Source organism: Pteronotus mesoamericanus, unplaced genomic scaffold, assembly GCF_021234165.1.
Source record: "Pteronotus mesoamericanus isolate MK-2021 breed Mesoamerican mustached bat unplaced genomic scaffold, CSHL_Meso_final contig_101, whole genome shotgun sequence".
Lineage (NCBI taxonomy): Eukaryota > Metazoa > Chordata > Mammalia > Chiroptera > Mormoopidae > Pteronotus > Pteronotus mesoamericanus.
The window spans coordinates 30,270,090-30,340,071 of NW_026555001.1; the positions used below are offsets into that span (position 1 = coordinate 30,270,090).

A 69,982-nucleotide genomic window follows, 5' to 3' on the forward strand; every position below is an offset into this window, starting at 1 on the left:
CAGCCGGGGGAGAGCCAAGAGCATGCGTGGCCTCCCCTCACGTTGCAAGCGTGGCAGCCTTCTTGTGGCTGGGTCTCACTGTCAAGCGAGCCAGAGATGAGGAGGAGACCCGGCCTGAGGCTCTGATGGGAGGGGCCCCCGGCCCACGTGGCGGCCGCCTTGCCTCGTGTGCCAAGAGCTGGGAGGTCGAGCTCCTCAGCCTGCCGACCGGGCCTGACTTCATTTACTGGGTGTTGGGACATCTTGTGTGTCCTTCCAAAAAAAATGACTAGCTAGAATTTATTGTCATGAGACCTGTCTGAAATGACAGGTCTCATGCAGCAAGTGCCAGGTCTTGTGCGTTCGCACAGGGAAGAAACAGGCGCTAGGAACTGAAAACTTCACAACCCGATGTTCAAGTGCGCTGGCGGCTGACGTGTCGTTTTCATGCCGCCGTAATCGAAAAACACGGACGAACGAACGGGCCGAATGGTGGGAGCCTGGCCAGCCGACCGTGGCGCCGCAGCCCCGGGCAGCAGCTCCCCGGTGTCCGTCCATCTGTCCGTCCATCCGACGAGACGGAGGCAGCCCAGGTCATGGGGCCTCGTGGGGCTGCTTTTCCTGGGCACGGCTGCCTCCTGGCCTCGAGCACCTCTGGGCCCCGCTGTGGTGGGGTGGCGTGGGAGCTTCCCGTGCTCCCGCGCCTGTGTCTGTCCGTCTGCCGCCTGCAGGGAGTGGCCATCACACCTCTGGCTCAGCAGTGGCTGGGCCGAGGCTCTCCGCCCCCTGGACGGCTCGTCCTCCGGCAGCTCTGGGCCCCCCGGAGCTGCGCTTGCAGGACGGCCACGCAGTCTCGGACCTGCACGGGGCGGGCGGCACGCTCCGGCTGCCCCAGCCTGTCACCGCCAGAGCGGGGCCCCCCAGAAGCATGGAGCCTGTCCGAGCTCCCAAGCCAAGTCAGTGGAAGGAGAACCCCGGGACCCTGCGTCCCGGCCCCCGGCCAGCAGCTTTGTCGTGGTGTTTCTGTTGTGCTTGTTAGATCTCCCGTTGAAGCCTTAGGCCCTCCCTCTCAGCCAAGACAGGAGGCTCTTCACAGCTGATTCATAGAAAAGTCAGAAACACAAGACTGTGAATCTCGTTAGAGAGGACGGGAAGGGACAGAGACGGGTGGGCCCTCGGGAAAGGGTTAGGCCCAGAAGTGCCCTAGCCCTACAGTGACCTTTGAGGTGTTATTCTTTGGTTTTCTTCCCTATTTCTATCCTGTCCTGTTTGTCCTTCAGAAACACGGCCATGGGCCCCGCACACGAGCTCGGACCCCTCAGCTTCGTGCTCGCACTGACGGCCGATTGGCGCGGACCGGGGTGTGCGCGTGCGTCTGCTTATCCCTCAGGCCTCCCAGCTACGCAGTCACTGCCCGCCAGGCCGAGTCTGTGGGGCGCGAGCCGTTGTCCTCAGCTCGCGGAAGGCTTTGCAGACGCCCAAGCAGAGGCTGGAGAACCCGACTCTAACTTGAAACTGAGTAGGCAGTAAACGCCTGCTTCTGTGTCCAGAATGACGTGTTTTGATCATGAGAATAAAGGTGCAAACAATTTCGGATCCTTTCAGTTTCCAGGTGGCCCCTGGTCTCCACCGAAGTGGACACGGCTGCTCCTGCTGCTGCTAACAAGCCCCGTCTGGTGCGGAGTGGGGACGGCGGGGCTGGTGGCAGGCGTGACTGCCAGGCGATGGAGGCCGGCGCACGGTTCCAGTCCTGGAAGAGTGTCCCAGACCTCGGGGCCGATCCCCCCCAGGAGCGAAGCCTGGGCTCGCAAGGACCTGTCCCTGACCGACGAACGCTTCAGCCACGTGCGAGAGGCCGGGCGCTCACCTGATGGTTGTGCAGGCGTCCTGGGGGCCTGGTCCTGCCGTCGCCACGTGTGACCCTCCACACGCAGGAGCAAGCACGGGCTCGGTCGGTTACGGCTCCCAAGGGCCCTTCTCCCCGGAGAGGCTGGGGGCCGACTCCCCGTGACCCAGGTGAAGTCTGCACATGATGGGGACCTTCAGACAGCGCAATGGGACGCGGGCAGGTTAACGTGGCTGTGAAGAAACCGGGTCGCCGGGACCTCGGCAGGGGATGCAGGCTCACCTGGACAGGTGTGCCGCCCGGCGGACGCGCTCTTGATCTGATGAGAGGAGAGCGGTGCTGACCCTCTGGGGCCTTCCTTCCACACCTCAGAAGCCAGTTTGGTCATAAAAAAAATATAAAGATTCCAATTAAGGCACATTGTGCGAAACAGCTACCCAGCACGCCTCGCGCTGCCGAGGTCACAAAGCCGAGAAAAGCCCGAGGAGCTGCCGCGGCCGAGAGACACTTAAGCAGACAAGATGGCCTGTGCCTCGTGTTGGTGTCTCAGGACAGAAGGAGAACATTCAGGGAACACTTAGCTAATAATAAGGTATCAGTACTGACACGTTATTGCAATTGTCAACAGTGTCGTTAACCGTGACAAATATGCCACAGTAACGCACGATGTCCATGAGAGAGGAGCCTGGACGTGGGCACGTGAAGGCCCCGCGCTGCCTTCGCAGCTCGCTGTGCGCCCGGAACCGCTCCGCAGTACGCGTTTCGCTGAAGTGTGTCCCGTGCGTGTGCTGACTGCAGAGCACCTTTATAGAAGTGCCTTTGGGGGTGACGCCAGGGGTCCCTGCCGTCCTGGCTCCAAGGCCCAACCCTGCGCACGGAGCTGCCTGGGGCCCCTGGAAGCCTGCACAACCATCAGGTGAGCGCCCGGCCTCACCCCTGCGCCCCACCTCCCAGGCCCGGAGCCCCCGTCGCTGTGAAACCTGCCCCCGGGCCCAGGTGGCTGCTGCACCTGCCGCCCGGCATCGAGACGCCCCAACCCCGCCGCCCGCAGGACCGGGGATGCCTGCGTCCTGCACCCGCCCCCAGCACCGGGGCGAACCCAGAGACCGGGGCCCTGGCTCGGCGAGTCCTCACTGTCACGCCTCGGCCACCAGTGCCACTGAAATGGCGATGTCACTGTGCCCCCCGCCCCCCGAGTCGCACAGCTCCCGGAGCCCAGGGCCGCGGCCTGCCAGGGAGGAAGGCAGACGGGCGGCCGCAGACCCGGGGCCCGGCAGCCCCCGCCCGGTGCCCGCATCGCCTCGCCCCCGGCAGCTGGCGGGGTGACGGCGGGGCCCACTTGCTGTTGCCGCCGTGATGGCTGCGGCCTGTTCAGATGGCAGGTCCTCCCGCCCGCGACAACGACAGCGAGCAGAGCGAGAGTCCGCGGACGCTGTCCTGCAACCTCGACGCCTTCGCAGCGGCAGAAAGTCCCAGCGGCGTCGAGAGGCCCAGGAGGAGGAGGCGGGGCGGCCACCTCGCTCCGTGAGCCGCAGCAATGGCGACGCAGCCTGTGCCAGCCGGACGCAGAGTCCTCGCCCTCGGGGCCCGAGCGGGTGGCACCGTGCGCCTGGGAGGGACGGACACATGGGGCTCCCCGGGAACATCCGTCTGAGCTCGCCGGGGGCCGGTGTCCCGGGGCCAGAGGATGGAGAGCCCTCCTTCCCCAGCGCAAACGGCAGGACCGGAAAGGTCTCGCCGGAGCGGGCGGAACCGACGTCAAGCCCGAGGGGTGAGAAGAGACGAGGAGAGAGGGGAGGCAGCCGTGCTGCGTGGGGCGGCTCCTGTCCCGTGCCGATGCCCGTCCGCAGGCTGCCGGCAGGGCTGGCGAAGCGACTGGCACTTCCGAGCCACGGTTAGAGGTGAACCCCCACGACCCGTTGTACGCTGGCAAGTCCCGCCCCAGGCGGCTGCCGCGCCTTCTCTGAGAGCCCCGCGGCCACCCCCAGAGCCCCCGCAGCGGGGCAGGCAGCCTCCGTGAGCCCCGCGGGCCCTGGCCCCTCACACGAGCACCCGCCTCCTACGCGCGGACTTTGACTTTGGGCCGCACGTGCACAGGTGTGCCCCGCCCAGGGTTTCGGGGGGGAACCGTGTTCTGCGCCCCAGGTCCCTCCAAGGACTCCAGCGACCGGCCCCTTCCTTCCCAGGCGCAGAGACCCCTCTGGACAGTGAGAAATAAGCCTGGGGGCTTTATGGGCCTCGGACGGGGTTCTGCCTCACCACTTTAAATGAGCTCTGTAATTTCAGTTCTCAAAAAACCCATGAAAATGCCACCATTGCTTTTAGAGGGCCTGCACTAAAAATAAACCAAGGATATATGGGGAAAACAGCCTAAATTGCACCTTATGTTTAATTACCAGATTATTAGTGGAACCAATGGATAAGGAGCTCTTTTATTGCTGCTGGGCCACTGTTTTACATGTGAACTTATTCCAATGAACACAATGTTCATACCAAGCCATGTTCCGGAGGCTTTATTTCAGACTAGGAACTAGTCCAACTTATGCGCATGTTGAATGATTATGTGAAGTCAGACTTGGTAAGCGTTTTAAGATTCTTCTTTTTCATGCAACTGTAGATTTCTGTCTCTGAGGATCTGATATTTACTTACAGTTGTTCATTGAGAGGTCTTTATCCTGTACGTGTGGGAAACAACGTGAAGAATTTAAGTTTCTTTCTCTATAATTAACAAAAGTATAAAATAAATCATTTGGCTTCCTGAGGAAACTGTTATTATCACTAATAAGGGGGGGGGGTAACTTTTCTAAGAAGCAGCAGGTGTCAACAGCATTAAACAACATGAGAACTTCCAATTGTTTTGGCACCAGATAAAGAACGGTAATGGCCATTTCCTGGTCCGGGTCCCCCGGGCGCTGCGCTTCGCTTGCAGCGATGTTCACGGCTCTCACGTCCTCGCGCCCTCCTAAGGCGCAGCCCTGGGTGTCAGGGTCCCTCCCCCGCCGCCCCCGGGTGAGGGGACGGTCCCTGACTCCGCGCTGTCACAGCCGCCACGTGGCCCTCGGCCCTTCCCCGTCACGTGGCGACTTGCGAGCAGGTGGCCGAGGTGAAACGAGCCGCGGATGCGAAGGACCGCGGAGGCGCGGCGCAGACACGCCCCCCGTGAGCTTTCTTGGGTGTGAAGTCCCGAACCTCACGGTCACAGTTCGCCCCGCACAGCTGCGGCTTTGGGACGTGTTTTGTGGACCTGCGTTTCCCACAGTTTCGTTCTGTCTGCCTCTGGCCTTGGCGCCCTGGCCCTGCCTGATGACCGCCCCACCTGCCCTTTGCGGGCGGTCTGTCCCCGACCTCGGGCTGACCCCTTTGTGAACTTCACCATCAGCCTCCGCGGCACCTCTGCCGCCCAGGCTCCTCCCCCGGCTCTGATGGGGACCCTCTAATGCTTCCTTCTCATGGAGCTGCCCCTCTTGCCTCAAGTCGTGACTTCAAGCTCAACTTGAGTTCACCAGTGTTTGAAATGCCTCTGGCACCGCAATCAATAACTGCATTTGAAGAGCACGATATTTTGTAATATGCTTCCACAGGACGTTGTGGGGCAGGCACCCAGTGGCTGACGCCTGTTCTAAATATAGGGCCTGAATCCTGAGACGTTAAATGAGTTCCTCAGAGGAGAACAGCTGGGAACGGACGGCGACAGCCAGGCCCTAGTGTTTCCCAGGGTCAGCGAAGAGAGAAGATGCCGTTTCGTGGCATTAATGGTGGAGGAAGGGACCACACGCCGAGGACTGTGGGCGGCCTTCAGAGCAGAGCAAAGGCCACCGGGAGCTTCTCCCGCAGCCTTCAGAAGGAATGCAGTTCCGTGGACTCCTTTACCCGCCTAAGCTCCAGACATGCAAGCTAGTGCGTGTGTGTTGTTTTAAGTCACCCAGCTTGCAGGGGCGGTTTCAGCAACAATAGGAGACTAAGGTAGCCATGCATTCATATTTCCTGGTGTCTGCAACGTGAGCTGCGGGCACATACACAGCACAGAGGACGTGCCTCAGCGCAGAGGCGGGGGATGTGGCCACACTCCAGCCCGGCCCCCAGACTAGGCCAGGCCCCTGAAGGTGATCCCCACCCGGAGCTGGGTCCTTGCTCACGGGAACCGAGCGCTACCAAACCATTGGACGTGGCTCTTTCAGAGCACACGGAGGCAGGAGCCCCGTCGGGCCCCCGAGGGCCCTCCTGGACACTGACCGGCTGTGTTTCAAGGCTAGAAGGCAGCACCAGTCTGCTCAGCTGTGGCATTAACTCAGCGACCTGAGCGAATTCCCAACAGGCTTCCCAACGCCGCTGCAGAGGCGAAGCTTGCTGCGCAGGCGCTCGGGACTGCGGCACCCACGCTCGCCCGGGGCCCGGAGCCGAGACAGGCGCTGCCGGGAAGAAGGGGCAGAGCTCCCCAGAGGCGGGAAGAGCCCCGCACACGCTGCCCTCATGGCCCCCATAAAGCCACAGAGGAGGCTGCAGTCCCCCACTCAGGACCAGCGACGGTCAACGCCCGTCCGGCCACGCGCCCAGCAGGCGATGGGGCCTGATGTGGCCCTGGGCCTCCCGGCTTCCCCGGCTGAGCCAGGGCAGCACCAGAACCTGCTGCGGGGGCCGGAAACAGGGGCCGACAGGTTGCTGCTCCGGAGTCTGCCAGTGTCCGGGTCTTTAAGAAACACTATCTCAAAATCGATTAACTTCTTCCTAAAGTACGAAATAAATGAGTAAACTTTGCAATTATCTCTAAAAGCACATCTTTGTACAGGTAATTTATTATTTGCCTTGCTGTTGAGTTAATACCCAGTTTAGTAATCAGTTTCGGGAACTTCCTTGTCCTTTGATTCAGAGGGTGACACCGTTAAGTGTCCACCGTATCACAGGAGGGCGCCTGTCGCTTGGCCACCAGGACACAGACGTCGGCCACTGCCTTCCCGCGGCAGCCCTTCCTGTGCCGGCACAGCCCTGGACAGCACAGTCATGTTCCCTCAGGTCCGGAACCCGCCCCTGCCTTCTCGGGAGGGGCTCGAGGGCTCTGCGAAGTGCCAACAGATTATGTAAAACCGTATTTATGAAGATTAACACCGGCAGGACTGTAAAACTTTATGTGGAGAATTATAAACATGTGCCTGCCGTCTGATACCGATGTTTTCTGTCATTCTGGTTACAGTGTCTGTGTTTGAACTATTAGCTCGAGAGCAATCCCATGGGGCCCCTGTGAAGAACGTGTCACTTGGTCTTTGACCGGCTTCACCCATGATCGTCCTGAGGGGTCCTGTGTTGGCATCGGTGGCCCTCCGCCTGTGTGGCGCCCACACAGCCTGGGGGCTTGCGGGGGTGCAGGGTCGGCCCCTCTCAGAGCCCTGCTCGCCCCAGACAGGCCCACGCTTTCCCCGCCCCTCCCTCCCGCCCGAGCTCCCCACGCTCTGCAACGCCCGCCTTATCTGCCCTGGGAGCTCTGACTCAGCCGCCCCTTGGACCGGGAAAAGGCTGTTCACTCGGTTTCTTGTTTTCTGAAGCTCAAAGCTGCCTTAGAGTGATTACAAGAAAGAGAATGTAAAACTAGTGAGAGTTCAGAGAAAGGTGACAAGTGATGGCTGAATCATAAGAGAAACGTTTAAAGGAAGCTTCTGCATGAAACACTTTCTCATTATTATTGAAATGGGTTTTTAAAGAGATACTGATCTGTATTTCCAAAGTTTATGAAAATCAGTGAGAGGAAGTAGGCTTCCGGTAGAAGAGGCAGTGTAGTCGGCCGGGGGGCAGAATGCTGATCTTTCAATGGCTCACGTGGGTTTCGATCTTGTCTCAGTCTGTGGTGAGGGGATGTGTTGGAAAATAGAGGCCCAGGGAAATCATATGAATTTAACAAATACACTGTCTTTCCCACTGTTGTCGGTATGGAAAGGTATTCGCACCGAGTTTCCGTGTTCTCCGTGAGCGAGGCCTGTGGGCCAGAGGCCTGCAGACGGTGACACCTTGTCACACACTCGCTCAGCACGAGTCGGCTCTGCAGGCAGTTTGAGAAGTTACGCAGCAAACAAATTAAATGGATTTCTTCAGCGTCGAAATTCTCAGACGCTTTAAAATGCCATTTTGCAATCTCAGTCTCAGAAAGGACAATTTAAGAGGCAATTTCACAGACTTCCATGAGGAGGGACCAGCAACCCCTACAAACGTCTCCTATCCCTGCTCAGTAGACCACTTGGGGGGACTCTCCTTTCCTGGAGCCAGAGGTTAAATAAAGGACGCCTTTTAAGCACGACTTTAATTTGGGGCCCAGGACGGTCTTATTTGCATGGGCCCCATCACTCCGTGCTGTGACCGCAGTGTTTGGAACCGCTCTGTCGGCATTTCGTCCCTCGGCCGGCCTGGCCCCCAGGACCCTCTCGCTAAGGCCGGGCCACACCCCTGTCTCTCCCCGACCTCCCAGAGCCCCCTTCTGCTGAGCGTGGGTGGCAGGCAGGGCCCAGGTATCCTGCGGGTTTCTGAGAGGGCCTCATGGAAACTGGTAGAAGGACATGTGTGCACATCAAAGATTGGAACTTAATAATGTGAAAGTTAAACTTTATAATTTGCTTTCATGTTAGATTAAGGGTATTCCATTATTCTTATTTGAAAACAGATTCAAGTTTTGTAAACAAATATGACAATGTTATTAAACCTTTGATTATGGAGTGAAACTGAAACATAAAAACATGTTGTTATAATAAAAATCTGAGTGATGAATTTTAATGTTTGTTTTAAAGAAGTAGCTGAAAATCAGAGATGTCATAATTGATCAAGAAAATACCAACACAGATCTACTAAATGGAGATGCCTTGCTAGTTGTCAGGGATTCAAATATGGAAAAATGAAGGTTCTCATCTTGACGGACCTACATAGTGGATTGGGAAATATGTTGCAAACATTTTCAAAAGACTTTATTTATTTATTTTGAGGGGGGGGAGGGAGGGAGAAGGTGAGGGAGAGAACAGCGCTCGGTTGCGCTCACAGGCCCCGCTCGCTTCCCGCACGGCCCCAGCCGGGGCCTGGCCCGCAGCCCAGGCAGGCGCCCTGACCAGCGGGGTCGGCTGCAGGGTGCTGCCCAGCCCACTGAGCCACCCCAGCCGGGGCTGCCAACGCTCCGGCGGTTCTAGGGAAACACGCAAGGCCCCGTTGTTTCGTCGCCTGTTCTAAGCTGTGGAAATGAGAATTTTACAAGTGAGGATACAAAGGCCCCGTGTGCGAGGTGTGTTCCGTGTGCAAAGGAGCCCGCCTTGTACATGGCAGACCCAGGCTCAGACACAGCCCAGGGACCGAAGCTCAGCGGCCCCCTCTGTCAAAATGGTGGCAATTGCTCGCGAAGAAGAGCAAGTCAGAAAAGGAGACGCTCTGGGTGAGCAGTCAGAAGAGCTCTGTCCCCTCGGACGAACCGGAGGCCGGCTGGGCGAGCGGAGGCGAGGCTGGGCTCAGGCCCCACCCGGCCCTCCTCCGGGAGCCTCCTGGGGGGGAGCTGGTCTGTCCGACTCCAACGCAGGAGGGTGTTTCCGCTCTCTCTGTCCCCCGAACCCCCACCAACTCTCCTAGCACGGCATGGACAGCGGTGGGCAAACGTAGGTCTGCAGTTGTGAGCATGTATGACGCAGCTTATTCTTGTGTTACTAATTACTGTGTTATTAATATTTTCCGTACACAACTGTAAACCTACCTTTGCCCGCCCCCGTATGCGCACGTCCTTTGCTGCTTGCCCAAAGGAGCTGGGACCCTCCGCTAGTCTGGTTCTCAGGGGACCTGGCTCCCTGACTGTGGGATTTGGCCTCGCAGGGACTAAGGCCTAGAAGCTGATCCGGCACAAGCCTGCCGCTGTTCGACCGCTGGTAGCTGGGGGGGCTGGCACAGCGGGCCACCCCTGTGGCACCTGCCGCATCGCCCGCAGCCCTCGGGGGCCCACAGGCCCTGCCACGCTTTTCTAGAAAAGGTGGGCTCCGGACCAGGGCCCCCACCAGTCCCCGGCCCTGGCGGGGGAGTGGTCAACTGCACTGGGAGGTGTCTGCGTGTCCTGGGGTTGACCTTCGAACAGCAGACACGGCGGACAGTGCATTCGGACAGATATTTTTAGCTCTATGTGCAGCTTTTGGAAATAACGCAACTTTGGAAATGCTTTCTCTTACACTTTCACATTCCTGGGCTGGCCAGTGCCTTGTGCCCCCCGTGGTCTCCTCGTTGCCTTGGTTACAGCAAAACAGCCGTTTTTCTAGGCATTTGGTCAGGCTACACCCAGATCCGAAGAGCTTCGCCCTCGCCTGCCCTCGGAGTCCTGCAGGCGGTACTCGGGCCGGGACGTGGGCTTCGGGCTCATTCTACCCCCGCCTGGGCTCTCCCCACCACCCGCGCTGTGTCCTTGATGTCCGTGTCCTTTCTGATGGTAGAGATCTGTGCTCAGGTAGAGACAGAAAACTAGTTTCCAAACGCGCCTAGGTCACTTTAACAATTCAAAGGACAGGAGACACCTGCCTGGGGGTGGGATAGGGCGCCCTTTCCTTCCGCCCTCCCCCGCTCCGGAAGTGCCGGCCTCCGGCGGTGACCCACGGCGCTCCCCGGGCAAGGAGGTGGCCGCTGACACCTGGGGCTGAACGGACTCCGTTGCTTCCTGGTCCTCGGGAGCAGAGGGGACGCGGGAAGGCGACAGCATCCCCCTCCCAGCGCCAGGAGCACAGCGGCGGCGAGGGGCGGGGCCAGGTGATGGGGCGGGGCCTGTGGAAGGTGAGGGGCGGACCTAAGGGTGAGGGGCGGGGCCAGCAGTCTGAGTGAAGGTGAGGGGCGGGGCTAGGGGTGAGGGGGCGGGACGGGCGGGGGCGGGGCCGGCGGGCGGTGGGGGCGGGGCTGAACCTCTCCCGGCGGCGCGGAGGCGGCGAGCACCTGCGGGGAGGAGCCGCGTCTGGGTCCTGGATTGACTACCCGGTCGGTGCGGACCGGTGTTCCCTTGCGTCCGTTCCTGGTCCGGCGGACTCAGGGAGCTGGTCCCCACCCTGCGCGGACTTCGGAACTGATCCTGGACAGCCGGGCGCCGCGGTCGGCGCTTTTCTGCGGGGCCGGAGCCCCAGCGGCTCTGCCAACGAGGATGCACGCGCTGCCCGGCCTGGACGCGCCCCCGGTGGAGCGGCTTCTGTCCCGGGGATCGGACGCGGCGGGGCCGGTGCGCGGGAGCGCCGTGGAGAGGCTGGCAGCTGACCGCGCCAAGTACGTGCGGGGCCTGCCGGGGGCAGCCAGGGATCCCGCCTCAGAGGGCAGCAGCCCTGGGACGGGCGAAGGGCAGGCGGTCGGCCTTCGGCCCCCGGCTCGCGCTCCTGGCGCCGTGGCGCGCAGGGCAATAGCGCGGAAGCCGCTGAGGCCGGACTCGTTGGTCATCTACCGGCAGAAGTGCGAGTTCGTGCGTGGGCAGGGCACCGACAGCTTCGGGGGCGGTCTGGTGAAGAAGCTCTTCCCGGGGCCGGGCAAGGACAAGACGTCGGCGTCCCTCGAGAAGTCCCCGGCAGGAGGGGAGGGCATGGTCAGGGGAGAGGAGGTAGCGCCAACCAAGCCCAGCCCCGCAGCGGCCCACGGTTCCCCCGCGCGTCCCAGCGGCCCGGCAGCGACCCCGGGAGCCGCATCACACCCCAGCGGCCCGGCAGCGACCCCGGCGCCCCCAACGCGCCCCAGCGGCCCGGCAGCGACCCCGGCGCCCCCAGCGCGCCCCAGCGGCCCGGCAGCGACCCCGGCGCCCCCAACGCGCCCCAGCGGCCCGGCAGCGACCCCGGCGCCCCCAGCGCGCCCCAGCGGCCCGGCAGCGACCCCGGGACCCGCATCGCACCCCAGCGGCCCGGCAGCGACCCCGGCGCCCCCAGCGCGCCCCAGCGGCCCGGCAGCGACCCCGGGACCCGCATCGCACCCCAGCGGCCCGGCAGCGACCCCGGCGCCCCCAGCGCGCCCCAGCGGCCCGGCAGCGACCCCGGGACCCGCATCGCACCCCAGCGGCCCGGCAGCGACCCCGGGACCCGCATCGCACCCCAGCGGCCCGGCAGCGACCCCGGGACCCGCATCGCGCCCCAGCGGCCCGGCAGCGACCCCGGGACCCGCATCGCGCCCCAGCGGCCCGGCTGCGCCCGGGAGCCCCGAGCCTCGAGTGACCAGGCGCAGGGGGCTGCAGCGCTCGCAGTCAGACCTCACCTCCCGCTACTCCATGTCCGCGGCTGAATTCGACGCCTTCTTCCAGTTCTGTGGCCTGGATCCCGAGGTGGTGGAGGCGCTCGGGAGAGAGAACTTCTCCCCGGGGTCGGACCGTCTCGCCCTGAAGGTCCGCAGCGTGAGCATGGCCACCTCCGACAGCGGGTTCTCCCGGCAGAGCGGCGACGACGAGGGGCTGCAGGAGGAGGAGCTGATGGATCAGGTGCCTGGCACCACCTCGGTCGTCGAGAGGAACGCGCGCATCATCAAGTGGCTCTATACCTGCAAGAAGGCCACAGAGCCCCAGGGGCCTCGGCGCCAGGATCCCGCGTGACCGCCTCGCCGGGAGGTGGGACCCAAGGGTGAGCCGGGGTGTCTGGGCGCATGTCCGGGAGGGCTCCGAGCTGGACGGTCAGGACTCGGAGGTGGGAAGGGGCCCTAGAGACTGAGACGCAGAGCGTCGCGCGTGACCGTCCAGGTCCCCGCTGGTCTAGCGCCCTTTCTTTTGAATGTACCACTGACGACTGCCCGGAAACGTTACCTTGGCGCCATCCCATACGGCTTAGTCCTATGAAAAGAGGGGAAGCTGGAATTACGCAAAGCTGTCGGAGAGCAGCCTCACCCCTCCGGTGTTACTGGTTTGGTCAGAGCTGACTGCCGCCCCCCCGCCCCCCGCCTGCCCCCGGCCTCGGAGGCACGGGCGCCGCCGTTTCGCGTCCCCCGCGGAGGAGCGCGCTGCGGGGGGCCTCTCTGCAGCGGCTGCTCGGCCTGACACTCTCTGAGCTGGAGAAAGCCTTCTGCCAAACATGTTTTTAACTGTTTTGAGAGCTTTCTAAGGAGCGTCCCTGGAGCCGCGCAGTTCCCGAGAAGGAGCCTGCGTTCTGGCCGGGCGGGGGCTGGCGGCCCCCAGTGTCTGCCAGTGCGTGGCTCTAGGCAGGACACAGGGACTCCCGGAGCGCAGGCCGACCCGGGGCCTTCACGGGGAGCGAAAGGGCGTTGTTCTTGCCCTGGCCTGCGCCCCTCCCTCCAGGCGCGGGTGGGGTGGGCACTCCTGGACGGGGAAGGGAGACTAGGCCCTACTTTTTCTAGGTTCTCTTAAGAGAACCAAGAATTTAAACCTTGCAGCCTCTTTTCTTCTCTTATCCTTCAGTGACAATGATTTAGATTTTTTTTCTAAAAAAATCAGTCATGGAAGTAATTTTGTCTGCCCTTTAGAATTGCAGACGGTCATGTTGAGGGTGGGGTGGGGGCAAGGGGGGGGCGGTGCCTCTGGACTCCTTTGCCCACAGCTCCCCGGGCGGGGCGGGAGGAGCCTTCCTCAGTGCCGGACAGATGAGCTCCCTGCTTGTCTTGGGCGCAGAAGGATCGTGATGTTCTCCCTTATAATTTATTGAATTTTATTTTCCACTAGCACAAGCCCCAAAGAATGTAAATAGGTTGTCAAAATTTAAAAGCAAAAAAGATTTACTTGTATTTTTCACAGATTGTGTTTTTGAACTGAGATGAGTTTGGAAGGGAGACAGGTCACAGGCACCATGGATATCTTGGCGCGGGCGAGGTGGGAGGCGGAAGTTGCAGGGGCTGGGTTTGGCCCCAGAGGGGCCGGGCCCCGCGCCGGGTGCACAGAACTGGGACTTGGGGGGCCGTGTCCTGTCAGTCACCTGCCTGCACTGACCACGTCCAGTGGCCGTAAAATGAAGGCAGACGCTCCTCAGCTCTGCAGCTGGTGCATCCGTACAGTCAATAGTCGGTGTATCTGTGTTTCCTGATTGGAACCCAGAAAAGGAAAACAAAGCAAAACATAAAACAAAAAAACTCCACTGTCTATTGGAATTCGTAAAATGTAAATTTATAAGTAAGCTTCCTCCGGGTTTCCAGAGCACCCTGGGTTTTATGCACAGACAGCAGTGGAACTCGTGGTAACAAGGTGATGCTCAAATAAACTGAAATAAAGCTTGTCAGTAGAAATAGAAAAATCTTCCCCTCTGATCCCTCTTTACCAGCCCCGGCCTGGGGGGAGGGGCTCCAATATCAAAGCAGTCTGCTCAGGGTCAAGCGAAGGGAAAATGGGGGAAGTTTGTGCGGAACTTTCCTGTGACCTGAAGGAGCGGCGGGGGGGGGGGGGGGGGGGGGGCGGGCAGTGAGTGTGCAGACGCAGGGAAGCGCCCAGGTGGGCATGTGCGGAACACGCTCAGGGGAGCCACCTCACTCTCCCCACCCAGTCCTGTAGGTTGTTTGTTCTAGGGGGCAGTATCCCCTGCCTCCTGAGCCGGTTCAGGCTGTTGCTCAGAAGGGAGGGGACAGACGTCACAAAGGGCCTGCCCACTGGGCTGTGTGCCCCAGCAGCCGCTAGCACTGTAAATATTTGCTTCACAAATTTGCTCTCCCAGATCCGAAACAGGGCTGAGATCCGGGAAACTTCAGCTCAGGAGACCTAGTGTCTGTCTGCTTGGGGAGGAGGAGGTGAGGGTCCCGCGGGGACTGAGGGGGTCTGCTTCCGATCGCAGCCCTTCGGCGACAACCAGCGGGGACCAGCATGTGGCCAGTACCCTTCCCCGTCGTCCCTGGGTCTTTGGCAGCTGCCCTGTCCTCACGGGTCCTGGTCTGGGACTAATCCCACCACTGCCAGAGGCTGAGGAAGGAGGAGTGGCAGCCACGGCTTCCCTCTGGCTTATCAGGACATTTGTGTGGAAATCCATGCAGCTTCACTGTAGGGTTTCATGAAAAATTCAGAAAATCTGAGATGAACAAAGATATGCTTTTCTAAGTGAAAAGGAAAACATGTCTTATCTGGCGGTGTTTGTCCCATTGGTAGATAGAGGTATTATCAATTAAAATGAAAATAGACCACCCAGAACTGAGTAACAGGTCCATAGTTTGTTACTCCCATGGAGAAAAAAATGTTTGCTTTTCACAACCGAGAGTCCCGGCTGGGGAAGAGTTCCGGGGAGCACCGCGAGCCGGGGGGCCGAGAGCACAGGTGCCGATGGGCGATGGCGTGGGGCCGCGTTCCCGGGTCCGTGCCGTGGGGGCCGCTCCTCTTCCTGCCCCTCACGCCGTCCGAGTGGCCGTCCTGCCGGAACGGGGCCTCTGGTTTCTGGCCTCTGCATGGAGTACATGCTCCTGATTTTAATATTGTTATAAGCAAAGGTGACTTGTCCTCTGGGTTTCTTAGGGACAAACATTGTTTAATGTTAAGGCGAGAATCTCAGACTGGCCACCGCTCTCCCCGCACTGCTCTTGACAAAAAAGGAGCCCTGTGGCCCCAGGGCGCTGAGGGGACAGGAGGGGCTGGCTCCTCTCCTGCAGAGGGGCCCTGGGGGGCGGCCGCACACTCCTGCCCCCGCCCCGCCCCTCTCTGACCAGCTGGAGGCAGCAGCCCCTGACTCAGAGGGCGTGTTAGGTGAAGAGCAACTGAGTGGCCGCGAGGCACCGCCCTCTGTCCTCGGGTTGGTCCTGGGCCTTGTGGAGAGATTTGTGGGGTGCGTGTGGCTGCGGATCGGCATTGGGGCTGTCTGTCTGGCTTCCTGCTCTGCTGGCCACCCTGAGGCAGCCTGCATTGGCTTTACCGATCGCAGGGTGTTGCCTTTACTACCCATGAGTAGTTGAGGGGAAACACAAATTAAAGGCAGCCAACTTTTCAAAACTTAAAATCACAAAATATCACAAAACCGAAGGCTGCAGGCAGCAGACTCAGAAGTATAGTGCCAGCCTTACAGCTTTGGTCAGGCCTGGTGCTGATTCACGGCTTTTCCTTGCCTCTCAGGAGTGAGCCTTCCTGGCGGCGGGGCCCCTTGGGGCGTGTCCCGGAGGATCCGAGACCCCAGGACCACGTGTGCAGCACGGGCTTTGTCCAGGGTGCCCCGGTGACCACAGGAACCGCACCGCGGGAGCTGGAGCAACTCCCAAAGGCCTGGGACGCCGTGGAGGAGATGGGGGTCCCTGAGCCGAGGAATCCAGGAGAGGCTGAGGGAGCGCAGCTGCGACCCAGCAGAGCTCCGGCAGGCGCCTCCTCGTCCGGCGGGCACCGCCCTGGCCTCCGCAGGGCGTCAGACGGGGGAGCTGTGTCCAGGGGCGTCTCTTTGGTTGGGGAGGAGGCACCATGATGCACTTTAATGCACCTAGATTGATTTTAGAAAGAACAAAAGACCAAGAGCCTGAGAGCCAAGCGTGCCGCGGTACTTCGTGCTTCCAGTCATCTCAGACCAGTTGGCACCATTGAGTCAAAATTCCGGACCCACGAGAAGGTGTCGTACTGGACACCTCCGCGCACACATGGGCGCTCCTCAGCATCAGGCCGTAAGCCAGGCCCTGGGCGGGGCCCGGGTCTGTTAAAATCGCAGGCAGGCTGTGCGGTCTGCGGCTGACGCCCTCCCTACTGGGTCTTGGGCCGTGCAAATGCTGCGGAAAGACAAGTGAGAATGGAAATACTGCCGAGAAATACTTTCCTTGCACCGGGACAGTTTTTGAGAGGCGGCAGAACCGTCAGTGCCAGCAGCAGCTTCTGGCCTTTCAGTGCCGTTTGGAAGCTCCTCCGAGAAGGAGAGGGAGCCCCCGCCCCACGCACGGTCCCCGCCCGTGGCGGCACCGGGCTCCCTGCGGGCACGTCTGAGGGGAGGCGCCTCCGCCTGGGGAGGGCAGATCCTTGGGGGTGAGGGGTCCTTGTGGCCAGACCGAGCGGCCTGGGCCCCCGCGGAAGTGGCAGCCTTCAGAGGCGGAGCCGGGGGTGTCTGTGGGAGGGGCGGCCCCAGCGAAGCTGCCACCCACCCGTCCTTCCAGCCTCTTCTGTTTTGTTAAAATGCATCTTCTCCAGCACAAAATTATTAGAAGAGTATGGATGAGAGAGAAACACATTTCTCAATGGTAAAATATTTTTAAACCAATTCATTTTGTTATATTTGTGTATATGTTTAATATTGAATTGTTTTTATAACTGTTTTACTGTGAAAGTAGGTCTTTGAGTTATTTGAATATTTATTTTCACAGTTACTAGTCTTCAAGTAGTTTTTATTCACTTCATATAGTTTTCGTTTCACCAGAATAACGGTAGATCACTTTCTGCACTTGGTCTGGGTGGTCTTTTCGTGTTGTTTCCTTGTGTTTCCGCCTCGACTGTGGGCAGAGCCCTCTGAGCTGGGCGAGGGCTTTGCCCCTGGCCCCGGGCTGCACTTGGGGGCTCTGCCGGCTGCGGGCGGCTGAGGGCGGCTGAGGGCGGACCCTGCGAAGGACGTGTTCCCTGCTCTGCGGTCTCGCTCCCAGTTGTTCCCCTGGAAATGCTCCTGTTCACTGGGCTGCACGGAAATGAGAACGGTAACATGAAAGACAGGAGGAACGTTTACAGGGCCTTTTCCGGTACCTAGTTTGTGTGTTCGCAGGTGTTGTGTTACTTTTGTAGGTGAGTGCTTTACGTGAAATTGTTGTCTGTCTTTCTACACTCAGAATAGGAGGGACTGAAACTGAGATCAAATTTATCTTAGATCAAAATGGTGCAGACTCACCATCTATTTAATTGATGAAAAATAATTTTTTAAACATTGGTTTAACCACTAAGATCTTCCGGAAGTATTTGCACTCCCGTGGGGCACAGGAAAGGGAAGAGCCCCGGGCGTGAATTCCGGAACAGACGTCCGACGTGTGCAGGTCGGGGCAGAGTGTGCGCTTCTGGGGGAGAAGTGCTTTCCTAACCCTGATGCACCCCAGTTTACTGAGTGACTTTGAGAAAATCTAATTTTGCAGCTCAGGCTGAATGAAAAAGCTTGTCTTTGCTTTTTTGAAGACTGAACAGTAGTTACTGTGGCAAAACAGTTTCATTTCTTAATGAAAAAATAGCATATAAAGGAATACAATGGAAAGGAAACAATAGTGGAAAAGCAAGGAACACAGCCCAGCAGGGCCCTGGGCCACCAGCGCGGGCACAGGGCCCCCGGGCCCCCGAGGGAGGTCTCTCTGCTGCCCATGCATCTGCGGTGTCCACTGCGGGCCCCGGCACCGGAACGCGAAGGGGCTTCGTGAGACGCTGCCCTGGGTCTGCGGGCCAGCGGGCACTGTGCACGCAGCTGGGCTGGTGATGCTCTAAGATCGGGCCCAGGGTTTCGCTGGAGTTTCTAAACAGAGGTTTTGTGACCTGCTACCTGAAACGGGGGCGCAACATCCTGTGTGTGTGTGTTACGGAATTGGCGTGTTCTATCATTTATTAACATTATTAACTCATGACCTGGAGCAGCATGAAAATAAAGCAAGTGTCGGCCTATTATAATTTCTCCCACCTTTTGTTTCCTTCTGGATGTTACCTCATCAGATCATCTGCAGAAATGGGGAAAGAATCCACATCGATGGGTCACGTGGTGGGGTCCCTGCGTAAGTGATTTTCAACCCCGTGTGTCACAAGAATTTTAAAAACTTGCAATACCTGACTATCCAGCCAGGGGCACAGACCCCTTGCCCTTTAGGCTGCCCAATAAAGAATGACAACAGCCACGACCACAGTAGCGGTCTAGGGTGAAGAATCAAAATTATACCTATTCTTTGTCAGATCGGCCAAGAAACACAGTACATTTTTTGGTGCGCCACAGATTTTTCGTAACTAGTTTGTGTGTCGAGAGATGAAAAAGGTTGAAAATCACTACTTTAAGTCTCCCTGGCGACGGACTGCGGTAAAAACAGTTTTGAACATTTAGGACGTGGTTTTTTTTTCATGGTTTCAGCAGTCTTTTGCTTGAAAATGCTTTTCCTCTGTGTTTTATTGACATCATCACTGTGGAATGGGCGCAGAGGTGTAAGAGCAAGCGTGGTCAGTGACCTTCGCATCCCGTGACTCGGTGGTGGCGTGGACCTCAGTGCCCCTTGGGCTTGGAGCTGGTCGGTCAGGAGCCTGACTGGGCCGACGGAGCTTTTCTGAGACCTGCAGGAGCTCATGCCCAAAGCCATACAAGCGGCCAAAGGCCGGCGTTGCTGAGGAGAGCGGGGGCCTCCCCCCTCATGCCCACGACGGCAGGGGTCCGCCTGGGCACCGCGGAAACGCCTGACTCGCTGTGGCGCCCGCCGGGCGAGCTGCAGGGCCGCTGCAGAGTCTGGAGCTGCTGTCGGCTCTGCCTTCCCGTAAACTGGTCCTTACCTTTCAGCTGCTGGTTTTGAAAATTCAGTGAAACAAGAAGCAATGAAATGATGCGCAGTGGTTTGGCGTTTGAATTTTGCTTGCATATGCAGTACTGAAGTAAGTAGGTCTGCATAGCGTTTCCATGTTCCAGGTTGAAAGTATCAAATAGGAAGAAACAGAGTTTCTCAGCCAGGAGCCTAGCGCCGGCCGCAGAAGCACCAGGGAGCAGCGGATGGGAAAACTAACGGGGGAACACCGGAAGGGTGGCCGCTCCCCGTTTTCATCATCTTCTCGGCTGCCGTGGCTCAGGTCCTGCAGCTGGTTGTCACGTTTGTGTCACCTCCTTGACAGCTGTCATTATCTGTGAACGACTGTTCACCTTTCCTTCGAGAGGGAGTGCGAAGCCACGGGGAGAGTGAGGCTGAGCCCCAGGAGCCGTGGGGGGCGGCGGGGCCGCGGCGGCCGCAGAGCCTGCGGGACGCCCAGCCCCGAGCGTGTGCAGCACAGGGGCCAGGACAGGACACCTCAGGGTCTGCGGACCCCACCCCCGCGACCCACCCCGCGGGACCGCAGCAGCCGTGCCCCTGAGCAGCTGGGCCTTTGACCCAGGATGAGCCACTGGTCACAACGAGAAATCACCCACGTGCGTGCCCTGGGGAGCCGAGGACAGCGCTGGGTGCTGGGAGCCCCCCAGCACCCTGCCGTGACGGGCTCACGCCCTAGGAGGTCAGACATCCAGTGAGGGTGGGGGGTGGGGGGTGGGTCCTAAATAGTTGATAGACCAGCAAATCGATGACAGAGGTGGGGCACCAACCTGTCTGAAACCAAAATGGGGCCCAAATCCAAGACAGAGAGAGAGTCAAGTGAGGAAGGAAAACATGTGAATGATAAATGGCATGTTTTTTCGCTGAGAGGTTTGTTTTATTTTGATCCTTGGAGGCCCTTCGCCCCGGCGTCTTAAAGGTTTGGAGTCCAAACAGTAGAAAGCAGAACACATCACAAATGGGGCCTTAGGACTTGGTCTGCACCTGGTCAGAAGGTTCCTGTGGGGGCTGGGGGTCTTCTCGTGGCCTTTAGAAGTTCACCTGCAAGCACGGCAGAAGGGCACAAAGTCGGCCTAGCAGGTAAGCGGGGACTGGGGGACAGACCTTGGGAGGAGAGCGGCCGGCTTGGGCGGCGGGGCTGGGGCTGGAGGGCCCAGGCTTTCTAGGCTGTGCGGCACGTCCGATGGCAGCACCCAGAGCTCAGGGAGGGGGTGAACCCCACCTGCTCTCCCCCGCAGGCGGCGCCGTGTGGTGCCAGGGAGACCGCGCCCAAGTGGCCAGCTACTGACACGGGCAGGCGCCCTCCGGCCGGGACCGGGGCTGGGTGTTACGTTAGGAATGACGTGGTTCCGCACGAACGCTCTGAAGCGGCCACAGCAATCGTGAGAAAAGGCCAAGCCTCAGCACCCACATTCCCAGATTTAAAACTCCGCGAAAAAGCGACCACAATCCAAACGGAAATGCTGGCGCAAAAACCGACACGTAGGTCAATGAAACAGAACAGGGCCCAGAAACAAGTCCACACCTGTGCGGTCCATTGATCAATGACGAAACAGCAGGAACCTACGATGGGGTAAATACAGTCCCGTCAATAAACAGTGTTGGGAAAACTGGAGTGGATGTATGTTAAAAAACGGATGATTTCCTTACCCTATTTATCAAAATAACCTCAAAATGGGTTCAAGACTTAGAGGTAAGACCCGAAACCCCGAACCCACAGGAGAAGGGAATTCCTTGGTGCTGGTCTCAGCAGCGTCTTGTCGGATGCGTCGCCGCAGGCGGGGGAGACAGGGACGTGAACGAGAGTGACTTTGTTCACAGAGAAGGAAACCGGCCGCGGAAGGACGCACAGCTGCCTGGACGGCAGCAGGGGCTCGCCAGCGACGCACCACCCAGGGCTGAATGTATAAAGAGCTACATATATAACATAGAACGCCCCGAATGTGCAAAGAACTCCCACAGCTCAACATCAGAAAATAAAACCAAACAGTCCAATTAAAAGTAAGCACAGGACCTGAACGGACACGTCTCCAAAGAGGACACACAGACGGCAACAGACGTGAGAGATGCTCAACGTCACTCATCCTCAGAGAAGCGCAAATGACAACCACAATGAGCTGTCACCTCGCACCTGCCAGGACGGCCGTCGTGAGTGCATCAAGAAACAGCATGTGCTGGCGAGGGCGTGGAGAAGGGGGACCTCGTGCGCTGTCGGTGGGAAGGCAGCCTGGGCAGCCGCTGGGGAGAGCAGCCTGGAGGTTCTTCTAAAAGTTAGGAACGGAGGTGCCACGTGACCCCGTGGTTCCACGTCTGGGAATCCGTTCAAAGAAAACGGAAACACTGGCTTGAAGGGATAGGCGCCCTGCGTTCCCTGCACATTACTTACAACACCCAGGGCGTGGAAGCCACCCGTGCGCCACCCGTGGTGGCCAAGCGGGCGGAGAAGGTGCGGCGCACACGTGCAATGAGGCGTCACGCGGCCATAAAAGGAACGAAGCCGTGCCATTCGTGACAGTGTGGATGGACCTAGAGGGCACCGTGTTCCGTGAAGCAAGTCAGAGAAAGACCCGCACCGCCCGATGGCACTTGGGTGTGGAATCCGCAAGACCAGGGACAACACGGAAGCAGGCTCCCAGGGGCCGGGCTGGCGGCTGCTGGAGGGGCGAGGGCTGTCACAGCGGAGGGGACGGTGGGGTGCAGGCCCCCAGCCCCAGGATCCGCGGCTGCGTGTGCGGCGCGGGCGGCCACCGTCGCTCTCTGCGTGGCGGCAGGCGCCGGCTGGGGTTGCTGTGGCGATCGTGCCGTGAGCTGCGCGGACGTCAAGTCGCTATGTTCTGCACCTGGAACGAACAACTACACTGCAATAAAAATAAATTTTTAAGAATCATGCATTTGCTCCCTCCCTCCTTCCAGAGGAGCTCAAGGCCCAAGCTCTCGGTGCCCAGGCCCGGAAGGCAGCCCCTGGTCCCCGTCCGGGGCTCATCCTGAGCCGGGGCTCAGGTAGGTGAGCGTGAGCGGGGCAGTCAGCTGTCCCTGTTCGCCCGAGACTCCCCGTGTTAGCGCGGAGCCCCCTCTCCCGGAAGACCTTCCGCTCCCTGCAGACGGGCGGGGAAGGCTGGAAACCCTGAGGGTCGGCTGTGCCCTGCACCTGGGAGGGCCTGCTCCGGCGAGAAGCTCGTCACTTGCCCTCCCACCTCAGCGGCCAGAACGCCCAGATGCTCTACCTTGCTTATTCCCCTTAAGCCTCAGGACAGCCCGCAGGACCAGCCTCCTCTGTAGGAGGGGCTGAGGGGTGGAGGGATTGAGGACCTGCCTCAGTCAAAGAACCAATAGGTTGGAGAAATAAGAGTTTGAACCCAAGTCCAAAGACGGCTCTCGTCCCTGCAGCAGGAAGTAACCGCCACCCAGGACGTGTAAAGGACTCGCTCAACATCGAGTGCACGCAGTGATTCGACGTCAAAGCCCAGCAGGCTTCTGGTGTAAGACACCGCTCCCAGACCGCCCGGTGTCCAGTCACCCTCTGCCAAGTCAGTGAGGCAAGGCCGGGGGGGCGATGCGGCCCCAACACCTCACACGGCGAGGAACCTCAGGGCAGCAGATGGTCGTGCGGCAGCAAAGGCTCTTGCGGTTCAGTGTCTGCGGCTAACTTCACGTGAGACGGTATGTGAAAAGAAAATCAGGGGAAGCAAAGGGGTGCCAGCCGAGCCCAGGACAGTGCTGACCGGCGTCTGGAGCTGGGCCGCTGCGCTGGGGGTGGCCTGTGCCACCCCAAAGGGCAGCCGCCTCAGGCGAGTCCCGGACCCTGAGGCCAGAGAACGTGGGGGCTCCCAGGTCCCGTGGGGAAGTGGGGCAGAGCCCTGGTCCTTGGGTGGCCAACCATTGGCGTTTAAGTAAGTGGGAAGCGACCCCAGCTGTGAGGGACGGGGCTTCTCTACAACGTGTGACACCTGTTTGAGTTTGTGGTTTTTTTCAGCAACAGTTTAAAAAAAGGCCAAGATGTGCACATTCCAAGGGCCCACATGCAGCCCTGTGTGCATTTCAAGGCCGCACAGCTAGTTCTGTCCACAGGCGAGGAGACGAGCGGAGCCGGAGTCGGCAGCTGGGCCGGCAGGCGGGGCGGCGGGGGCCCGGCTCGGCTCGGGCTGCGTGGGCCTGGGCGCAGCGAGCCGTCCTGACTGGAAGGCACAGGCGCGTCCCGCCCGAGCCCGCAGCGTCCCCGGTGCCAGGAGCCCTGCCACCGGCCTTCTCCCCACGAGGACGCCTTCCAACAAAGACGCATCTGCGACAGAGAATAAACTCGAAAAAGAGAGGCGAGACCTGTGCAGACAGCTCCGCGAGGCTCAGGAACCGGGGCCCGGGAGCTGCTGGCCTGGACTGGCCGCCCCAGGTCGCTGTCCGCTGGAGGCCGCCTGTCGAAGGTCGAAGGGCGGGGAACGCAGTTAAAGGCGCGCGCCCAGTGGGTGGTATGTGCTATTATAATTGTGTTAGTCCTCTAAGGATTTCGTATATATTTTTCACTCATGTGTTTAAAATATCTGTGAACCAGTCTACATGTTGAAGCTGCTGTCGCTTCTGGTGACAGTTTTCCCCTTTCGGGGTCCCGCAGCCTTCACGGGGGCACAGGGTGTGCAAACCAGCTCTGTGTGTGTTCAGCGTGTTGTGTCGCTCGACACAAACCGCCCTCGGCAGCGTGCAGGTCCGCGGTGGCCGCTGCAGCGGGTCTGTAAAGCCCCTCGCGTGGCCTGGCACAGCGAGGTGGGTCGGGGTGTCCTGACGGACAACCAGGAAGGACGCGGGCCCGTTCGCTGGCCCAGAGAGCGCGCCCGGGCCGGGGGCCTGCGTGCAGCGCTGAGATGCCCGCGCCTGAGTGGACGTTCACGGCACAGCGACCACACCCACGCTGTCCACAGGTTTGGAGTGTATGAGTGGAAGGTCAGCATCTGCCGAGGGAGCGGCTGGGGAGTGGAGAGCCTGCCGTTCAGAAAACTCCTCTATGAAAGAAAGTTGGTAGCAGTCCGCCTGCGTTCCTTCTGCTCAGGGTCCACTGGGTAGAGCCACGCGGGTCAAAGAGCAGCAGGGACGTGAAGGGCCTGGGGCCACCTGCACCCCCCCCCCCCCGTGAGCAGGCAGGGACTGCCAGCCCTGCAGGCCCCAGCCAGAGCGCCTCTATGGGGGGTCCACTCGCCACTGGTTCGCATGATCGGAACCGTCACAGAAGCTGTTATTTAGAACTATTTCTGCAACTTAACGAAAACTTATATTTACTGCCCAGGGCAACAAAATGCTGTAACTAATCAGAAGGAAGGAAGGAAGGAAGGAGGGAGGAAGGGAAGGAAGGAGAAAGAAAGGGCACAGAAGGGATCGCACCAAAAACAAAAAAAGAAAAAAGAAAACAAACCACAGCCCACAGGTGCTCTTTTCAGAATCCCAGCTCCTGGTGACGCGCAGCTCGCGTGGCCGGGTCCTTTGCAGGCGGCCTCCCTCAGCCCTGCCTTCTTGGGACAGCCTGCCCCCCGCCCACCGGCTTGGTCTTCCCCTCGACAAACGAAACGCGTGCCTGGCTCTCGAGCACGGCGCGACCTCCGCCTGTGCCCGCCCAGCCTCCTGTCCCCTCGAGCCTCGCGTCCTTCAGTGACCCCCGTGGCCCTCTCATCGGCGCACGTGCTCCCAGGAAATCGCGGAAGAGGCCCCGGACCGTCCCCCTCTCTCAGCGACAGCTACAAGGGAGGGAGGGAGGGAGGGAGGGAAGGAAACTGTCGGGTGAAGACATCCAGGCAAGTGGAACAGCATATGTGAAAACCTCCTGAGGAAAATAATTTGACGTGTAAATACATGAAAAGCTACCCTGTAACCGAAACACAGGGAGTGACAGAGAGCAGAGCAAAACGCGATGGCAGAGAAACGGGCCGGGGGCAGATGGCGTTCTGTGCAATCTCGGGGCCCGATGAAGAACATGGATTTTTTAAATCTTAAATCTAATGGAAAAATCATTTAAAATTTTCAGGATTTAGATGACATTATCAAATTATGTTTGTATTTTCAAAAGGTCAGCCTCGTTGTGGAGGAAAAGGGATTCAAGTGCCGGGGGCCCCTCCCGGAGCGGAAGTTTGGGAGCCTGCGGCTCCCCGCACCAGGCGCCCTCGGGGATCTGGCCCCGAGGAGAGAGCTGGGGTGGGCCCCTCAGCGGAGGGGCCGAGAGGGAGGGGCACAGGCGAGGCCCACGCCGCGCGGTGGCGGTGTTGGCACACCGGGCCGGGGAGGGGCCAGCCAGACGCCAGCGCGTGACCCGCGGCCGACAGGCAGCCAGGAGGGCAGCTGTTTGGTTTTCATTTTTAACCCTGGTTGGGAGGGGTGTGTGTTCTTCACATGTGCTTAGTAAAATTAAGTCTGAAAGTGTCAACTTTGACAAGGTTGTGCCCATTTTTGGATCTGTTTGGAAAGAATCTATTGTTTTGCTGGGTTTGGGTTTTGGTTTCATTTTGGAAAGAGGGAAACCAAGCTGGAGCGTTTGAGAATGAACTGGAAATGCAGACTGGGACACGCAGTGCTTGGAGGAGGCCAGGCGACGCCTGGAAAGGGAGAGGCGGGGCCCAGGTGAGCCGGCCGCGACAGGGGAGAGACAAGGCCCCGGTCGCCGGTGACACATGACCTGGTGGGGAAGAAGGGCGTGGAGGTGCCCAACTGGGGCCGGGGACCCGGGGCGTGTGGAGGAGGGACCCGAGCCCGGGGCAGCGGGGATGACGTGGTCCCCCCGTGGGGTAGGGCATCTCCGGCGCCCACCGCGCACCTGGCCTGGTGCGGCCTGCCTCACAGCACCGTGCTCCGCGGACACCCCGGCCTCCGCCCCAGCTCGCTCCACCCGGGTCCTGCGCTCCGGCCGCGGGGAAAGGGTCACGTGCGAACAGCCAGCGCACACTCAGCACTGAGGCTGCAGGAGGGGCCTGAGAGACGTGTGCTGCCACCAGAGTGTGAACCAAACCACACTCTCTCCAGCGAGGCAGAGGGGACACTCTGAACGGGAAGGACCTAAGGTCCCCTGGCCTAACGCCTGCACTTCGCGGACGGGGACACTGAGAACCAAAGGAATCCGTGCATTACCCGAGGTGAAACTTCCTCTCAGCTTGAGCTGGTCAGTGGCGGGGCCAGAACTTAGACCCAGGAGCCGGAGCCGCGGCTCCGTGCATGTTGGCCATGCCAGCCAGTTGGGATGCCGCGTGCCTTACCCGGGACTGCCCCCAGCCCACGCACGGTGGGGCGTCTCATGTCAGTGGCCTTTCCGAAACTCTGTTTCCTGTCCCCTCGGCCCCTGACGGCTCGGAGGCCGCATGCGGCGCTGTGTCTGGCCTTGCTCCCGATGTGCAGGAGTCGCCGAGAGGGAGGCCCCAGTGGGCCCGGGACCTCGGGGGCGGGGGGCCGCCAGCACACGGGGGCGCTGCATCAGGAGCAGACTCTGCGCCTGGCTGTGTGACCGGAGGCCAGGCCCCCAGCTTCAGAGAGGGTGTACCCCCAAAGCTGAAAGGCCCAGAGCCTGGACGAGATCAGCAGCTGGGCCAGAAAAGCCAGAAAGGGAACATGTTAAAATGAACCCAGGCCTCCGTGGCGAACGGCCCAGAGCGGAGACCACCCTGGCGGGGCCCCCACCGCGCCCGCCCTTGTCAGCGGCGCCCACGTACTCGTTTGAAACCTGCTTGGCCATCAGAGCAGCCTCGTGGCCGGGGGAGTCGGGACGGAGCGGCCAGAGGACTCTGGCCTGATCGGGAGCCCTGGGAGGCGGGCAGGCCCCTGCGGCCTGTCCAGGCCCCGTGAGGACGGGGGGCAGGGGCCGTCACACGAGTGCAGCCTGACTGGGGAAGAGACGGGCCCCGCGGGGCCGGGGCCCCAGGGACGGGGCGGCGCGGGGAACGCCTCCAGCGCCACGTTCCGGCAACGGACCCTCGGTCCCGCCGGGGAGAACGGCCGCCCCCTGCAGGAACAGGGGGGCGAGCCATTTCCCTAATCAGTCCTGGGTTTTGGCCGTGCTGCAAACCCCGTGACCCTCCTTCCCCAGGCTTAACACCGGCCACGGGAGCCCTCACGGGGCCCAGCCAACAGCGACCCTTTCGCGCAGCGGGCGAACTTCTCTGGAGCCCAGAGGTGGTCTCCCGAGGACAGGGGCCGCCTGCCGCCGGCCAGGGAGCTGGGAATGACCGCCGGTCACGCCTGCGCCGCCGCGGGAAAGCTGGGGCCCCCGGACGCGGCGGAGGGTAGAGCCGGCCGCAGCCCGAACCCACTGACGGCAGCCGACGGAGGGGCCGGGCCTCTGCAGGGCGGCCTCGCCTCGCGCCTGGTCCATGCTCCCCCGTAGGAGCTGCCACGCTCTTCCTTCTCCACAGTTTGGTTTCAACAGACAGTTGCTTTCCTGCGAGAAAAGGCCCAGTCATTTGAAATCATCTTTTAAACAGATTCATAGGAAAAGAACCATCCACACATTCAACTAGCATCCCTAAAGGGTGTTTTGAGGATACAGAACTGTACATAGTGAGGAACCGTTTGGCGTGAGTCTCCTTTGAATGGTCCACTCTGTCTTGTATGTGTCACACCCGTGACGCCGCGCACGGGATTCCCACTTGGGTGCATGACGTGGAGGCTCGCACAGTAACGTGAGGGTCGCCCCTTGCGCAGCCAGCCTCGCGCGTTACCTTGACCTTGACTTCGTTGAACTCCGGACTTGGTTTCCGCAGGAATAGTGATGCCAATTCTCACGTTCGCCTGCTGCGGGTCCGTAGGCTGTTCAATGAGGCGGTTGTGAACGTAACAGAACTGGCAGGCACAGACGTGAGGACGAAGTGCGGCCTTCGGGGGCCAGCAGCGCCGGTGTCAGAGACTGAGGTGCGAGTGACGGGAGCCCCGGCCCGAGATGCACACGCCTCTGGCTTCGCGCGGCGCAGTGGCGCAGGGCTGCGCGCTCCGCTCAACGGCAGCTGTGACGCCAGCCATTCCAGACGAGACAAACTGTGTCCCTGTCACTTTTCTAACAATTTTGGGTCCCTGGTGTCAACGTGTGAAAGGGAGAGACGCACTGAGTCCAGGGACATGGAGGGTGGTGGGAGACTCTTCCTCGTCCCCCGAGGCACCCATTCCGGGTCCTCAGTGGCTCGCCCTGCAACACACCTGCTGGCGGGGTGAGCGCTGCTTTGATCTGGGGCGTCCGCGAGTGACTCTGTGAGGCTGCCCCGCTGTGCCCGGAGCACACGTGGTGCGACCTCCCCCGCGGCCTCGCGCCTCACGCTGGCCCTGAACACCGCCGGTCGGCGCGCACGGCGGCCCGCGGGCCACGTCCCTCCACGCCTGCTCTGGAGCCGTGTCTGCGGCACTGAGTCACACGCTGTCCTCGCTCTCGGTTCACAGGATTCCCCGCCCCTCCGTCGGTCTGTCATCGTCCCTCAAGCTGTGACACGGTCTCAACCACGACACTGGAAGCCCTGCTGCTCTGTGTTCCTTCTTGCGTTCGTAGCAGAACCTGAGGACAAAAGCCCATGAAATGCCAGCGACAACCCAAGCGGTGAAGGGAGAACCGAACCCACCGGGACGCTGTTGCTCGTTCTGTGTTTCAGGAACGACCGCGTGGAAGCGGTCCTGAGTGGGTGCCCCCCAGGAACGCCAACCCCTTGTGTTATTTTACATCTGTAAGCAAAGGGTGCAGGGCTTCTCTTCCCGGCTTTGAGATGAAGAGAGGAAAGGGCCCAACACCGAGACCCCAGCGAGGCCCTGCAGGAGGTGCTCGGGGTCATCCTCGCGCTTCCTCCCATGAGCTCCGAATTTCTACGTCTCCTTCCCTTCCATCTTTTCCCGCTCAGTGTGTGGTCCGTTCGGCGAGTTTGGGTGCCTTCCAGGCGTCGGAGGAATCCTATGCTGGCTGCCGGGGCTTGTCGCCTGGGACGTCAGGGAAGAGGCACCAGAGGACTGAAGCCTCGCTTGGAGGGAAGCCTCGCTTGCCATGTAGGAGCTCACAGACGATACTTCCCGAGGCCGAGATCCATATTTAAGCTGGGACAACTCAAAACAAGACCTGTGTCACTAAGTATTGGGGAAAGGGTTAATCAGCATTGCACACACCCCAGGTTGTGGTCTATTCCCTTTGTTAAAAGCAAACGGAATTAAGTGTGTTTGTGAGCCAGTCCTGCCTTTCGCAACGGGGCCAATGCGCACGGGCAGCGTCGCTTTGTTCTCGCGGTTTGTTGCCTTTACTCCCCAAGTGCCGACGACGTCCGCCGCCTTCCCCCGGCCTGGGGGTGTGCGGCCCGTTCCTGGCCCGACGCTCCGCAGAGAGGCGCTCCCTCCCCGACACGCCCTCCGCCCCCCCGGTGCTCTTCAGATCACAGGTAAAGGTGTATGTCTCCATTTCCACAGCAAGAAAGTGTGAAAAGTGTGACAAGTGTGACAAGTGTGAAGGTCCCCGAACCGAACCGGGGCAGGGCTGTAAAAGCTGCTTTGCTCTGCCTGTTCACACAGAGGTGTTCTCAGCCGACGGGGCAGGCTGGCATTTGCTGGCACCAGGGTGATCCTGCGTTAAACCCAAGTCCTGCTTTGGAAATCGCCCGGAGTTGCAGTCATTAGAAGTCCCCAGGAAGCAGCCCCGCGGCATTGTGGCCCGAGGCCCGGGGCGCCGGCCGCAGGCCGACCCGGGGGCTTCCGCGCTTGCCGTCTTCGCCCGCTGCCTCGGGCCGCTCGTCCCGCGTGTGCGTCGCGCGTGCTGAGCAGGAGCTTGCGGCTGCTGCCGTGGAGACGCTCAGTGGGGGAAACGAGCGCAGTCTGCGAAGGCAGCGACGTCGAGCAGTCAGCCCGAGTGCTGGCGGAACGACACGTCCCAGCTGACGGTGCCCCCGCTGCTGCCACACAGGAGCCGACGCCCGCGGCGCCGAGTGCTCCGTGATCGTGCAAGGGCCGCCCCCACGTGGCGACCCGGTCGAGGGGCAGACGGCGGCGGGGGGGAGGCTGGCCGGGTGGAATGAGCCCACCTTCCATCGCTCGGCCACCGCCCTGCAGACCCTGTGCCCTGAGCTGCCCGAGGCCAAGCAGGCGCTGCCACTGAGTCCAAGGGGGAAACGGGGGCTGGTTTCCTAGGCAGGGCAAAGCTGTGTGCGAGGCAGAGAGACGAATGTTTCCAGAAGCAAGTACCACACAAATCGGTGTAAGTAGAAGCCAGTGAGTGAACAGGCCCGAGATCCAACAGTGATCAGAACTGGAGCTGACAGGTGAGGTTAACACCTGCTCTGGGGCTGTGTGTGTGCACACGTGTGGGTGCGCAGGCGTGCGGGTGAACGTCGTGTGCACACCCATGCGTGCCTGTGTGTGTGCGCACTGAGGGAAAGTGTGCGCTGACAGAGATGGAGCCAGGCATCGGTGCAGAAAGGGCTGCGTTTAGAAAGAATCTTCCAGAAAGGAGAGTGCAGCTGCTGAGGTTGCGTGATCCCTCCCACCGGGCCGGTAGCAGGATCACTCAGCGCCTGAAGCAATAGCTTCTCCTGGCGGATCCTTTGCAGGTGAGTGCTGGGCGCCGACTTCCCCCTCCTTTCCTCCCTGCCCCTCCCCCCCATCTCCTGTTCAGTTGACGAAAGGCCAAGGAGAGTCACACAGGAGAGTCAGGCAACGCCCTGAACAACCCCAGGCCCAGGCAGGGCGATTGGGGTGGAGCCGCTGAGTCCGCGAGAAGGCGGCCTCCCTCCCGCCCAGCGCCCTCACCGCCGGGAGCCAAGGCTCTCCCGCGGCTTCGGCTCTTTCGCAGTCTGTCCCTGTTAGGAAAGAATTGATCTCTAATCAGGCAGCCATGTTCCGGTTGCTGCAGACCACCCGCTTTGAGCAAAGCTGCAACGAGCCCAGACCGGTTCCAAGCCATCGATGGGACACAGGTCACCCAGTTAGGGAATAAAGCACAATTGGCCAAGATACTGTTGGGGCCGCATGTGGACGTCGCCAGTGGGAAACAGGGCTTTCAGACCTCAAGGCGTTCAGGACTGAAAAGACCTACTGAACACCCCCTCAAAGGATGTCAAAGGGGTTCCACAGTGAAGTGCGTTTCTGTGATATTAGAAAACAGTATGATCTGAACAAAGATCTGAGACCTTCCAGCGAGGCAGAGGCCCAGGGTCTCTCCCTGAGAAGAGCGGAGAACCGGACGCAGCGCCATCTCCTCGTGGAGCGGCTCCGGCGGGCGTGGGCCATTCTGCGGCTGAGCCCGCTGCCCTGCCCTGCGCTAGCCTGAGGCCCCTTCTCCGCAGACTTCTCTGCCCCCACGGGGGACACGTATCCTCTGAAGCCTGTAAAGGGTGAGTTATTTTCCTAAAATGCTGAGGGAGAATGAAAGGGGAGCAGCTTCGTTTCGCGGCCACAGCTGCCAGAGCCTCTCCTTGCCGGTCGGTCGGTATCAGAGGAAACGGCTGCTTCTTCCTTTGGGGCCTCGCGGGTCCAAGCCCCGAGCGGCCGACCGCCTGGCTGCTGGACATCCCCGCCTCTGCTCGGGGCCCCTCATGGCTTCGCCCAGCCACCACGGCGCCCAACACTCGGCCACACGGCCGAACCCCGTGATCCCAGGGGGAGCCCTGTTTCAGGTCTAGCTCCCCATTAGTCCGCAACTACGGTCCTTATTGGCTCCACAGCCACCCCCAGACACACAGTGCTCACTGTTATCTTCTAAACAAGACTCCCATTCTTACTCCGCCTGGACTCCCTTCCCACTTGCCCTCAGATCCGGTTTCCTCCCACTTCCGGCCCACGGTTGGGTCGGCTCTGCTGCACTCTGGGAGCAAAGGGCCTGGAGGAGTTTCTCCTTCCGTACTAGGTCCTTGTCGGCTGAGTGGGAGGGCGCTCCGCCCTGCGCCAGCTGCTGAGTCAGCGAGAGGCGCGGTGCCCCCACCCTGCCTGGAGCGCGGTGGCTGCCTGGTGCCAGAGGCAGGAGCCCAGCTGGGCGGGGCTGCCCACGCTCCACCCTCCGCTCCGCAACGCAGAAAAGGAGAGCAACGAGCCCACACTGGCATTCGGTGATTCTGCTGGAATGGCCATGAGGTCATCTGTCCCCTCTTCTTACCTGCACCGGCCAAAGAGAGAGCGTGGCCGGTCCTTACAGTGAGGGCATGGGAAATCAGACTCCGACGAGGCCCTGGGGGTCTCAGCCAAACGCCACTCAGGGTCCCCAAGCCTCAGTGCTGTTCCCACCCACCCCGTGCACCGGCCTCCAGAGCATGGCTCCCGGCAAGTGCCTCGGCTTCCTAACTGGCGCCCGCAGGCCTGGGGCAGCCACGGCGCTGGCTCTGAGGCCACACAGACGTGTGTCCAGCTGCGGGAGCTCGAAGACGTTCCTTAAATGTTTTTACCTCAGAGGAGAATCTGCAGGGGGAGCAGACCCTGGATGGCTTATTGGTCTGTTTGTATTTTCCTTATTTTAGGGTCCATTTTATTAATATTTATTTTTACTGACATCTCCCATTTTCTTTAGGTTTCCAGATTGAAGCAATAGGTTTATCTTATTTGACTTGTAATTCTCCCCTCTCTCTAGTTCTTTACAGAATTGTTATAATTAATAAACAGATGTTGATACATTATCATGAACTAAAGTCTATATTTTATTCCGTTTCCCACGTTCAAGGCTCAGTGCTGGTGCCTCTGTTAAAGTCCTCGCCCATCTTCCAACCAGGGAGGCTGACGTCAGCCTCTGGGGTCCCTGGTAATGGAAGGGGGTGCCGTGGCCTGAAATAAAACCAGGAGGAGAGAGCAGGGCCTGATCCAGAGGCTCAGCTGCCGACGATGGAGACTTGATTCTCCAGGCTGGGGTGGGGGAAGCTGTTGGTAGGTCTCATACATGGGAAATCACAGGATTACATCCCTGAGTTTGGAAGGTCAGGCTGGTCACAGTGTGGAGGTCGGATAGGACAAGACGGGGGACGGGAAGCAGAGGGGGCAGTGAGGGGCACCGGTGTGAGGAGGCACTGGCCTGAGCTGAGGGTGGACGTGAGTTTGCGGAGGAGCAGGGGCCCGAGGCCCAGGGAGAGGCTGCGGTCACTGCTGCCCTGGGGATGAAGCCGGGCGGTGCCGGAGCGCGTGCCCACGGGAGCCTGGCTCTCTGGACGCCGGCAGGAGAGCTCGTTCTGCCAAAAGGACACTGTTTGCCATGTTCTCAGTGTGTCCGGCCCATAGAGGGTAAAGAGAGGACACGGAGGGAAGAGGGAGGGAGAGCGAGGTGACCACAGGCTGGGAGGGGGCTGCATGCCCACCTCACAGGATCCTCACAGCTGCTGCTCTTGCGGGGGGGGGGGGGGGGGGTCACCCCGTCTGACAGAGGAGGAGGCTGAGTTTCCATGGATTTGCCTGAAGTCACACGGTGAGTGGACGGTGGAGCCAGGGGTCAGCTCTGCGCCTGCTCAGGGCTCAGGCTCTTTCCCGTAAGGAAACTGCAGCCCTGGACTCCGTCGGAGCCTCTAGGAAGCTCGCGCCAGGTGAGTCCAGGGAGGAAGGGAACATGGACCAAAGCAGACTGGTGCTCTGGGCGGAAGAACAGATTTTAAATGGCTGGGGACGGGCAGGGAGTAGAAGTCGGGGAGTCATTGTTACAGGAATTCGGTGCTGGTTCTGCTCCTGTGAAAAGCCAGGCATCTTCTCTCTCTCCCCACCATGCCCAGCTCTCTGCCAAGGTCCCACCAGATTTTCCTCAACTAGACTGACTGAAATTTTAGCCGAAGCTGCAAGCGCTGTTGGATTACGGTGTTTGTCCGGGACGCTGTGTGCGCACGCTCTTCTGGCCCATCTTGGCCCGCTTAGGCCTGGGTTCTGGACTTTGAACTATGTTAGAATCAGTCTTCAGTTTAAATGCCTGTAAAATGCAGTTGACAAATGTTCCTGCCTCATATAGCAAATGGGAGCAAAAAGCATATGATGGGCTTAAAATAGAAATTATGTTAAAGTGAGCTTTTTAGCAAGTCTGGATTCTCCCTTTTTTGATTCTCGTTTTAATGCAGCGGAGGCAGGGCCCTTCAGCCAGGAAAATGTGGTCTTTGCTGCCACCTCATGGGTATTTTAGGAACAACAGTCGATGTGACTGGGACAAACTCTTCTCTGCTGCCCTCTCGTGTGCACCTTTAGAATAGCACTCGAAAGGAAGGAATTAGGAAACCCTCTTTTCTGCTGCTAGTGCTCACCTTAGGAATAAAAGTGGAATGGAGGCCACGAAGAAAAACTCTGCTATTTCCTGTGCATCTTGAGAACAACACCTAAGATAAAGTTGCCAGAAAAAGCCTTCCTCTGCTGCCATATAGTGTTTGACTGACTAATGAGTATCAACGGTCTGTCCGTCCTCAGACGTTGCACTCTGTTGCCATCTGGTGTGCATCTTGGGCGTAACACCTGCGTGTGACTCCCAGGGAAAGCGCTTTTCGCTGCCGCGTCCCGTGCAACCAGTGAGTAACAACCGAACGTGCGAACGAACGGCCGGGACTGGGACGCCCTCCTTATAGACACACGTGCGCCGCCAGTTTGTCCAGAGCACCGCGGCCGCGGGTCCGCGCTCTCCGCTCCCGGAGTTGCCACCCGCAGCCCTGGGGCCCGCGGCCGGGGCCGCACCTGCCTGGCACTCGGCTCGGCCGCCCTGCGTTGCTGATGGCCCTGGCGCTGCATCGGCCGGCTGGTCCCGGAGCCCTTCGCAGGCCCAGCCCGTCCCCCCGGGCAGCCCGTCCCCTCTCCGTCCTTCCAGCCGCCGCAGGACCCAGACGCGCTGCGCGGACGAGCCCGCGTGGGCGGAGAGACGCTCCGAGAGTGGACGCGCGTCGGGGGGCCGCGCAGGGGCGAGGGTCGCGGGAAGGGGGCCAGAGGAGGGGGGCTCAGACGATGCCGGTCCCAGAACTTCGGGAACCTCGGGGGGAGGAGTGACTTCGGAGGGACACTGTCCGGTGAGGGACGGAAGGGCCGGGGAGGGGAGGAAGCGTCGGTCAGGGCTTAGAAAAAGGGCCCAAGCGGGCCCTGGATCGGGGTTTGGGGGGGGGCGAAGCCCAGATGAAGAGGGAAGTGCGGCCCGTGTCTGGAAGGAGGACGGGACCCTGGTGCGCGGTGCTGGGAAGCGGTGCCCACCGGAAAAGGCTGGACCGGAGGCGCCTCGGGGAGGTTTGAAAGGGTTATGTTGGGGGTGGGAGGGGGAGAGCCCACGGCAGAGTTTGGGTGGAACCGAGAGAACTGAGGTTTGGGGACTGGGACCTGCGGTCGGGCAGAGGTGAAGGAGCCTGTGAGACACACCAGCAGGGTTTCGGGGGAAGGGCGATGGGGTGGAGACGGAACCCGGGGCCGCGCGCTCGCACAGGTTGGGGGGTCCTGTCCCCCGCGGGAAGGAAGAGAGCAAAGCTGAGCGGCCTCGCCGTGAGCGACCCTGCGCACCGGCCTCCAGCTTCTGACGCTCGGGGGGGGCGCAGGGCGGGTCCGCGGATCACGGAGCTGAACGGGCTGGGGTTCGCGTGGACGCGCTCTCCAAGGCCGCCGAACTTCCTCTCCCTTTTTTCCTGGTTAGGAAAAGAAGAAAAAGTGGGAAAACCGGCCTCTGGAAGTGTGACGCCAGTTTAGAATTTAGAAGGTGTGACAATAATAGTTTTTTAATCCCCCAGCAGTTTGGTGAGCCGGCCACGTGACACTCACGGCCGGGATGCTAACCTCTGGGAAGTGCAGCCGCCGAGAGATCATCTCCTGGCAAGAGTAAGCATTAGTTATTATTTTATTTATTTATTTATTTATTTATTTGCTCTGTCAGCCTTTTGAAAAATCTGTTTGTGCAGGGTTTGGTATAATTTGCTGGTGCTGCAAGTTGTTTTCCTCTCTCGTACACCCGCACAGACGTGAAAAAGTTTTTGTGAGGCAGCCGCCAGACTTGGGGAGTTGGGCGTCTCCATGGACTCCTGAGCACCTGGTCCCCTCCTGCATCTGGCCGCTGGGCTCCGATGTCCGGCTCCAGCTCCGGAGTCTGGCCGTGGGGCCTTGGTCACAGGTCTGGGCTCTGTCTCCAGGGTCCGTGGCCTGGGCTTGAATCTGTCTTTCCTGTGTGTCTGGGACCTGGGACCTGGGGTCTCTGGGTGCGGCTTCGTGCCCTGGGCTGGTGTGTGGGGTCCCTGTGCAGCTCTGGCTCTAGGGTCTGAGGTGTGGAGCCTGGTGTCCAGCGTTGGCCGTCAGTCTCTGGGGTCTGGCTCTGGCTTTCAGGGTCTGTCGTCCGGCTCGGGTCGTGGGGACAGAGTGGGGCTGGGGCAGGGCTCGGGGGCTCCGCTTTTGGTCCTGGGTCTGCTCTGGGGTCTGGGTCCTGAGTCTGTCTTTGGCATCTTGTGTGTGAACTGATGATCATTGGCTCAAATTCAGTGCCAACAGCAGTGCCAGAGCCTGGGTGTGGAGAGGAAGGACACTTTATTCAGTGCAAATAGCTCGGTTCTGACGCAGATCGGCTGTGGGGGCAGCGCGGCTGCTAAGAGTCTCAGTGTCGTCACAGGTGAATTCTGGGTGAGCCCAACGTTGCCGCTCTTACTTGTGAAGCTGAGGGCTGTGAGGAGGCCAGGAAGTGAGGCAGCCCCGGGGCACGGCCCCCCCAGGCTGTGCTGCTCAGGGCTGCCCTGCCCCTTCTGGCCGGGCCCTGCCATCCATTTCCTCTGTGCTCAGCTGCATTTGCACACAAAGAAGCACAAATAGGAAAAGCGGACCCTCTGAGAGGGGGCTGGGTGAGCGGAGAGGAGGCCCGGGTGTTGCCGCCAGGACAGTCTAGGTTATTGTTATTCTTACATCGTGCCACGTTTTCCTCTAGTACTTTTTTTAACCCAAACTGAGACTGCCTTTTTTGTTGTTGCAGCTTACTTAAATTATACAGAAAAATTAAAATTAATTCAAAATCCTACCCAAACAGGTAATAACTGCTATTGTTTTAAGTATATACCTTTCCAGACATCTCTACTTGCATATTTCTATTCTTCTAGTGTCTCTGGATACAATCTATTATTTTGGCTTTGTAATATGGATGCAAAACTTGTGAATTTTCAGCTGTTTCCCTCTAATGTGTGGACTTATCAGTACATTTTCCCCTAGGTTTTTAATGTATTATTTTTATTATTAAGTTCAAATGATTTTTAATCTCCAATTTTAATTTATGTTGAGGGTTATTGAGAAGTATATTTCATAACTTTTAAATGTAAGAACTTTCCAGTTATCTTTTATGACTGATTTCTAGATTAACTACAATGAGAGCAGAAACACACTTCATATAATTTCAACCCTTTGCATTTTTTTGAAACTTGCTTCATTACAGTATGGTTATTGTAAAAAAATGTTCCAAGCATGCATCTCGGCTGCCATCTCGTGTTCAATTTGGGAATAACACCTCAGTGCAGGTCAGCAGGAAAAGTGTATATCTGTTTACCTGTGATTGTTGAATCCAATTTCCTGTTCTCTGTGTGTCTTATATTATTGCTGTTTTTTTTGAGGTGGTCTTTTGTTTCTGGAAGAGGTACGCTCTATCCCTGATGAGAGAGGTGTGTTAAATCTATTATGATTATAAATTTTTCTCTGTGTCTCTGTTCTATAGAATTTAAGTTTATGATGTTAAGGACATTGGGAATCTGGATCTTCTGGGTCAATCAGACTTATTGACGTGAACTGCTCTTCATCTCTAGTCATGCTTTTTGCCTTGAGGTCTATTGCGTGTTATATGTAATTTCCATTTGGTTTATGTTTGCATAATACAGGGTGGGGCAAAAGTAGGTTTAGAGTTGTGAGTATGAGAGACAAAGTTTATTGTCTTATTATTTAGTAATTGTGATATTATGTTTCATATGAACAACTGTAAAGCTAGTTTTGCACCACTTTGTGTATCTTTTCGTATCTTTTCACTTTCAACCTCTTGGTACCCTATGTTTTAAGTAATTTATATTTTCATCCACTTTGTGTCTTTTCTTTTTATTCTCTGAAATTTTGCAGAATATTCTTTAATTTTATAAAGTATACATTATTAATGTAATTCTTCATTAAACTGCATGTCCACAGGTACACCTGATTCCCGGCTGTTTTGTTTAAATGGACCACTAAACATCCAAGTTACAGATGAGGGGGGGGCCTCAGGCCAGAGGCGGGACCGGGCCGGTGGGTCGGGCTGGGTGCGAGGCAAATGGAGCTGCAGGCCTGAGGGGAGAGCAGTTCTGGCAACAGATGAGCAGCTACGCAGACTGGAGGTTGGGTCCTGCCAGCCACAGGTCTCCGTGGGCCATGAGGTGATGCTGAGGGCCAAATGGGATGCCAGCAATGGAATCCAGAGACAGCGGGTGAGCTGGGTGGGGTGTGAGGTGAGGGGGTTGGGGGGCAGATACAGCCACCCTGTGGGGAGCAGAAAAGGGCAGCCAGACTCTTTCGTGGGGTACACGTCTCAGGTCCCAATTAAGTGACCACTTCTTGTGGGACCACCTTTCTATATTAATCTAGATCGTATTATATTTATAGGAAACTTTGGTAAATGAATATCGTCATGTGTTTTTCTAAATCCAAGAAAAAAATATTTTTCATTCGTTAAAGTTTCTGTTATTGGGTAGCACTTTCCAATTTTGTTCATACAGATTGTTAAGTTTATTCTCAGGTTTTTAAAAATCTGTTTTGCTGCTATTGAGTCTTTTTTAAAAATTTTATCTTTAACTTACTATTTCTGCATGTTATTTCCCCATCACTGTACTAAATTCTATTTGTAATACTTTTCAGTTGATTCTCATAGATTATCAAGGTCAATGTGCTATCGTGCAAGTGATCGTTGCATTTATGTAGCTGCATATGATGTAGAAATAGTTAAAGCTGGAAAGAAAACAAGTGAGGTGATGTGAGGAGCTAGAAACATTTTTTTTTGTTAGCCGTAAATATGTTAATGGCTAAATAAAAGAATAACATCATTCTTAGCATTTTAAGTGAGTTTAGGCCCTGGATGCATGGTGTTCCAGAAATCTCACATATTTTGTTAGTGGAAATGTGCCCTGGGCTGGTGATCTTAGGAACACACAGTAGAGCAAATGTCTACTTTTTCCAAGAGGAAAACTTTAGATGGTGAATTCTGGAATCTAAAAGAGCAAGATGATCTGTTCTAAGTCACGTTATGAAACAGTTATTAAAGCGACTTGTGGGCAATGAGAAGAAGCCGGGGTCCTCGGACGCCCGCCCTGTTCTGTCCCAGTGGGACTCTGTCTCCGGAGTCGGCAGACCTTTCTTTGCCTCCTGGCCTTTTTCCCGGGGTCTTCTCAGCCCAGGACACTTCTCCCCAGTTTTTCAAGATGGCTGGCACTTTTTGTTCTTTAAGTTCCCACCTCCATGCTGCCTTCCTTAGAACTAGGATGCAAAGTGACATCCTGTTTTTACTCTAATGGGCTCTACATGACACAGAGCAGAGTTTCTCATTCTCAGCACCATTGACCTTCTGGGCCCGAGGATTCATTCTCCTGGGGCATCACCTTCTGCATTGTGTGTGCTTATTAGCATCCAATACCCCCATTCACTGCAGGCAGGTGACACCCTCCCTTCCCCTTCCCTCAGGACAGCCTGAAAAGGCTCCACACCTTAACTAAAGTCTCCTGGGGGCACAGAACACCCTTGGTTGAGATCCACTGAATTTGAAGCTTTTATTATTTTTGAAACCAGATAGATCTGGCTCTGACATGCAGCATTTTCATTATTTTTCCATGCAAATTATTTCCCAACTCTGACTGTGGTTTATTTTGGAAAGTCATTTAGAAGTCCATTTCAAAACATCTAAATATAGGGACTGTCTAGTTGCCTTGGGACTGGTTTCCAGGCAAAGAGCAATAAAAGTAATGCGTGTGGCATCTGTTGGAACTTGCTTCCTAGGTTAATATAGTCAGTTTTTTAAAAGTTCTAAGTGTGCTTGTAATTTGCTTTGTTTGTTGCAGCTTAAACAATGAGAAAAATAAAATGTATTGAAAATTCTACCCCAAGAGGTTAAAAAAAAAATCAAACCCTGCTATCATTTTAGATATATACACTCCCGCATACATTGACATGAGCATTTCCATCTGCTTTCTCTGGATTTCATTTGCTATTTTAGGTTTCCTTATATGGATGCAAAACTTTCATATTTCCAGCTTTTGTTTCTAATCTGTGCATTTAACTGAAGATTTTTCCTACGTTTTGATATGTAGTATATTTATCATGCAGTTCAAATTATTTTGTAATTCAAATTGTGGTTTACTTTTTAGGTTATTTAGAAGTGTATTTCATAACTACCAAATAGGAGAACTTTCTAGTTTCCCGTTTTTAGTGAATTCTATCTTAAGTGCAATGAGCAAGAAAGGTATATAATTTCAATGCTGTAATGCTTGCTGAAACTTGCTTTATATTGAGTTGGCCAAAAGTTTAAAAGTTTTGGGAAGATGGAATTATGCAGTTGCCTGAAATATGGGAGAAGCCAGTGGAACAAAATGGTGAATACACTGTTCAGTAGAGTTATCGGTGAAAATGTGAAATGTGTCTTCATGTAAAAACCCAGCGGACCTTTCTGCCAAGCCAATAGTATGGTATGCGGTCCAGATGTGGTCTCTGCTGCCATCTCGTGGGAATTTTGGGAACAACATGTTAGTGCAGGTCAGCCGGAAAAGTGGTTGATAATAGTGGACTATCAATGAATGTTGATTGCAATGTTATTTAGAAATGCATTTAGTAACTTTTAAATGTAATGACTTGCTAGTTACCTTTTGTTCCTGATGACAACAATGAGAGTAAGAAACACTCTCTATAATTTCAGTCCTTTGAAATTTGTTGAAACTTGCTTTATAGCATATGATGGTCACTTAGCAAAATGTCCCAAGTGTGACTCTCTGTTGCCATCTGGTGTGCTTCTTGGGAATAACACCTTAGTGAAGGTCAGCAGGAAAAGTCGTTGGCTCTAGCGAATTATTTATGAAGGTTGAGTGGAATGTTATTTAGGAAAGTGTACTTTGATACTTTTAAACAAAATGATTTCCTAGTTACTTTTTGAGTCTGACTACTAACACCCATGCAGGAGAGACATACATTTCATATAATTACAATCCTTTGCAGTTTGTTGAAACCTGCTTTATGGTACAATTTGGTCACTTCCAAAATGATTTAAGTGGGCTTCTTTGCTGCGACCTCGTGGGCATCTTGGGGAATAACACCTTAGGCAGGTCTGCAGAAAACGCTGTGGCTCTACTGGAGTGTCAATGAATGGCAAATGGAAAGTTATTGAGAAGTGTATTTCAAAACAAGTAATCATAAGGGCTTTCTAGTTATCCTGTGACTAGTTTAAAGGTTAATGGTAGACAGTAATAATGTGGTTTATGCGATGTTTTTTGGAATTAGCTCTATAGTGTAAAATAGTCAGGTTTATAAATGTTCTGAATGTGTTTGAAAATCATTTGTAATTTGCTTTATTTACAGCAGCTTCCTTAAACAAGGCAAAAATAAGATTTATTCAAAATTGCATCCTAAGAGGTAAAAAATTATAAAACTGCTCTCATGTTATGTATATATTCCTCCAGACATGTCTATAGGCACATTTCTTCTTTCTTTTCCTGGATTTCATTTACTATTTTAGGTTCCTAATATGGGTGAAAAGCTTGTACATTTCCAGCTTTTGTTTCTAATATGTGCATTTAAGTGTGAAGATTTTTTCATAAGTTTTGATATGTAGCATCTTTAGCATCATTCAGTTCAAAGTATTTGGTAATCCAAAATGTGGTTAATTATTGAAGTTACTTAGAAGTGTATTTTATAAGTACCAAATAATAGGACTTGTCATCCATTTTCATTGAATTCTAGGTTACGTGCAACAAGAGCTATAAACATTGCGTATGGTTACTGGTTGTAACTTGCCTTCTATCGGGTTGGCCAAAAGGCCAGTTTGGTTTTTCCTTACTTTAGTGTGGCTCTGGTAGTGTGTACTAGTCTTTAACTTCATTGAAAATGGTTTTCTTAGTATGTGTTGTGAAAGCTGTCATATCAAGTGCATTAAAAAGAAATTCACGAAAACCGGTGAAGGATTGTGTAGCCATTTGCATATTGAAGATGGATGAATATAAGCAATGTTTTTGGCACATAGGCTTTGTCATTTCAAGAAAGGTAAAAACACAACCTCAATGCAAGAAAAGATTTGTGCAGTGTACGGGGAAGGCACTGTGACTGATCAAATGTGTCACAAGCAGTTTGCGATGTTTCATGCCGGAGATTTCTCCCGCCAAGCAGCCCCACGGGTCGGTAGACCGGTTGCAGTTGGTTGCGCATTAAGTCCAGACATTAACTGAGGACAGACCACGTTATGGCACACGGGAGACAGGAGCCATACTCAAAGTATCCAAATCAAGCATTTAAAATCATTTACAGCAGCTTGGTTAGATTAATCATTTTGATGTTTGGGTTCCACATAGGCTAAGCATGGGAGAAAAACATTTCTTGGCCACATTTCCACATACAATTCTCTGCTGAAATGTAAGAAAATGTTTCGTTTCCAAGGGAAATTGGGAGGGGCAATGAGCAGTTGATACTTTACAGTAACGTGGGAGGGGGGAGATGGTGGGGCCAAGGAAAGGACCCACCACCGGCTGCTCCAAAGGCCGGTCGTCATCCAAAGACGGTGATGTTGTGTGTGTGGTGGGGTCGGGAGGGAGTCCTGTATGAGGAGCTCCTCCCGGAAAACCAGGCGGTTACTTCCTGCAAGTACTGCTCCCAATTAGACTAACTGGCAGCAGGGCTCACATAAAAGCCTCCAGAATTAGTCAGCAGAAAACACACCATCTTCCTTCAGAGTGAGGCAAGGCCGCATGGTTTTCTTTGAGGACCAGGCAAAAGCTGTTACTGCCTGGCTGGGAAGTTCTGATGCATCTGCTGTATTCAGCAGACATTGCACCTTCAAGTTTCCATTTATTTAGATGTTTCCAAAATTCTCCTAATGGAGAAACACTTCCATTCCCTGGAGGAATGCCAAAGGCATGTGGAACGGTTCCCTGCTCCAAAAGATAAAAAAGTTTTGGGAAGAAAGAATTGTGAGGTTGCCCAAAGGATGGCAGAAATCACATGGAACCCAACAGTGAAAACGTTGTTCAGTCAAGTGGTTGGTGAAAGTGACAAATGTGCCCATCATTGCAGCTTTAGGTAAAATCCGAAAGAACCCAGCGGCCCAGCCAGTCGTACCCTGTGGCTTCCAAGTGTGCATCTCTGCTGCCATCTCGTGGGCATTTTTGAGAATAACACCTTAGTGCGGGTCAGCGGGAAAAGTGATTGTAGTGGAGTCAGTGACTGTTGATTCTTTTCAAAAGACTGTTTGTGAGGTACAAGTCCCAGGTTCCAATTTAAGTCACCAATTCCTTGGGGCCACTGTTTATGAGCACAGCATGTAAACAGGACACCAGATTGGGAGATGCACTATTGGTTCTTTTCCTTGATTATATCTTTAAATTATTCTTTGTATATATAAAAGATACTTACTTCTGCATATTTACCACACAATTTACTAATTGTATTTTTAATAAATCTTAAGTTGATATTCATGAGTTGTCAAGGTAAATAATAATATGCAATAATAAAATTGCATTAGTTTAGCCATATAAAACATGAAAAATGGTTAAAGCTTGGAATAAAACATGAAGAAATGAGTTAGAAATGTGCCCTGGCTGTTGTGGGTCAGTGGATTGAGCTTTGGCCTGTGACCCAAAGGGTCGCTGGTTTGATTCCCAGTTGGCACAGGCCTGGGTTGCTGGCCAGGTCCCCGGTATGGGGTGCGTGAGAGGCGATCACGTATAGATGTTTCCTTCCCTCTTTCCCTCCCTTCCCCTCTGTCAAAAAATGAATAAATAAAATCTAAAAAAAGTGTTAAGTCATTAATAATTAAATAAAATAGTAACAGGATTCTTAGCATCTTAAATGAGTTCAGGACCTGGAGCAGTGGTGTTCTAGAATCAAGTATTTTGTAAGTAAAAGCGCGCTTCTTGTAGGTTATCTGAGGGACTAACAATATTGCAAATGTCCACATTTTCAAAGAAGAGAATGTTAGGTGGTGAATTCTGGAATCTAAAGAGTAAGATTATAGATTTTAAGTAATTTTAAGAAAGTTATTGGAGAGTGATTCATGGGCTGTGAAAAGAAGCGTGACCTCAGGTGTGCGCTGTGTTTTATCACCGTGTGGTTCCCTCTCCTGAGGCGTCAGGTCTTCCTTGGCGTCTGAGCTTCTGCAGGTGTCTTCTCAGCCAAGGACACCCCTCCCCAATCTTTGCAAGACGGCTGGTTTGTTGTTTTCTTCAGCTCTCAGCTTCCATGCTGCCTGTTCGAATGCCTTCCAGGCATCGTTCCAAATCTCGGGGCCAAAGTCACAGGCTGTTTCTATTCTGATTGACTCCACATCCTGCTCCATATGGGGTAGGGTTTCTCATTGCCATGGAGAATTCTTGCTCCTGGGGGTTTTTCTCTTCATTGTGGGCGCTCATTACCATTCATCACCTCTATTCACTGCAGGCCAGCAATGCCCTTCCTAACAACCTGAAGTGTCCCCTTGAGGGCAGAGTCAGCCCTTGGTTAAGGACCACTGATCTTGAAGCTTTGATTAATTTTTTTGTTTGGAACCATAATGATCTGACCTTGGTATGCAGAATTTTTATTATCATTCTGTACAAATTTTTTTCTAACTCTGATTGTGATTTATTTTGGGGATGATTTAGAATTTTATTTTGTAACATAAATGTAAGTACTTTATAGTTGTCTTTTGTTACTGATTTCTAAATTAATGGCAAGGAAAACAAGAAACACTTTATATAAATTTCAGTCTTTTGAAATTTGTTGGAACTTGCTTTATATCACAATACTGTCAGTTATTAAAAAGTTCCCAGGGTGCTTGGAAATCATCTGTAATTTGCAGTTTTGGGCTACAGTTAAGTGTTGATGTATGTTGAATCCAGTTGCTTCTCATGTTATTTTTTATTATTTTTACTATTTTTTGTGGGTTTAATTGGTTCTGAAACAGAACCTGAATGAAAAGTTTGTTCAATCTCCTATTGTGATTATGAATTTGTGTATTTTTCAGTGTACATCTGTTCTATATAATTTTGTGTATGTTCTTAAATGAATGCAAATTTTGAATTAGCTGGTAATTGAACTCACTGATATGAAGTAGTCCTCTTTATTTGTAGTAGTGCACTTTTTTTTGTCTTCAGGTCTACTGTATGTTATATAATTTTCATTAGGTTAATGTTTGCGTAGTATGTTTTTCCCATTCTTTCACTTTAGGTCTCTTTGTATGTTTTAGATGGCTCTCAGTGTTTTATATTAGTTATAAGTGGCTACTGAAATCAGTAAGGAATTGATTTTGGTGGAGGATCCAATGTAGGGGTCCAGTATTTTTCCCACTCAGATGTTCCAGCACCATTGATAGTATAATGAATATTTTCCACCTGATAAAGATCCTCTTTATTATATAAAATTTCCATCTGATTTTGCATTTATTATTGGATTATCAATTCTGTCCCATCAGTTTGTCTATTCAGCGGGCAGTATCCCAGTGTTTAATTACTGTAGGTTTATAATACAACACATTTATATATCTGGTTGGGGTAGGTTTTATTCATTACTTTGCTCTTTCAGAATTTTCTTTTCAAGTTTTTATTTTAAATGGTGAACTGAAAAGAAGTTTGTTTTAAAGATTATGATATTTTAATCTATATCTCATTAAATTTATAAATAACTGAATTGACATCCTAATGTTTTTGTTTATTCAAGAATCCTGTGTTACTTTCCAGTCGTTCAAGTGTCTCCCATTGGGTATTATTTTAAAATTCTATTCCTACAGATAATGCACATTCTTGGTAAGGTTTATCTTAGGTATTTTACCTGTTGCTATTTATTTCTTTGATCATATCTGTTACTGTCTCTACATACCTGTAAAGGATATTGGTTTCTGCATGTTATTTCCCCTCCTGTAATACATTCTATTATTTGTAATAATTAAGTTGCTTTTCACGATTATCAAGGTAAGCTATTGCACAGTAAGAGAATTGTGTTGTAAAAACATAAAAATAGATAGAGCTTGGAAGAAAACATGAAGAAATGAGGTAATGTGAGGAGTTAGAAAATTTTTTTGGTGATAAGTTCATTACTGATTAAATAAATAGGAACAGGCTATTTTTAAATGAGGTCAGGGCTTGGACCCCGGGTGTTCTAGAATCAGAGGTATTTTGTAAGAGAAATGGTGCCCCTTCTGGGTTTTATGAGGAACCCACGACATGACAAATGCCCACATTTTCAATAAGGAAGATTTTAGACGGTGAATTTTGCAATCTAAAAAAGTATTTTAGTGACATTGCGGAACAGGTATTAAGGACTGACGTGTGAGCAACGACAAAGAGAGCGGCCGTCCCGTCCTCAGACGCCCGCCGCGCGTCCGCACCGGGACGCGGTCTCCCGGGTGTCGGGTCTCCCACTCGCGGCTCCTGGCGCGTGTCCCCTCGGCCTGGGCCCCTCCACGGCGTCTCGCCCGACGCCCGGCCCTGCGCTGCTCGTTAGGTCTCAGCGTCCCCGCTGCTTCTGCAAAGAGAGGTTTTTTCGTGGTCATTCATTTTTCTGCCTGAATATTCCGTTCTTTTTCTTCATGGCACTTACCCCACGTAAACTAATATATTTGTCTCCCACCCCCGAGAACAGTGAGCTCCACGAAGGCGCGTTTGCTCTGTCACCAACGTGCGTGTCCCCTTACACTGGGCCCTACCTCACGCGTATTTACCGAGTGAGTGCCCTCCGCTCCGGTCGTGCGCTCCCCCGCGCCCCTCGGCCCGGCCGCCCCTGCGGGCCCTCGGCTGGGCCTCCCCGCGGCCCTGGTCCCCGAGCCCTTCTCCGCTGCAGCCTGTGCCCCCCCCACCCCGGCCCGCCCATTCCCTCTCCTCCCTCCCAGCGGCCGCAGGGCCGGGACGCGTCCACGGAGGAGCCCGCGTGGGCAGAGGGGCGTCCGCGGGGTGCGCTGAGCGAGGGTCCCCGGACTGAGAACGGAGGGGGTGCGGCGATGCCCCAAGGCGTCGGTGGGTCCCGGCTGCCCGATGTCCCTGCGGCGCTGAAGCCCCCACCGCGTCGCCACCCTCACCGCCCGGTTGCATCCACGGGGCGGAGGCGGGGACAGAGGCGAACCATCTGCTCTGCACTGGACACGGAGCTCGGTCCTGGGCCCCGTGGGCGCTGCAGGCCCTCCCGGCAGCCGGCCGGTCCTTCAGGCCGGGTCTGCCGCTGCTGCCACAAGATTGAACAATTTAAGGAAAGAAACCTCTTCTCAACTGAATGATTATGTTAATGAAACTTGGGAGAGCTTATTAATTTAGCTGGTGCATGTAAGACTTTTAGGTTTCGAAGCTGGGAATGAGCAGGACCAGGGTTTGACGTGTGGTACGCCGATTTTAAGTAGATGTAGATTTTTAGAATCTGAAACTGAGGGAAAAAACCACAACTATGACTGTCCCCATTTTTTTTTAAAGACATGTACTTGGAAAAACATGATTTAAGAAGAGGAAATTAGCACAATCACCTTAGTTTTAGACACTGAGATTCCAGCCAGGACTCTGTTGAACCCTTTACCTTACGCCCTGTGTCCCGTGGTTTTGGGATCGACCAACGGAAACTAACCTGCCCCGCCTGCCGCACTTCACCTGCACAGCACCCGTGTCACCTCTGTGAGGCCCTGTTCCCCACACTCCTCAGTGCCCTCTGTACCTAATGTTATCTCCTTGTCTGGTATTCATTCTTACTCACGCACGTATTAAATGCTGAATACCTTGTATTAATCTTCTCATGTTACATTGATTATTATCCCACAGGTGTTAGAAATGACAAGGTTTGTGGAAAATGCTGCTTTCCCATCCCCCCAGGTCTGAAGAGCCGGCCGTGTGGAATGAACGGCCGATGCGGCGCTCACCCCTGAACCCCCTGCAACTGAGAGATCACGGACGTCTGCCACCAAAGCTAAGCGTTATTTTCGTTCACTCTGTCTTTTGGCCTGTTGATGCTGGGTTTGGTAAAACTTGAAGTTTGCCCTTGGAGAGGCATGGGTTGTATTTTATCAAACCTTAGGTTTGTTTACTGTGTGAGGATCTGGTTCAGCTCCTGAATCTGACACCTGGGGTCCAGTCCCGGCTTCAACTCCAAATTCTGGCCATAGCACCCTGGTTGTGGATCTGGGTTCTATGTCCAGGGTCTGTGCTTTAGAGTCAAAACTGCATTCAGTTGTGTGTCTGCAGTCTTGCATCTCTTAGGATGTGGCTTTGTGTCCTGGGTTTGCCTGTGAGGTCCACGTGCAGCTAAAGCTTTAGGTTCTGGTGTATGGAGTCTGGCATTAACGGTCCAATATCAGTGCCTGGCATCTGGTGTTTGGTCTTCAGACTGTGTGGTCAGGCTCGGGTGAGGGCACATGACTCTGGGGTTGGGGCTTTGGACCTGGGGTCCAGGTTTTGGTTTGGGGTCCACTCCAGGGTCCAGGATTGAGTCAACGGTCTGTGTCCAGGTTCCTGAGTTTGGCTCTGGCATCTCATGTCTGCCAACCAATGGTCATTCTATCAAATTCAATGTCAGCAAAAGTCCCCAAGTTGAGTTGAAGCCGTCTAAAGTCCTCAATGTTAGAAAACAGGTAAAACCTTTAAAATAAAGGATCCAGCATGCACTGTTCATTGAGCACAATGTGCCTTCCTTTTCTTCCTTCCTTAACTGCATATCTTTGCTTTGTTTCCTCTAATCTCCAAGGGTCCCAACGAGACTTGCAACCAGGGGAGCAGTGGGCAGTGGCAGCTCGTCCCGGGCCGACCCCCTGACCCTGTCTCCTGGGACCTTCTTTGTGTCTTCATTTTTCTGTTTTCCATGAAGCAGCTCCGCCTATTCTCACTCTTGTTGCTGTGAGTTTGCCTCTTCTATCTCAAGCCTTTTCTTTGTTTCATTGTCCCTACATTTAATACACAAACTCTAAATTTCCCCTGGGTTTGTGTTGTGTAATTTTTACTGTACCAAGTCAAGAATCCACAGATTTGAGACCTTGCCAGTGAAGACCCATCTTGGGCCAGATGCCTTTTTGGTGACAGAATGACCAAATTTTGTTTATTCATTTACTTGTGGGTGGACATTTGAATACTTTCTACCTTTTGGTGGTTGTTCACAGTGCTGTTATGAATAATCACATATAAGTTTGTTATAACACCTGTTTTCAATTTCTCAGGTATAAATTTTGAAGTGGAGTTATTGAACACAGCAGGGTAAATTTTTTAAGGAAATGCCAAACCATTTTATACACAATCTGTACTATTTAACACTTTCAAAAAGAATGGTCAATTTTTCTAATTTTTGTTTGTGGTTGTAAACATTTCTCAGTTTGGTTTTCTGAATTACAACCTTTCTAGTGTCTGGGAAGGGGCATCGCGCTGCTATGTAGCCATCAACATCTTTCCTAGTGTTTGTTTACCATTTGTATGTCTTCTCTCTAGAAGGGAGTATTCAAGTTCTTTAAAAATATAGTTAGTTGTCTCTTCATTGATGAGTTATCAAGTTCTTTGTTATGGATAAGAGTCTTATTGAAGGTATAATGTGCAGCTATTCGATTCTGTGGGTTGTGTTCTTACTCTGCATATCTTCTGCTGCCCAGAATTTTTTAATCTGCAGGACATCTGATTTACTCATTTATTTTCATCACTTCTGCTTTTGAAGAGCGCGCCTTGATACACGCAGCAGTGTCCTCACGCATCTCATGTCTAATGTGTTGTCACTGTGTCATTTATACTGTTTTATTTCTTAAAAGTTTATTTATTTTTAGAGAGGGGAAGGGAGGGAGAAAGAGGGGGAAAAACATCCATGTGTGGTTGCCTCTCCCACACCCCCTACTGAGGATCTGGCCCATAACCCAGGCCTGTGGGCTGACTGGGAATGGAACCGGTGAGTCTTTGGTTCGCAGGCCTGCCCTCGAACCGGTGAGCCACAGCAGCCAGGGCAATTTGATTTAATCTGTTCTTTGCACCACCCTGAATTATGTTTTTAGACATTAGATATTTAGGTTGCAAGGGTTTACAGGTTCAAAGTAGGAGGATAGACTGTTCTCTGGAGTATGATGTCCAGAGTCAGGGACAGGCTTCATATGCCCTGTCCAGTGTCTGGTGTGTGCCATGGTTGGGGGTTAGGGTTAAGGTTTGGCATTGGCGTTGTGTTTGGGAGCACAACTTGTCTTGAACTTCATTTGAAACTGTTTTGTTAGACTGTACCGTGACAGATGTCATATAAAGGGCGTTAAAAAACTCAGCAGAACTGGGGAATGTTTGTGTGGTCAGTTTCACATTGAAGATGGATGAACATAAGCAACATTTTCAGCACAATAGGCATTATCATTTCAATAAAGGTGAAAATGCAACTGGAATGCAAAAAAAGATTTGTGGTGTGTATGGAGAAGGAGCTGTGAGTGATTGAATGTGTCAGGAGTGTTTGGCGAAGTTTCATGCTGGAGATTTCTTGCTCGACGTTGCCCCACGGGTCTGACCGACCAGTTGCAGTTGAGAGCCATTGAGTCCAGATGTAAATCATGGACAGATCACATTATGCCACGAGACAGGCAACATACTCAAAGTATCAAATGCAAGCATTGATAATTGTTTGCACCAACATGGTGACATTAATCCCTTTGATGTTTGGGTTCCATGTAAGCTAAGCAGAGTTTGTGGGGGCCCTTCTTGACCGCATTTGCACAGGCGACTTGCTACTGAAACGTAAGGAAAATATTCCATTTTAAAGACAAATTGTGAGGGGGAGGATGAACCGTTGATATTTTGCTTTAATGTGGAAAGGGAGAGATTGTGGGCAGACGAAGGGAACCACCAGCAGCCCCTCCATAGGGCGGTGTCCATCCAAAGGGAGTGGTGTCTGTGTACCCTGCATTCAGGCGGGAGGGCTGAGGGAGGAGCTCCTGGTGGAAAACCAGACGGTTACCTGCAACAAGCACTGCCCCGCATCAGACCAGCGGAAAGCACCGCCCCAGGGAAAGGCTCCTGGAGGTGCGGGCAGAAGACCCGCGGGATAAGGCGGGAGCGCACGTGTTTGTTTGGTGACTAGGGAAATGCTGTCACCGCCTGTTCGGGCAGTTGCGATTCATGCGCTGTCCTCAGCGGACCTCACACCCTCGGATCGCCATTCGTTTTGGTCTTTTCCAAAGTCTCGAGAAAAATTTCCCACCCGCGGAGGACCGCCAAAGCAGCTGGAGGAATTGTCTGCTCCAAAAGATAAAAATGCTGTGGGGAGACGGAGCGGCGAGGTTGGCCCGAAGAAGGCCCAGGGCAGTGGAATGAAACGGTGAAACCGCGGTCCAGTCACTTTGTTGGGGAAAATGAAAACGCCTGCCCGCCTTTGCCTGTTACTGGAAAAGCCGCAGGAAGCTTGAGCCGCTTTTACCCAGTCCGCTCCAAGTCGCGGTCTCTGCTGCCATCTCGTGGCCGGTTTCCAGAATGACACCCTAGTGGAGGTCAACAGGGGAAGTGGTCCATTGTAGTGGAGCATCAGTGAGTTTTGATGGCGGGTTACTCAGGAGCGCGTTTTAACGCGCCCCAGTGCCAGGACTGCCCTGCTTCCTTGCGGCTGGTTTCCATATTAAGGGCCAAGGAAGCAGTAAGCGTGTTTTATGTCACTTTTGTTGGTACTGGCGTTGTGGCGCCAGAGAGGGAGGTTTTTAAAAGTGCCCTGCGGGCGTGAAAATCGTTAGTAAGTTGCCGTGTTCCTTGCAGCTTCTCTGAACGAGAGGAAAGGAAAACTTACTCAGAATTCTCCACTTAGAGGTAGAAAAGAAACAAAATAAAGTAAAAGTGCTTTTGCTGTGTATGTGCCCTTCTGGATATGTCAACACAACATTTCCTGGCTTTACCTGGACCTCCCGCACACCTTCAGGTTCCTAATGCGGGTGCCACTCTTGTAGGTTTAGAGCTTCAGTTCCAAACACGCGTGTCTGAGGGTGGCGATTTTATTCTCCAGTTTTGGTACATAGCACCTCCAGGATCAGTCGGGTCAGTTTTTTGGTGGTTTTGTTGTGGAGGTCGTTTAGGACCTGTGTCATCGGTACCGGAGCAGAGACCTCTGCAGTCACTGTTCTTCAGTAAATTCCAGCGTAGGTGCCGTCATGAGAACACAAAGCCTACCCTACAGGCTTCCCCGAGGCGATGCTGGGTGAAGCTTGCGCCCTCCCGGTTTGGACACAGTGTCCGTTAGGGCCCTCCCACCACAATGCTGGGCTGTCTAAAAACTGTTTGGTCGTCCTCACCATCGTACCAGGTTGGCCAAAAAGTCCATCCGGCCCCACTCAGCATACGATGCTGGCCAAAAAGTCCGTTCGGTCGCCCAACTGCGCTACTGGCTGGCCAAACGGTCCGTTCAGTCGCCGCGGCCACCGTAGGGTGTTGGCCAGAAAGACCGTTCTGTCTCCGGACCGTCATGCAGGGTCGGCCAACCTCTACTCGGTCACCCCCACCGTCATACGAGGTTGGCCCAAAAGTCCGTTCAGTCACCCTGCCGTCTCGCAGGCTTGGCCAAAAAGTCTGGCCGGTCCCCCGGCCGTCATACCCTGTTGACCTAAAAGGTCAGTTCTGCCCCCCACGTGCCCCGCCAATCGCCCTCCCTCCCTGTGGCTCCGGTTCGAGTCCGTGCCTTGACGTTCACCGGAAACTGTTGTGCTTGACCTCCCCTTGGTCATGCCGTGCTGTCGTGCATGTAATGAAAGGAACCCATCGAAGCTGTTTGTGTGGGCGGTTGAAGATGGATGATCTTGAGCAACGTTTTTGGCATCTTAGGCTTTGTCGTTTCCAGAAAGATAAAAGTGCGACTGAACATCCTTAAAAGATGTTTCTTGTGCACGGAGGAGGTGCCGTGACTGAAGGCTCACGGGTGCACTGGCGGGCGGAGTTTCATGCCCACGGTTTCTCAGGCGGAGCTTCCCCGAGGGCCAGATAGGCTATTTGAAGTCCATTGCCAATGAGTCCTGATGTTAATGAAGGACAGACTGCGTTGCGGCAGGTGAGGGGAAGGCCGCCGAACTCCAACCAAGCGTCAGGATTCGCTTGCAGTTTCAGGGGCACTGGAACCGGTTTCACATTTCTGTTCCACGGAAGTTAAGCCGGGAGGACAGGTGTGGCACTTCCTGACCGCTTTTCCACATGTGACTCTGCAGAAATGTAATGAAAAGTTCTGTTTCCAAGTCAGATTGGGGGTGTGGTCATGAACGTATGTTAAGGTACAGTAATGTGGATCGGGAGAGGCCGTGGGCACACGAAAGGGACCAGCAGCAGCAGCCACTCCGAAAGGCGGTCTTCATCCTACGGAGGTGGTGCCATGTACTCAGCGGGTGGCATGGGAGGGAGTCCTGTACTTAGGAGGTTTGTGCTAGGAAATGGGACAGGCAGTTCCAAGGAGCGCTGCTCCCCATCAGGACCACGGAGAGCTCCACCTGTGGGAACGAGGCCTCAATCGCTGGACAGCAGAGCGCCCCGTTCCCATCCGTGTTTCTTTGCCAACTGGGGAAAGCGGTCACCGCCTGATCTTGCCTTCTGATTACTACGCAGTCCTCTGCAGGCCTTGACGTCTGGAACGCCCCGGGTTTGGGCCTTTCCCAAAGCCTCTTCGTGGAGGAAAATCCCCGTTCCCTGGAGGATGGCCAGAGGTGGCTGGAGGTGGTGCGTGTCTGCTCCAAAAGAGAAGAGTGCGGTGGGGAGACGGAGTGGCAAAGTTGCCCGGAAGAAGGCCCGGGGCCGGGGAACGAAACGGCGGGACCGTTTCCCAGCCAGCCTTTTGTGGAAAGGAAAAAAAGTCAGCTCTTCGTTGCCTGTTAAGGAAAAACCGGAGGAAGCTTTGGGTGGAGCCGATTAGCCCAAGTGTCCTCCGCCTCACGGTCTCTGCTGCCGTCTCGTGGCCGTGTTGTGGAATGACACCCTGACGCGGGTCGCGGGAAAAGCAGTCGATAGTAGTGGGAAGTCAGCGACTTTGGATGGCGTGGTCATTCAGGGGTGCTTTTGAGGCGCCCCAGTGTTGGGACCACCCAGTTACCTTGTGACTGGGTTGCGGGCTCGTGGCCAAGGGGGAACCGAACGTTTCTGAGTTGGTTTTTGTTGGCACTGGCGTTGTGGCGTCCTGGAGGCAGGAGCTCAGATGTGCTGAGCGCGCCTGAAAATCGTTTGTGAGTTGGTGCATCTGCAGCAGCCTCCCGCGGCAAGGGGTGAAGCAAAATGCACTGAGCATTCCCTACACAGAGGGGAAAAATAAGCGAAAGAAAGTTGATGCACTGTCTATTTTTCGTACGCGCCCTTCCGGACGGGTGCGCAGACGGTGTCTCCGGCTTTGTCCGGACTTCCCTTATGCCTTTCGGTTCCTATGAGGGATGCAACTCTCGTCTGTAGCGAACTTTTGTTACCAACACGCGTGCCTGGCGGTGAGGATTTTATTCTCCCGTTTCGGTACGTAGCACCTTTAGGATCCTTCGGTTCAGTCTATTCTGTGACTCAAGGGGTGGTTCGTTTTTGAGGTCGCTTAGGAGCCTGTGTCATCAGTACAAGAGCAGGGATTTCTCCATTGAACGCTATTCAGTAAATTTTAGCGTAAGGAATACGGCGCGAGCAAAAGTGAAAGCGTGTGATTTCAGTGCTGCAGTGCTGGGTGATGCTTGCGTCACACAGGGACGGCCAAAAAGTCCATTCGGCCTGCCCACCATCATGGTGGGTTGGTGAGAGTCCAATAGTCCAATCTCCGCCCACTGCCCCGCCCGTTGTCTTCCCTTGCTGTCTAGGAAATCCGTTCACCACCCCCCGCGCCTGGCCTTACCCAGTTGTCCAAAAGGTCTGGTTGGTCCCACCGCCATCATGAGAGGTTTGGCAGAAACTCCTGTCGCTCCCCTCCAGGGCGATACGGGGTTCTTCCTAATGTCTGTCCCGGCCTCCCATGCCGCCCCCAGCCGGTGCCCTCCCCCACGTGTCTCTGATTTGCGTACCTGCCTTGAAGTTCATTGGAAACCGTTTCATGAGACCGTATCATGACAGATGTCATATTGGCGTCGTGTAATGAAAAGAACACACCAAACTCTTGAGTGCCCGTGTGGCTGTTTACTCATTGAAGATGGATGAATGCAAGCAACATTTTTGGTTACCTTAGGCTCTGTCACTTTGAGAGAGGCAAGAGCAAAGCTGAAACACCTGAAGCGGCGTTTGGCATGTAAGGAGAAGGCGCTGTGGATGTCAGTACATGTAAGAAGTGGTTGGCAAAGTCCCACGCCTGAGGTTTCTCACGCGAAGGTGCCCCATGGGTTTGCAAGACCAATGCTGGTCCGAAGCCATCGAGTCCGGACGCCAACTGAGGACAGACCGTGTGACAGCAAGCTGCAGCCAAGCGACATATTCAAGGTAGCCGAGTCAAGTGTCGCCAGTCACGGTCTCTTTCATCACTTTGACGTTCGGGCTCCACAGAGGTCAAGCAGGGTGGACGGGCGTACCGCTTGCTGACCGCCCTCGTATTCGCGAATTGCTTACTGGAATGGAAGAAAAATATCCCATTTCCCAGACAATGCAGAGTCGGGGGGTGTTGACAACCGATCATGAAGTAGAGCGATGTGCGTCGGGAGAGGTCGTGGGCTCACGAAGGGAACCAGCAGCAGCCCCCCTGGAAAGGCGGTCTCCATCCGAAGGAGGTGGTGCCTGTACACGGCGGGTGGCCTCGGGAGGGAGTCCTGTAGGAGGAGCTCCGAGCGGGATAATCGGACGGTCGCTTCCAAGGACCGCTGCTCCCCGTCAGGACCACGGAGAGCTCTGCCCATGGGAACGAGTCCCCGTTCCCACGGGGCAAGGCGGGTGCGCCCGTGTCTCTCTGGCGACCGGGGGAAAGCGGTCACCGCCTGGCCGCGCCGTTCTCATCCCAGCGCTGTCCTCGGCGGACCTTGCGCGTTCGTATCGCCACCAGTTTCGGCCTTTCCAGAGCCTCTTCCCGGAGAAAAATCCTTCTTCCGTGGAGGGCGGCCAGAGGCGTCTCGAGGCGGTGTCTGTCTGCTCCAAAAGAGAGGGATGCGGTGGGGAGGCGGAGTGGCGAAGTTGCCCGGAAGAAGGCCCAGGGCTGTGGAACGAAACGGCGGGACCGTTTCCCAGCCACCCTGTTAGGGAAAGTGAACAACCGTGGCTGTCGGTGCCTGTTAAGGGAGAGGCCACAGGACGCTTTTGGCGGAGGCGATTTTCCGGAGTGTTCTCCGTCTCACGGTCTCTGCTGCCATCTCGTGGCCATGTTTTGAATGACATCCGGGCGCGGGTCCGAGGGAAAAGCGGTTGATTGTAGTGGGAAATCAGCGACTTTTGATGGCGGGGTTATTCAGGAGTGTTATTGTATTATTTTATTTAAGTTTATTGTTATACTTTATTTTATTTTTATATTTATTTCATTTTATTTTTTTAAATTTACTTTATTATTTTATATTTATTTTATTTGTTATTTATGTTTTATTTTATTTTCTTTTATATTTTATTATTTATTTTATTTCATTGTTTTTTATTTTATTTTATTTTACCTTTTAAATTAAATTTTGTTTATCTTATTTTATTTTATTTTTCTAATTTGTAAATCATGTGTATTTTATTACAGTTGTCTCAATTTTCCCCCTTTTACCGCCCTCCATTCATCCTACCCCCACCCCCCCGCTCCACCAGTCGATTCCCACTCTGTTGTCCACGTCCACGGGTCATTCATGCATGTTCTTTGTCTAGTCCCTTCTCCTTCTTTCCACTGTTGTCCTCCTTCCCCGTCCCCTGTGGTCACTTTCAGTCTGCTCCATGATTCCATGTTTGTGGTTTATTTTCTTCATTAGTTTATTTTGTTGAATAGATTCCACTTATAGGTGAGATCATATGTCACTTGTCTTTCACCAACTGTCTTATTTCACTTAGCTTAATATTGTCCAGTTCCATCTATGTTGCCTCAAAAAGCAGGATTTCTTTCTTTCTTTATTCTTTTTCCTTTATTTCTTAAATGCAGATTGATTTTATTTTTTTATTAAATGTCAAAGTCAATTATAAAATATTAAAAAATTTAAAGCCATTATAAATTCTTCACAATTAAACTATGACACGAGCACAGCAATAATCAAGTAGATTAATGAAATATGAGCATTCTAGAAACAAACATATATATCTGTGTTACAATGTAATATATGATTAATTTGATATTTCAAAATCAATGGGGAAAATCAGGCTTATTCAAGAAATAAGGTGCATGGACCACTAATACTTGCAATAAAACAAATATAGAGCCCTATTTCACACATTATACAGGAAATATTCAGGTGAGTTAAAAATCAATATGTAGAATCTAAGGAGTTGTAGGAGGTAATACAAACTAATATTTTCCTTACCCTGAAGTAAAATAATCAAACCCAGAAGCTATAAAGTAAAATATTGATATGACTATATTAAACATTTAATACTACATAATAATATGCATATAAAAAAGTTAAAGGACAAGTAATAGGATGGGAAAGTATTTGCCACATATCTAAAAAAGAGTTAACAGTTGTTGTTGTTTTAGGGAAAAAAAATTCCACAAACCTTTAATTGGTAAATGGATAAAGAATGCCAAAAAGTCATTTAAAGCTTTTAAAAATAATAGAGGCAAGAAACTGACAAAAACAGGTTTAGCTTCACCAAGTAATAAAAGAACAATTAAAATAACAATCCTTGTCACAATCAGTAACACATATTAAAACTATTGGTAATATCAAGTATTGTCAACTGTGAAAGGAACTGGGTATTCATAGACTCTTTTTCTTCATCTTAAAGCAGTTCCTGTAGCAAATTTTTTGCAGTGCTGGTTTGGTGGAGGTGTACTGTTTTAGCCATCTTTTGTCTGGGAAACTCCTTACTTTGCTTCCATTTTAACTGAGAGCTTTGCTGGGTTAGAGCACTCGTGGCTGCAGGCCTTTGCTTTTCATGACTTGGACGATTTCTTGCCATTCTCTTCTGGCTTGTAGTGTTTCTGTTGAGAAGTCAGCTGCTAGCTGTACTGAAATTATGTGTTACTACCTCTTTCTCCCTTGCTTCCTTTAGGACTCTCTGTTTGTCTTTGATATTTGCCATTTTAATCATGATGTGTCTTGGAGTGGGCCTCATTGGCTTCCTCTTGAATGGGACCCTCTGTGTTTCCTGGACTTGTGTGATTTTTTTCTCCCCTCCAGTTAGGGAAGTTTTCCATCATTACTTTTTCAAACAGGTTCTCTGTCCCTTCCTTCTCCTCTTCTCCTTCTAGTATCCCTATTATACGGATAGTATTACATTTATGGTTGTCCTGCATTTCTCTCAGTGCCTCTTCATTCTTTTTCAGTCATTTTTCATTTTCTTGCTCTTTCTGGGGGCTTTTTTCCTACGTTGTCCTCCAGTTCGCTGATTAAATCCTCGGCTTCGTCTATCCTGCTTTTGATTCCGTCTACTGTGTTCTTCAATTCATAAATTGTATTCTGCATTTCCTCTTGTCTATTCTTGATAGTTTTTATGTCCTTTTTCATGCTGATATAGTTTGCAGTAAGTTCCTCCTAGTGTCTCTGTAGTTTTTTGTAATTCTCTCTGAGCTTGCTGAGCTCATTGAGCTTTCTAGAATCGTTGTTTTGAACTCCGTATCTGATAGTTTACTTGCCTCTATTTCATTTAGTTCTTTCTGGGGATTCCTCCTTTCCCATCAAGTGGTGGGTATTTCTTTGTCCTTCCATTATTTGTGAGGCTCTGCTTGTTTTGCGTCTGCTTCTCAAATTGATATGTCTTGATTTCCTGACTTTCTGGTGTGAACTTCTATGGTAGGAGACCGCTGTTTTTACTTTCTGGCTCTGCCTCTGGTGATATCAGATGTTGACCCTGTCTGACCTTAGGCAGTCTGTTCGAGACTTTCAGGAATGTACGGTCTGTGGCTGTCTCCTTCAGCTGTTAATCAAGTCACTCTTCACTCAGCAGGCTGGCTTAGAGACACCACAGGGTGGGGTGGAGTCCCTCCTGGGGGCGGGGTTATTGGGTGCCCTCACGCTGCTGCCGCTCAGGAGGAGTGTCTCTGCCGGAGTGAGATGGCTGCTGCTGGATGCGGGATGAGTCAGCACCGGGATCCTGACGGCCACTCTCTCAGTTCTCCCCCCAAAGCCGCCTTCCCCAGTCTCTCCTCAGGCGTCTCCAGCCCACTCGGCCCCTGCCTTTGCCGAAGACCAGGGTAAGTGGCTGCAAATAAAAATTAATGCGTTGGCCTTTTAAACGGCTCCCTGCATCTCTAGCCGCCTGTCTCTGGCAGAGAGTAACCCTGCCACTCTTCGCAGCTGGCTGTTTTCTGTGTACTTTTTAGGCTCTGGTGCTGTAGGCTGGAGATCCCCGCTTTTGGTTTAGACCCCACTCTACTCAGGGCGATCGCACTGGCCATTTCAATATTCTTCTGGTGCTGCCGCCCATGGGTGCCCTGCCCGTGTTCTCGAGTCTCTACCGCACTCCTTACCAGTTACATTACGCTAAAGCTGATTCTTCTGTTTCTGAGGTTATAAGGCTCCTCTCTCCCTATTGTTCAGTTGTTTGTTCCAGGTGATTTCTCCACAATTTAGTTGTAATCCCAGGTTGGCCCCAGGAGGAGGTCGGTGTGACTTCCACTCACTCCTCCACCATCTTCATTCCGGGAGTGCGTGTGGAGATGCCCCAGTGTCAAAGCTGCCCAGTTGCCCTGGTGACTGGATTCCAGGTTCAGGGCCAAGGGAGGGTAAACCTGTCTGAGGCGGCTTTTGTTGGCAGTGATGCTGTGGTGTCATAGATGCAGGTTTGTAAGCGTGCTTGAAAATCGTTTGTGGGTTGCCATGTCTGCGGCAGTGTCCCTGAGCAAGGGGGAAAGTAAACTGCACTTAGTATTCTCTACCTAGAGGAGAAAAAGAAATGATATGAAGTAGACGCAGTATCCTGTTACGTACGCGTGCTTTGGGACAGGTGCACAGATCGTGTCCCCTGCTTCGCCCGGACCTCCCTCACATCTCTGGGTTCCTAACATGGGTGCAGCTCTTGTGCGCTTTAAGGTTTTGGTCTGAACACTTGCGTCTGAGGGTGAAGATTTTATTTTCCAGTTTCAGTACATAGTACGTTTGGGACCCTCCGGTTGAGCTTATTGTGGGACTGAAATGGTGGTTCGTTTCCGAGGTTGTTTAGGAGTCTGTGTCGTCAGTGCTATAGCAGACGACTCTGCAGCCACCGCTCTTCAGTGAGTTCTAGCGGAAGGGTATGACGTGAGGAAACCTGGGACAGTATGTGACTTCAGTGCTGTGATGTTGGGTGAAGCTTGCGCCGTACTGGGTGGGGGGGAAAGTCTGTTCGGTCTCCCCACTGTCATATCGGGTTGACCAATAGGTCCGTGCTGTCCTACTGCCATCACGAGGGATTTGCCATAAACTGCGTTCGCTCCCCTCCATGGGGAATCGGGGTTGGCCAGAATGTCAAGGACCCCAACGTCAGCCGCCGATCGCCCTCCTGCCATGTGGCTCCAGTTCGTGTACTTGATTTAAAGTTCCTTGGAAACCGTTTCGTGAGACTGTGTCATGACAGAAGTCCTATTGGTGACTGTGTAAGGAAAAAAAACATGTGAAAACTCTTGATTGTCCATTTGTCCATTTGCCTGTTGAAGGTGGATGAACACAAGCAACATTTCTGGGACCTTAGGTGTTGTCACTTTGAGAAAGGCCAAAGCGTAGCTGAAACGCCCAAAAGGACGTTCAGCGTGTGCAGAGAAGGTGCTGCGGCTGACGGAACACGTGGGACATGGTTAACAAAATCTCATGCTGGAGGTTTCTCACGCGAAGGTGCCCCATGGGGCGGTTCGACCAGTGGCGGTCTGCCGCCACCCACGTGGAGGGGTGGTCCCTGAGTGGGGGCGATGGGAGATTGAGAAAGGACAACACAACACAAAGACACAGCACAAGACAATTTAGTGAAAAGCGTGGGCCAGGTAGGACCTTGTCCTCTGATGGAGAGACGATGACAATGACCACGGTCTCTGTGTTTACTTTATAGGGGTTGGTTAGATAAAGCTCAAGGGAGTTTTGCAGACTTAGGGGAACGCTGCGGGCACAGGCTATGTACATGATAAAGCTTTCTTGTGAAAAGGTTGCAGTCCTCTTCAGCAGAGCTTGCAGGTAACTACTCCCTTCTCACCCCCCCACCCCCACACGGGCTGTTACCAATTGCCAGCTTGCTCTGCTTTGCAGATAACAAGTGGTCTAGCATGGCTTTGCTAAGCACTTAACCTGGCTTTTGACGTCAGCCTTCACTGTCCTCCATAGCGGTCCAAAGCCATTTAATCTGGATGCGACCAAGGACAGACCATGTTATGGCAAGAAGGCAGACAGGCAACCAACTTTATGTATCCGAGCAAAGCGTGGATGAGAATGCCTCGCACCTGGACAGTTTCTCTCATCTCTTTGGTGTTTGGGTTCTAGAGGCATGAAGAAGGGAGGAAGGGCATGCCAATTCGTGACCGTCTTTCCACTTGCCATTCGGTGCTGAAACGTAAGAGAGGTATTCCATTTTCAAGAAAGTGGGAGGCGGGGGTTGGCGTGTGTGGCAAGGGCCCATATTCAAGTACAGCACTGTGCATGGGCTCAGGAAGGGAGCCAGCAGCAGCCCGTCCAAAATGTGATCTTCATCCAGAGGCGGTGATGTCACGTACAGATGGGATTGGGAGGGGGTCCTGTACTAGGAGCTCCTAGCGGGAAAAGCGGACATTCAGCTCCAGCAAGTGCTGCTCCAAGTCAGAACCACGGACAGCGCCGCCAGACCCCCCTGGCCCCCCGGCCCCTCCCCCTCCACCCCAGCCTGCCCCGGGAAGGAGTCCTGCCTAGGCGGGCGGCAGAGGAACTGCGTTCCAACTGGGTAAAGCGGGAGCGCCCGCGTCTGTTTGGTGACTGGGAAAACGTGGTTCCCGCCTGGCCGGGAGGTTCTGATTCCTGCGCGGTTCTCAGCAGACCTTGTGCTTTGTATTGCCACCGATTTTGGTCTTTCCCAAAGCCCCTTCATGGCGGGAACTTTCACTTGCGTGGAGGCCTCCGGAGGAGTCATCTGTCTGCTCCAAAAGATAAGAATGTTGTGGGGAGACAGAGTGGTGAGGTGGCTCTGAAGAAAGGCCAGGAAAGTAAAACGAAGCAGAGAAATCGTTTCGCAGTCACTCCGCTGGGGAAAGGGAAAAATCCTGGTGTAGTTGCCAGTTACAGGAAAAACCTCAGGAAGCTTTTGGCTCAGCCGATTTTGCCGAGTGCGCTCCAAGTCACGGTCTCTGCTGCCATCTAGTGGCCCTTTTTCGGAATGACACCCGGGCGCAGGTCGGCGCTGAAAGAGGTAGATTGTAGTGGAAAATCAGCGACTTCTGCTGGCGGGGTTATTCAGAAGTGTGCTTGAAGGCACCCCAGTGTCAGGCCCGCCCAGTTACTTTGTGACTGGATTGCAGGTTTAGGGCTAAGGGAGCAGTGAGCGCGTCTGAGACGGCTTTTGTTGGCGTTGTCCTTCTGGCATTACAGAGACAGGTTTTTACGTGTGCCGAGCCTGCTTTAAAATCGTTTGTAAGTTGCCGTGTCTGCTGAAGCCTCCCTGAGTGAGGAGGAAAGTAAGACGCGCTCAAAATTTTCCACCTAGAAGTTCAGAAAAAGGTAAGAAAGTAAAAGTGCTGCCATGTTAAGAACATGACCGCCCCCCTCCCCAGAACGTGTCTTTGGATAACGTTCCCTCTGCTTCGTGTGGGCTTCCTTTACTCCTTCAGGTCCCTAGTAACAAAACATCTGCTGTAGTTTTCGAGGTGTTGTTCAGAACGTTTGAGAGTGAATATTTTATTCTCCAGTTTCAATTCACAGTAATTTTAGGATCATTTGGTTTAGTTTATGGTGTGAGTGAAGTGTAGTGTTTAACTTCGGAGGTTGCTTAGGACTCTATGTCATCTGCACCAGAGCAGGGAACTCTCCAGCCGCCACTCTTCAGAGAATTAAGGCCGGGGTAAGTGCTACGACACAAGGAGACCTCAAACCGTGCACCGCTTCAATGCTGCGACGCTGGGTGAAGCTTGCGTCATGCCTAGATGGCCAAAAAGTCCGTTTGGTCCCCTGCTGTCATAAAGGACTGGCCAAAAATTTCTTTCACCTCCCCTCTGCTCTCCATTGTTCTGGGTTGGCCAAGATGTCCGTTCTGTCACCCTCTGCCTGCAGCTGATCTTACTCCCGCCATGTGGATCTGGTTTGCGTACTTGCCTCGAAGTCACTGGAAACAGTTTCGTTCTACCTTGTCATGATGGATATCATATAGGCGTGTGTGTAGGGAAAAGAACAGATCAAAACTCTTGAGTGTCTGTGTGGCCGTTTACCTTCTGAAGACAGATGATAGCAAACAACGGTTTTGGCACCTTAGGACCTGTCTTTTCCAGAAAGGCATAAGCACAGCTGAACCACCTTAGAGGACATTTGGCATGTTCGAAAGAGGTGCTGTGACTGATGGAGCGTTGAGATGTGGTTGGTAAAGTCTCCTGCCTGAGACATCCCTCGTGAAGGTGCCCCACGGGTCGGATAGACCAGTGGCGGTCCGAAGGCATCAAGTCTGGATGCTGACTGAGGACAGACTGCATTAGGTCAAGCGGCAGACAGGCGACACTCTAGGTATCCCAGTCAAGCATCGGCGGAAATCACTCACACCGCCACGGTTTCTTTCATTGCTTCGATATTTGGGTACCAGAGACAAAGGGGTGTGTGTGTGGCGACAACTGTTCATCAAGAACAGAATTTTGCAGAGAGGTCGTGGCCTTACGAAGGGAACCCGCAGCAGCCTCCCCCAAAGGCGGTCTTCATCCGAAGAAGGTGATGCCGTGCACACGGTGGGATCGGGAGGGAGTCCTGCACTTGCAGCTCCTTGCGGGAAAAACGGACAGTCTCTTCCAACGAGTGCTGCTCCCTGTCAGGATCAGGATCAGGGAGAGCTCCACCCCCCAGGGAACGAGTCATGAATTGGTGGGCAGCAGACGCTCCCGTTCCCACGGTGTAAGGCCGGAGCGCCTGTGTCTTTTTGGCGCCCGGGAAAAGCGGTCACCGCCTGGCCGGGCGGTTTTGATCCCTGTGCAGTCCTCAGCGGACCTTGCACGTTCGGAAGGCACTGCTTTTGGTCTTCCGCAAAGCCTCTTGTTGGATAAAAATTTCCCTTCTGCGGAGGACTGACAGAGGCACCTGGGGGTGTCGTCTGTGTGCTCCAAAAGACAAGAACGCTGTGGGGAGATTGAGTGCCGAAATTCCCTGGAAGAAGGCCCAGGGTAGTGGAACGAAACGGCAAAAACAGTTTCCCGGTCACCCAGTTAGGGAAAGTGGAGAAACCTGCCCGGTGTTGTCTGTTAGGGAAAAGCGGCAGGAATCTTTAGGCCGAGCCAATTTTAGTCAAGTGTGCTCCATGTCGCGGTCTTTGCTGCCATCTTGTGGCCACTTTGCGGAATGACATGCTGGTGCAGGTCCGCTGGACAAGCGGTCGATTATGGTGGGAAATTGGCAACTTTTGATGGCGTGGCCATTCAGGAGCGCGTTTTAAGACGCCCCAGTGTCAGGACTGCCCAGTTACCTTGTGACTGGATTCCAGGCTCAGGGCCTAGGTAGCCTGAGGGCTACCTTTGTTGGCACTTGCATTTGGCGTCCTAGTGGCAGGTTTTTAAGTGTGCCGTGCATGCTTGAAAGTCCTTTGTACGTTGCCATGTCTGCTGCAGGCTCCCTGAAGAAGGGGGAAAGCAAAATGCACTCAGAGGTCTTCACCGAGAGGTAAAAAAGAAAACAGAAAGGAAATAGAGGTGCTATCGTTTTGTTATGTGCCCCTTCTGCACGTGTCTGCAGATTATTTCCTCTACTTTCTGTGGATGTCCTTTACTCTCTCAGGTTTCTATCACGGGTGCAACTTTTGTCCTTTTTGAGCTTGTGTTCCAAAAACGCACGTGTGAGGCTGGAGATTTCATTGTCCAGTTTCTGTATGTAGTGCCTCCAGGATGGTTACATTCAGTTTACTGTGTGGCCGAAATGATGGTTCATTGTGGAGGTCACTTATGACCATGTGTCATATATCCCAGAGAACTGTCTAGTCACCCACTTGCAGTGAATAGTAGCGTGTCAGGTTGAAAGCACAACTTATAGTGTATGTGACTTCAGTGGTACGATTATGGCTGAAGCTTGCCTCCTATGGGTCTGACCAAAAAGTCAGTTTGGTCCCCTGCCCCCGCCATCCTCAGCCCCCTCCCCCAGCCATGTGGCACTTGTTCGTGTACTTGTCCTTACGTACGTGGAGACCACTGGTCAGTGACAGGTGTCATACAGGGTGTGTTTATGCAAGAAATCACACCAAAAAGGTTGAGAATCTTTGTGACTGTTTTCTTATGGATGGTGGTTGGATGGGAGCAATGTTTTCATCATCTGGTGCTCTGTCATTTTAAGAAAGGCCAAGAGCATAGCTGGAACACCGTAGGGGATGTTCGGCGTGTACTGAGGAGGTGCTGTGGCTGATGGAATGTGTGACAAGTGGTTGGCAAACTGTTATGCCGGGGGTTTTTCACGCGACGGTGGCCCACGGGCTGGAACGACCCGTGGCGGTCTGACGCCATCAAGTTTGGATGCCAAGTGAGGACAGACCGCGGTACAGCAAGCGGCAGACAGGTGACGGATTCAAGGCATCCAAGTCAAGCATTGACGACGATCACTCTCATTGGCCCAGTTTCTTTCATCGCTTTGAGGTTTGGGTAGCAGAGACGTGAAATAGGGAGGACAGGCATACCACTTTTTGACTGATTTTGCACTTGCCATTCTCTGCTGACACGTAAGAGAGATATTCCATTTCCAGGACAAAGAGGTGTGTGGCGATAACGTCTTCAAGTACAGCACTGTGCATTGGGAGAGGTCATGGGTTTACGAGGGGAACCAGCAGCAGCCCCCCCCCAAAGGCGGTCTTCATCTGAAGGAGGTGATGCCGTGTCCATGGTGCGATCGGGAGGGAGTCCTGTAGTAGGAGCTCCTCGTGGGAAAAACGGACGGTCACTTCCAATGAGTGCAGCTCCCCATCAGGACCAAGGAGAGCTCCGCCACCAGGGAGCAAGTCCGGAATTGGCGGGCAACAGAAGCATCCTGTTCCCACGGGGAAAGGCCTGAGCGCCCCAGTTTGTTCGGTGACCGAGAGAAGCGATCACCGCCTTGCCGGGCGGTTTTGATCTCTGAGCAGTTCTCAGAGGACCTTGCACGTTCAGACCGCCACTGCTTTTGGTCCTCCGCTAAGCCTCTTATTGGAGAAAAATTTTCTTTCCGTGTAAGTGTGGCCAAAGGCACCTGGAGGTGTCGTCTGCTTGGTCCAAAAGACCATAAAGCTGTGGGGAGACGGAGTGGTGAAATTCCCCGGAAGAAGGCCTAGGGGTGTTGAACGAAACGGCAAAACCGGCCCCTGATCACCCTGTTGGGGAAAGTGGAAAAAACCTGCCGGTTGTTGCCTGTTAGGGGAAAAGCGGCCGGAAGCTTTAGGCTGAGTCGATTTTTTGCCGAGTGTGCTCCATGTCGCGGTCTTTGCTGCCATCTTGTGGCCATTTTACAGAATGACACCCTGGTGCAGGTCCGCGGGAAAAGCGGTCGATTAAGGTGGGAAATTGGGGACTTTTGATGGCATGGTCATTCAGGAGCGCGTTTTAAGACGCCCCAGTGTCAGGACTGCCCAGTGACCTTGTGACTGGATTCCAGGCTACGGGTCAAGGGAGTACCGGTCCTGTCTGAGATGGCCTTTGCTGGCACAGGCGTTGTGACGTTGTAGAGGCAGGTTTTTAAGCGTGCTGAGCATGCTTGAAAGTCCTTTTTGTACATTGCCATGTCTGCTGCAGCCTTCCTGAACAAGGTGTAAAGCAAAGACTCAGTCAGAGGTATTCACCGAGAGGTAGAAAAGAAAAAAGAAATGAAATAGAGACGCTATCGTTTTTTTAACATGCCCCTTCCACACATGTCTGCAGATCGGTTCCTCTACTTTGTGTGGACCTCCTTTACTCTCTCAGGTTCCTAACACGGGTGCAACTCTTTTCCTTTTTGAGCTTGTGTTCTGAGCACACGCGTCTGAGGGTGATGATTTCATTGTCCAGTTTTGATATGCAGTGCCTTCAGGATCGTTACGTTCAGTTTATTGTGTGGCCAAAACAGTGGTTCATTTTGGAGGTCATTTAGGAGCATGTGTCATCAATACCAGAAAGAACTGTCTAGTCACCCACTTTCAGTGAGTAGTAGAATAAGTGTCAGTTTGAAAGCAAAACTCATACCGTATGTGACTTCAGTGGTACGATTCTGGGTGAAACGTGCATCATACCGGGTTGACCAAAAAGTCAGTTGGGTCCCCTGCCCCCGCCATCCTCGGCCCCCTCCCCCAGCCATGTGGCGCTTGTTCACATACTTGTCCTTAAGTACGTGGAGACCATTGGTCAGTGACAGGTGTCATACAGCGTGCGTTTATACAGGAAATCACACCAAAAAAGTTGAGAATCTTTGTGACTGTTTTCTTACGGATGGTGGGTGGATGGGAGCAATGTTTTCATCATCTGGTGCTCTGTCATTTTAAGAAAGGCCAAAAGCATAGCTGGAACACATTAGAGGATGTTCAGCATGTACTGAGGAGGTGCTGTCGCTGATAGAATGTGTGACAAGTGGTTGGCAAACTTATGCCGGGGGTTTCTCACGCGACGGTGCCCCACAGGTTGGAACGACCCATGGCGGTCCGATGCCATCGAGTTTGGATGCCAAGTGAGGAGAGACCATGGTATAGCAAGCGGCAAGCAGGCGACGGACTCATGGCATCCAAGTCAAGCATTGACGACGATCACTCGCACTGGCCCGGTTTCTTTCATCGCTTTGAGGTTTGGGTAGCAGAGATGTGAAACAGGGAGGACAGGCGTACCACTTTTTGACCGATTTTGCACTTGCCATTCTCTGCTGACACGTAAGAGGGATATTCCTTTTCCAGGACAAAGAGGTGTGTGGTGATAACATCTTCAAGTACAGCATTGTGCATTGGGAGAGGTCGTGGGTTTACGAGGGGAACCAGCAGCAGCCCCCCCAAAGGCGGTCTTCATCTGAAGGAGGTGATGCCGTGTCCATGGTGCGATCGGGAGGGAGTCCTGTAGTAGGAGCTCCTCGTGGGAAAAACGGACGGTCACTTCCAATGAGTGCAGCTCCCCATCAGGACCAAGGAGAGCTCCGCCACCAGGGAGCAAGTCCGGAATGGGCGGGCAACAGAAGCATCCTGTTCCCACGGGGAAAGGCCTGAGCGCCCCTGTTTGTTCGGTGACCGAGAGAAGCGATCACCGCCTTGCCGGGCGGTTTTGATCCCTGAGTAGTTCTCAGAGGACCTTGCACGTTCAGACCGCCACTGCTTTTGGCCCTCCGCTAAGCCTCTTATTGGAGAAAAATTTTCTTTTCGTGTAACGGTGGCCAAAGGCACCTGGAGGTGTCGTCTGCTTGGTCCAAAAAACCATAAAGCTGTGGGGAGACGGAGTGGTGAAATTCCCCGGAAGAAGGCCCAGGGGTGTTGAACGAAACGGCCAAACCGGTCCCTGGTCACCCTGTTGGGGAAAGTGGAAAAAACCTGCCGGTCGTTGCCTGTTAGGGGAAAAGCGGCCGGAAGCTTTAGGCTGAGTCGATTTTTTGCCGAGTGTGCTCCATGTCGCGGTCTTTGCTGCCATCTTGTGGCCATTTTCCAGAATGACACCCTGGTGCAGGTCCGCGGGAAAAGCGGTCGATTACGGTGGGAAATTGGGGACTTTTGATGGCATGGTCATTCAGGAGCGCGTTTTAAGACGCCCCAGTGTCAGGACTGCCCAGTGACCTTGTGACTGGATTCCAGGATACGGGTCAAGGGAGTACTGGTCCTGTCTGAGATGGCCTTTGCTGGCACTGGCGTTGTGACGTTGTAGAGGCAGGTTTTTAAGCGTGCTGAGCGTGCTTGAAAGTCCTTTTTGTACGTTGCCATGTCTGCTGCAGCCTCCCTGAAGAAGGTGTAAAGCAAAGACACAGTCAGAGGTCTTCACCGAGAGGTAGAAAAGACAAAAGAAATGAAATAGAGACGCTACCGTTTTTTCCACATGCCCCTTCCACACATGTCTGCAGATCGTTTCCTCTACTTTGTGTGGACCTCCCTTAGTCTCTCAGGTTTCTAACATGGGTGCAACTCTTTTCCTTTTTGAGCTTGTGTTCTGAGCACACGCGTGCGAGGGTGATGATTTCATTGTCCAGTTTTGGTACGCAGTGCCTTCAGGATCGTTACGTTCAGTTTATTGTGTGGCCAAAACTGGTTCATTTTGGAGGTCATTTAAGAGCATGTGTCATCAATACCAGAGAGAACTGTCTAGTCACCCACTTTCAGTGAGTAGTAGAATAAGTGTCAGTTTGAAAGCAAAACTCATACCGTATGTGACCTCAGTGGTACGATTCTGGGTGAAACGTGCATCATACCGGGTTGACCAAAAAGTCAGTTCGGTCTCCTGCCCCCGCCATCCTCAGCCCCCTCCCCCAGCCATGTGGCACTTGTTCACATACTTGTCCTTAAGTACGTGGAGACCATTGTCAGTGACAGGTGTCATACAGCATGCGTTTATACAGGAAATCGCACCAAAAACGTTGAGCGTCTGTGTGCTCACTTTCTTATGGATGGTGGGGGAACAGGAGCAATGTTTTCGGCACGTGAATCCTTGTTACTTCAAGAACAGCACAAAGCATAGCTGAAATGCCTTAGAGGATGTTCGGCGTGTACTGAGGAGGTGCTGTGG

The 69,982-nt window shown here is 53.9% G+C and overlaps 1 protein-coding gene across 1 annotated transcript; it reads left to right on the plus strand.

The window, feature by feature from the left end:
- Positions 1-10,946: 10,946 nt before the first annotated feature.
- Positions 10,947-16,585, plus strand: FAM110C (family with sequence similarity 110 member C). Its single transcript, XM_054566742.1, has 3 exons — positions 10,947-11,832; positions 11,953-12,390; positions 15,795-16,585. The coding sequence occupies exons 1-2, from the start codon at positions 10,947-10,949 to the stop codon at positions 12,360-12,362; spliced, it is 1,296 nt and encodes a 431-aa protein (XP_054422717.1). The 3' UTR covers positions 12,363-12,390; positions 15,795-16,585.
- Positions 16,586-69,982: the final 53,397 nt, after the last annotated feature.

Excerpts from the sequence above, each read along its gene's own strand:
- FAM110C (XM_054566742.1), top strand. The coding sequence starts at position 10,947 with ATGCACGCGCTGCCCGGCCTGGACGCGCCCCCGGTGGAGCGGCTTCTG. Across the intron at positions 11,833-11,952 it reads CCCGGGACCCGCATCGCACC|GCGGCCCGGCTGCGCCCGGG; the intron begins CCAGCGGCCCGG and ends CATCGCGCCCCA.